This window comes from Canis lupus, chromosome 5 (genome assembly GCF_048164855.1).
Source record: "Canis lupus baileyi chromosome 5, mCanLup2.hap1, whole genome shotgun sequence".
NCBI lineage: Eukaryota > Metazoa > Chordata > Mammalia > Carnivora > Canidae > Canis > Canis lupus.
The window spans coordinates 25116581-25187743 of NC_132842.1; the positions used below are offsets into that span (position 1 = coordinate 25116581).

At 47.8% G+C, this 71163-nt stretch overlaps 1 protein-coding gene and 1 long non-coding RNA gene across 5 annotated transcripts; one reads left to right on the top strand and one right to left on the bottom strand.

The window, feature by feature from the left end:
- Positions 1–8534: 8534 nt before the first annotated feature.
- Positions 8535–49259, bottom strand: PROSER2 (proline and serine rich 2). 4 transcript variants are annotated; one of them, XM_072825837.1, is made up of 5 exons: positions 49030–49118; positions 41884–42092; positions 27219–27437; positions 13930–14185; positions 8535–11959 (listed from the first exon to the last, which is right to left on the bottom strand). In XM_072825837.1, the coding sequence occupies exons 3-5, from the start codon at positions 27354–27356 to the stop codon at positions 10941–10943; spliced, it is 1413 nt and encodes a 470-aa protein (XP_072681938.1). In that variant the 5' UTR covers positions 27357–27437; positions 41884–42092; positions 49030–49118; the 3' UTR covers positions 8535–10940. The 4 variants fall into 4 exon arrangements, with proteins under 4 accessions (XP_072681938.1, XP_072681939.1, XP_072681937.1 ...); XM_072825838.1 differs by lacking the exons at positions 41884–42092; positions 49030–49118 and adding an exon at positions 49233–49259; XM_072825836.1 differs by lacking the exon at positions 41884–42092.
- LOC140633379 (uncharacterized) lies at positions 41791–54473 on the top strand. The gene is made up of 5 exons (XR_012030978.1): positions 41791–42077; positions 43224–43332; positions 51008–51230; positions 51730–51793; positions 54124–54473. It is a non-coding gene; the product is annotated as an uncharacterized lncRNA (long non-coding RNA).
- Positions 54474–71163: the final 16690 nt, after the last annotated feature.

Below are 71163 nucleotides of genomic sequence, written 5' to 3' on the forward strand. Positions count from 1 at the left end.
GCCACCCGGGCGTCTCTATAGTATAGCATATTGTGTATAGCATAGCGTAGTATGTATGGTGCGGTGTGCCACAGTATAGTACGTACAGTACAGTGCGCAGAGTGTGGTGGGGCAGTGGTTTAGCACAGTACAGTACGTATGGAGTAATCCGTAGGTTGCATACATAGCAGTAAACTCTGCTGTGTCGTACATGCTATGCTATGCTCCGCTATGCTATACACGCAGTACTATACTACGTGTCACGTAGAGCATAGTGCGGTACGTATAGCATTCACAGTGATGTATGGTGCATACAGATAGCATAGCATGTATAATACGTATATTATTACTGTGGCATAGCATAGTAGTCTTTTTTGTCTTTTTTCCCCTGAAAGTTTGGCACTTTTTGCATTCTTTGACTGCAAACCAGCATTCTGGAACCATCTGTTTGAAGTTACAGAGCCCTGCATGGTGGGGTGATGTGGGGGGTGAGTTGGCATGTACCCGACCCTACCTACGTGCCACGACACCACCTTCACCTCCCTTGGCCCCCCACACCCTCCTTTGTCAGGGACTCCCTCCCTGGTGTCTGCTTACCCCTCTCCCTGAAGCACTGCTCTTGGCTTTGTAGTTTCTTTCTGTCTTGGCCACGGGGATGTAAGCCCGCCAAGGGTCTTATTTGTGCTCTGTCTCTGTTCTGGGGTCTCCCCAGCGTCTAGAGAGTGTTTGCTGAATGGCAGGGCCTTGCACCCCTGCCTCACACCATATCTTATACCAGGACCAGTGGCTGATGGCCCCTCACAGGTGCCCTCCCCTCCTGACTGCTCTAGTTCCTCTGTGCCTCTGATTTTCATATAGGCTGTGACCTCTGCCTGGGACACTCTACCCATTGACTCTGGCATGCCCTTCCCTGCCCACTGCCCCCCATCCTCTGTCCCCTGGCCCCCATACGTCCCCTGTCACAATACTGTCCTACCTTCTTGCAGTTCCTGTGTTTCTTCTTCTTGGGCTGCCAGCTTGGGAGCATGGGTCTGTGTGTGCCCTGCTCACCTCCCTATCCTTAGCCCCGAGAATAGCAAATAGTAGGTGCTCAAATAGTCAGAGGATGAACAGTGGATGTTGATCACAGCCGACCCGTGACCTCTTGGTCCATTCAAGGGAGACCTAGAGATGCAGTGGGAGATATAGGCTTCTTTTCTGGGTGCAGGTGCCCACCGATCCTCTCCCTGTAGCCATTCTGGGCAGCACCAAAAGAATGGCCCATGTCTACTATTTTTTCTGTCACCCCATATCTTTCTCTCTTCCTCAAATGGGGTTGTCTGCTTCCTCAATTATAAAAATAACATACATTCATTGTAAGACTTCTGAGCTACTTTTGTCTTTCAGTGTTTACACACCTAGTCTATATAGGAGCTATTAATTGAACACCTACTATGTGCAGGTGCTATACCAGGCAGTGGGGATGCACATAGTAGAACACGGTCTCTACCTTCCAGAATATTACATTCAGCACCTATTGTGCATTTTAGGTTACCCTCCCCAGCTGTGCACCCTAGAAGGCGGGGCCTGTTTTCCGTTCGCTAGTCCAGTGCATCAGATTCACGTACATGGAGGCTGTTAAAACCAGACTCCTGGTTCCCACCTCCAGAGTGTCTCATTCAGACCTGAGGTGAGTCTGCTAATTTGCATTTCTAACAAATTTCCTGATGATGTTCGTTCTGCCGGCCAGGGGAACCACACTTTGAGAACCACTGCCCAAGACCACACCACTCTTACAGTTTTCAGAAGTTTACGCATCCATTATCTTGTTCAGTCTCTCAGAATCTCTCGCCCGAGTATGATAAGCACACACAGCTGGTGAGGGCCGAGGTGGGCTCTTAAGCCCAAGTCTTCCTATGGGAGGCTGCCCCCTCTCTTAGTGGCACTGGGTGGCACCTGCAAAATCCCCACCACCACAAGAGTGCCGAGAAGGCTACGTACGATGAGTCCAGTCAGAGCAAGGGGGCATCAAATCACAGAGGAAGGCTCCAGGAGGACATTTCTTGGATGGAGGAATGCAAGGTCTAGTACTGTGCTCCAGAAGGAGAACTGGCTTGGGTCACGATGCACTGAGCAACAGTGACTTGGTGGAAGAGCTAGCTACTGGACCCCTCCACCTAGAATGCAGAGGAAGGCTGAGGTAGTGCCACAAGGGAAGGGAACTGGCCCAGGAGCCCCCTGACCTGAGGCAGGTGTGATTGGGGCTTGGATCACTCCACCTGCTTCCCGGCAGCCTCTCCGGAAGCTCTGGCTGAAGAGCACCCACCTCCTTGAAGTCTGCCCTGGCACCTTCCTCTGCCAGAACTGGCTGGGAGTGTGCTGGGTAGGATGGAAAGTCTGAGGGCCGCAGTCTGGCCAGCCCAGCAACTCAAAATAAGCACTTCCTCCTGGGCAGTGAGGCGGCCAAGGGGCTCTGACTGGACAATCCTTCAGTGTTCCCTGGAGCCTTTTGGGCGCTAGTCTGGGCTGGGCACTTCCTCATCTGGGAGGAGGCCCTGGGAGGTGGTGAGAGAGCCCAGCTCTGAGAGGAGCTCTGTGAGTCCAAGGGGAAAGGAAAGGAGACGTGGAAAAGTGTGGACTTGCAAGAGGGAGTCCTCTGATGTTGTGTATCTAAGCAGGAAGCCAGACCTACCCAGCTCTGGAGAAGCAAAATAAACTCTGGAGACCTATATTTAGAAAGTGGCAAAATTCTGTTTCTCAATTGGCAGTGGAACTTAAGTCTAAAACTCGCTTCCCTGCTGAAATAACCACTGGACTACATGTAGGAATGGGGTATCTGAATGGGGTGGTATCTGAATGGGGTTGTGAGGCTGGTGCTTGCTTATCCTTCATGCTGCTGGACTTGCACAGGGCCATTCCAGAAGGCTCTATAGGAATTCTGGCACAGATTTTGTGGTGGTAACGATGATGGAGGTGGAGATGGGGCAAATGACGATGATCAAGAAAATGATGATGGTGACAATGATGATGGTGATGGTAATGATGGTGCTGATGATGGTGATGGTGGTAATGGTGATGATGGTGGTGATGGTGATGATGGTGGTGATGGTGGTGATGGTGGGAATGATGGTGATGGTGATGGTAATGGTGATGATGATGGTAGGAATGATGGTGATGATAATGGTCATGATGGTAATGGTGATGATGGTGGCAGTGGTGGTGGTGGTAGGCCAGGCCTACACTTGGTATATGTGATCTCATTCAGTCCTACAACAACCTTAGGAGGTGAGTATGGGTCACCACCCACTTTTTTCAGGTGAAGAAAGTGAGGCTCAGAGAAGTTAAGTCACACAGCCAACAGTCGTAGGGCTGGGATTCAAACTCAGGTCAGGGTAACCACAAAGCCCACTCTATATGAACCCATCACAAAATCTCAGATTTGGAAGGGGTGCCACCGAGTACAGTTCCTGCTACTTTCCTGTCCCAGAGTGCTGGCACAGTCTCTGCTTGCACACCTCCATGGAGATGGGGCTCACACTCCCATGAACAGTTCTTCCCTCAGCTCAAAGCCCCTAAAGTTCCCCTGTATGGAGCTGAAATCTGTCCTGTGTAATCTCTGTGGCTGCACAAAATTCCCTGTTCTGGAGGCGGGTCTCATCGCCTCTCAAGTCTTTTCTCTCTGCAGTTTCGACTCCCATGGTCCTCTCAGCAGTCTCTGCTCCTCATGAAGCCCTTTGGGTTTCAGTGTGGAGTCTGGAATCGGGCAGAGTGCACTTCGGGCAAAATATACCTTTGAAAGTGGATCTGATTTCTAGAAATAGCAAGTGATCATCTGGAATCATTGTGCATGTGGATGACGCAGCTAAGAGGAAAAAACTGGTTTGAAAGATAAACTTGAATGATTTTGAAATCTGGCCCAAATTAGCACTGAAAGAAGTCATTCCTGGAAGAAAGGTACCAAAACACAGCTTAAAACACCAGCAACATTCATTATTAGAGGCAGCTAAGAGCCTTTCAAGGTAAGGAGATGCCCAGTTCTCTGAGAGCTGGTGTGTCCCAGTAAAATGTAGACAAAGCGTCAACAATGGCACCTACAGGGCAGCCTGGGTGGCTCAGCGGTTTAGCGCCGCCTCCGGCCCTGGAGACCCCGGATCAAGTCCCGCATTGGGCTCCCTGCATGGAGCCTGCTTCTCCCTCTGCCTGGGTCTCTGCCTCTCTCTTTCTGCATCTCTCTGTGTGTCTCTCATGAATAAATAAATAAAATATTAGAAAAAACAAACAAACAATGGCACCTACAAATGTTGGCAGACGTGTAACAATTTCCAGCACGACCAGGGAAAGACCACCAGCTCGTGCTGCAGTTGTGTCCTGCGTGAAACGTGCCTAGAGATTTAACTTGGTGGGATCAAGTCTGGCCCCAGCACCCTCCAGCACGGCTCCCACCCTGAGCCGGGTGGTCTTGGGCAGAGGGCGAGGCTGAGGCAGGCGTGGGCCTCCACTCTCCCTTGCCCTGCTTGGAGCACTGCTGCTTGGGGCAGCTGGGTCCCAGACTTGCCACCGAAGCCCGGCTGCCTTTCCAGTAGCAACCACAACTTCAGAGGACTGCCAAGGAGCCGATTGGGCAATGTCCCCGGCGAACGTGGCTGTGTGTGCGTGGGAGTTTTGCACACGGGGGTGTTGGAAACCACGACTGGCAATTCCGGATTCCAGAAGCAAGTCCTGAAGGAGGGAGTGGAGGGAGGGGGCCAAAAGACCTGCTTTGAACTGGATCCCCTGAGGCGCAGGTCACATGCAGCGGCAGGTTCAAGCAACCCCAGGCAGGGGAACACAACTCACTTCCCTTTCCTCTTTTCCAGAAGCTCTGTGTGGCCCACTGGAATGCTCCTTCCACCAAGCCTGACTGCGGAAATGGCACGGTCCTCACCTGCCTTCCCTGCATTCCCTGAAGACGCCCTGTCCTCCGATCCCTATAAACTGAGGCCTAGCTCTAAGTCAGGGACCAGCCTAGCGAGTGGGGGGCAGACAGGACACTGGAGGAAGGGGCTCCATGGGGACAGGAAGGACTCTGTGGAGGAGAAACGGGATGGTGGGGGTCGTGACACCAAGGAGGGTCAGCCCTCTCCACCCTCTGGGGAGGGGATGGCTGGAAGGCCTGGCGTCGCATGGGCAGTATCCTAGAAGGTGCGGGAAGCAGGGAGTTTGCACGCCATGCAACCAGGGTGTAGATGCACTGCCCTCCCCGGGGAGTCCCTTGTGAGGGGGACAGAAGTCTGCATTTTCTCATCTGTAAGCAGTCCTCACACCCCCACTGGGCAGGCAGTCCTGAGGAAGAGGTGGGAACCTGTGGCACCTCTGGCACCATGGGCCATACGGGAGGGATGCAAAGCCTCGCCTGGTGAATCGCTGGTATCAAGACTACCCTATTGCTCCCAAATTGGTTCACCTCCCAAGCTTCACGAATTACTAGTTTCAGACAACTGCCTCCCATCACTAACATCTCAGCTGAGCTCATCTGGTCTTGGAGATGCAGCCTGAAGAATAAAGGGCCTTACAAGAAGTCTCACAAACACCTGGCCTGGAGTCGGGGAGAGGCTGATGGGGGCGCCCCGGGCTGGGGCTGGAAAACAGGCCCCGGGGAGGTGAGGCTCCTCAGGCAGCACAGCAAGCCTGGCCCCGGAGAGGCCCTTCCTGAACTTTCCTGCTCTTTGAAATTGTCTTCACAAGGCAAAGGTTATTTCCCCCAACTTCAAAACGCTCAGACACCAAAGGATGTCTGAGTGACCGGATAAATTCTGTCCTGTTTCACGGACTGGGAAGCCGGGTCCCACAGGAGGACCAGTTGGAAGCAGAAGAGACCTTTATGTCGTTAGCATCCCAGTAACTCATGAGGAGTTATGTGATTTTTACAACAACCACGGGGACCTGAAGGCATCTTTGGTAACAAGGGCAAGCCTCTTGTGCTGCATGTCCCCGTGCTGAAGGGACATGTACCACTCAGCAGTGATCACCGAATGTCCTGGACGGAAACCCACCAGTGGCCTAGAAGCGAGCGTGCATGCACCTGCCAGCGCACACACGTGTGTGCGCACACGGCCCCTTGTCCTCTGGAGCCTCTCTGCCTGACACACAGATTCCTTGTTCGCTCACCCCACCCCTTTAAGTTATTTCCAGGACTTAGGTTATTACCCTTGGCAGCTGTGCCTCACACACAAATCTCGGGAGGCTGGTTTATGAAGTGTGACGTGTTGATCAATGACTAAGTCTCATTAACCTCTGCTTGTGAACGTGCATTCCTACCTCGGGCCCGGGGCCTGACCAGCACAGCCACGGCCTTCACTGCAGGTGTGGGGTGGGGGTGACCCCCGAGTCCTGAACCTAAGCCGCCAGGCTAGCAGCTCCAGCACCCAGGAAGTAGACCCTGAGGCCCTCCACAAAACTAGGGTGGCCTTCCCCTTGGAAATGTTCTCTGAACCTCAGAGACCTGTTCAGCTGGGGAAAGAGCTGGCCTCAAGGACCGTGAAGAAGCAGTGGGAACCAGGGAAACCTATATGGAACTCAGCCATCGAGGCAGGGAGATTCCTTCTGACTTGGCTTCACTCTGGATCCTGGCACGTCCCCATAGTGGAAGGGCCCATGGGGCCCCAAGGCAGAGAGGTCTGGGGACTGCCAAGGAATCCATCCAAGGCAGGAAACAACTCTAGGAGGCGTCCCAGGCTTGGCCAGTCCTAACTTAGGGCCACCAGTGGTTCCCCCACCCAGCTTCGAGAACACATGCTGGCTACTTTGGCTCTCTGGGTCATTTCTGGAAATCACCATGTTTCTGCACCTTTAGCTCATTGTTGGATAGAAAGTTCATCCGATTCATATGATAAGGAGAAGCCGGGCTGGCAGGGTGGGTGCAGAGATGGTATGGGGCGGGGGGGGGGGAGGGGGACAGGCTCTGCGGGGCTCTCGGGGGTCGGTGGCCCCGGGGGCCTCCCTGGAAGGACAACAGCCAGGACAGAGAGCCAGCCTGCTGGTGATGGCAGGGGGTGGCATTTCTTAAGTCTTATGAATTCGGAATCTGTAGGGAAGAGTTTCATTATCTGTTTTGAAAGAAAGAGACATTTTAGAAGGACCGCGAAGACTGTCACACACAAGGCTGACCGTTTACGCTGAGGGCAGTGGCCTTGGGTCATTATGCCCTCATGCCTGGCCTTCCCTCTTGCGGGCAGGTGGATTTCTCCCCCAGCAGTGCCCTTGGGGAAAACGGAGAGAACCCGGCAGGACAGGGAAGCAGGGCCTGGATGACCGGGACAGTCAGCTAGGGGGCAGGTGGCCGCATTCTGGGCCCAGCCCCAGGCCCGCGGCCCCCTCCGCCAACGCGAGTCCCTGAGTCCCTGAGTCCCCGTCTTCCCAGGACGCGGCTTACGGCCCTGCCTTCTCCTTTCTCAGGTATCTGAAAGCAGGGCTTGTCCAGGGAGCAGATTAGAAAAGGATATGCCAACTTGTTCCCATACTTGAAAGCCGGAGAAAGCCTCGCCGTGAAAAGAACAAACAGAACCTGTTTGGTGGCTTGTCATTGCGGTGACAACACGAACCTTTCACAGGTGAGCACTGCTCCCCCGCCCCCCCTCCTCCTGGGCGGGCGGGGCCGTGGGGGGAAAAACACAGCCACAGCTCCCCAGCCCTCAGGGAACTCGAGGGTTTGATGACAAACATTTAAGAACCCAAGGAACAGCCGAGGGAGAAAAGTTTATTAAAACTTGTCTGGGTCATAGAGAAACACTCCTGGAGAAGACAATGCCTCCTTTTGTCACCTCCATCAGGGCGACGGTGTTTCTCGATAAGAGCATATTGTTTTCATATTTATCTTAGTTCTCGCTCTGCGTTCCTCCTGAATAAACATAAAGAGCTGATTTCTGAGATCACCTGTGTCAAAAACATCCCCACCAAACCCACTGAAGGGTCAAAGTCCCCGTGACCAGAGCTGTACGAATGTCACGAAGAGAACCCCTCTCTGAGTTCTTACAGATAAGAAGGCCAATCCTCAGGATCTGCTGAGGCCTCACGCATCAACCCCATGAAAACGGGGAGCCCACCTTAGGAGCCCCCCCCACGAGGAGTTGGGGGTGAAGAACCCTGTACCGTCCACGTCCGCGTGTGCAGCTCGGGGAAGACACAAGAGCAGGAGGGCCAGGCCCGGCCCGCATTGTGCACCTGCACGGACTCAGGACGCCCTGTGTCTTCTCTCCTCTTCCACCACTTAGGGTCACCTAAGAGGACGACGCCAGTTGGGGTGAGAAAAGCAAAGGTCGGCCTTTCTCCCACTTTTGTGCAGATTCGCAAGCGCAGAGGAGCCACACAGTGGAGCCGGGTTGGAGGAGGGCTCGGAACAGATGTGGTTACTCTGGTCTCTGCGGAGTATTACTGTGTGCAGACGAGACTCCAGGCTGGGTGCGTGTACCTCTCCTAAAAGCAAAGAATTCTTTTTTCTGGATTTTAAGTAGTAAGATGAAGAGTTGCATAAAAATGGAGAGTGAGGTACAGCTATCACTTTGAAAAGAAAAAAAAAAAACAACTGGACACTTCAAAAGTCATCTTTTCTTTTTTTTTAAGATTTTTTCATTTATTTATGATAGACAGAGAGAGAGAGAGAGGCAGAGATACAGGAGGAGGGAGAAGCAGGCTCCATGCAGGGAGCCCAACATGGGACTCGATCCCAGGACTCCAGGATCACGCCCTGGGCCAAAGGCAGGCGCCAAACCACTGAGCCACCCACCCAGGGATCCCCGATCTTTTCTTTTCATTACAGTTTTGCTTGGAAATGTGGTCCTTAACCTTGAAGATGACCCCTTGTGAGCGTCCTATCACGTAGTTACAGTGAGGGAACTAATGCCTCTCTGCAAACTAGAGGTTTGCGTTAACATGATACAGACACATACAGGTTACTTCATTAGCAACTATCGTTGGAACCTCGTGCAAAACGCATGGCTTTAATTACTAGGGTTTTGGGCACAAGAAATGGCCAGGGTAATAGCCAGTATATTATGAATAAATAGGAGGGGAGGATAGAACCATTTAAAAGAAAAATAAATGAGCGTTAAGTATAAACTGCAAAAACAAAGCTGTTTGTAACTTAAGATAAATCTCTAAAATTTATTTTTCAAAAATGTCATTATGAGAACAAATATACTAATATAGTGTCTCGTTCACCTTAATCACAACAAAGTCATAGGACAGCATAAAAGAGATAATTCTCGTACGTAAAGGATATTTAAAACGTCAGCCACATCAAGACCCTCTGTTCTGAAACACTGTGTACGGCATCTCACTCTGTGGAAAGGTAATACAGCCCTCAAGAACTCTTCAAACAAATGCAACATAAATGGGAGTACAATAAAAACTATTTTAAAAACCTGTAAAATCAAAGCACCTATTTAAATTAAGACCATCGGGAACCTACAGGATTATTTCAGGAGGACTCAGAGACACTAAATACTGTAGTTCTAAGGGGGAAAAAAGTGACATTTTATGTAACTTACAAGGCGAACTGAATACTATGAATACTATGAAATGTGCTTTGCAGCACATTTAAAAGTTTTAATTTAAATAATACTCAACAGGAGGAAACCGATTCTGTGACACTGGCTGAGACATAATAACAAAAGGGCGTGACTGTAACTGTGGCCCTTCCCAGTCTATTTTTAGAGGCTTAAGACTCCAGCCTTAAATAGTTTTAATAACGCTCGTGGCTACAAGTCAGCATGTAACCCACAGCCTGGGAGACGACCAGTTCTTTTCACACCGTGTAACCTAGTTTGCTGGGGTGTTTTTCCCCTTTACAACTAATCCTGAGAGATCCTGCTCACAGAACGTGAGGGATCTCAGGAACGGTTTCTGTTTCCCTCCGTTTACTAGCTACCCTGGCGCACGCACGGCAAAGACGGGGTGATAAACTGAAATCAGGTTATGATGGGGTGATAAATCCTTAAAAACGTGGAGCTACCTTGCTTTTCTGGAAGCCTACTTGGAATATCACTTTCCTTGGGTACAGAGCGACACGGGGGTGAGCAAGAAGCACTTTTGATTGTGGAGACGTGCCCTGAGAGGTACGGATCTCTGTGCCACCGTCACAGTGGGGATGGCTGCACCTGTCGAGGGAGGAAGGGCTTCCATCCTGTAGTGACTTGATAGGGTCGTGAGAAGTCTGTGTATGCGGACTAACAAACGTATGTACGTGTGAGCACACGTTTCTATAAACACGTTATGTACATGTATACACACAGTGCACGCTCACCCACGTATGTCCCAGTGACAAAAGCCCCCTGGAGGCTGACGAGACTTGCTTTCTGAAAATTACCACCTTTTCCAAATCCAACCTTTCCATTCCGCTCCCGTAACTCAAAATTACAGTAAATCATACCCTGAAGGTTTCATTTCAGTTTTCAATTAAAACAACCACAACAACCAATGGGCAAACCAAATTATATCCAGAAACAAGGGCACATCCAGGGCTAAACACACCATCGTTGGCCCCTGAAAAACAAACAGGAAAACCGAAGGAGATGCTTTGAGATGTTATGGAAATTGAACGGGCATTTTCTGTTTTATTTTCGCAGGAAAGGAAGAGAAAGATCCCTTTCATCGATGACTGCGTGTAAGACCTCCAACCTGGCTCGGGTGTCACGTCCTTGGGATAAAAGTAAGATGAGCGACTGAAGCAGTAACAAATCAGACCCAATCCCCCTCCTTCTAAATCCAAGAAAAGGTATGGCATTTAGGGTTTTGAGGGTTAGTCTCTGAGCTCCTGGAAAAAGGGAGTCAGGATGTGGGGCCGGACTGTCCTGGCAGGCTCACCGAGCTCTGAGGTGGCAGGCGGCGGGCGGCCCGGACCGTGGAGTCCTGGCACCTGTCATCTGTCATCTGTCGTCCTCCGCAGGGTCCACAGCCTGGGCTCCTCCCGCGGGCACATCCATTCGAGGCCACCCCCGCCACCCCCGTCACAAGTTCTCCTTCAGAAGGCCGAGCTTCCGCAGGGCCTCGCGGCGGGCCTCCTCCGTCGAGCCGCGGCCGGAGAACTGGACAGTGATGCCCTGGGGCCTGAAGCCCACGGCACGGGGCAGCGAGCCCGAGCGCTTCCGAGCATCCTGGCCGCAGCCCGGCTGCCGGGGCTCGTAGAAGCTCTTGCTGGCATCCTGGCGTGCCAGTTTGGTGGCAAGCGCCGGGTCTGCACGGAAGGTGACAGTCTTCCCGGTCGAGACCAAGGTGCTGGGCTCACTCCTGAGCATGTCATGAATACTCTGGAAGCCGTTGGCCAGGGGCAAGCAGTGCTCTGTCTGCACGCCTCTGGACTGCTGAGTGCCTGGCTGCAAGCCCGCCCGCGTGGACGCGGCCTCCTGGGCCGGGCCCATCGGCTTGCTCGGGCCCCGCGGCCCCGGCTCCAGAGAGCTGCTCCTCCCCAGCTCGGCGGGGTCTGCCCCCGCGGCCCCCGGCGACAGGAAGGAGACGCCGTTGATGTTGGCCAGGACCCGGGCCTTCCGCTCCTGCACGTTGACGGCCGCTTTGGAGATGGTCTTGTTGAACTCCTTGCCTGCGCTGTTGGTCACGCTGATGTTGCTCGGGAAGCGGTGGATCTTGGGCGCGGGCTGCGCCGTGGGTCTGGGCCACAGGCAGGGGTCCCCATTCCGAGGGGCCCCCGAAGGCAGGGTCCTCCAGTCCCCAGGCTTGCTCTCCTTGGAGGGGGACGGGGGTGCAAGTGCCTCACTTCCTGCCAGCTTCTCAGACATTTTCTGAGCGATCACCAGCGGGGTGGGGACAGAGCGGGGCAGTTTGGGGTGCTCTGCGGGAGGGGCCAGCAGCTCCTTCCTGGGGGATGTCGCGGCGGTGGCCACAGGCCGGGCGGGCAGCACGGGAGGGGCCTCTGGGGCCGCAGAGCCTGGTGAGGGAGGACCCCCTGCTTCTGGTTTCCTGCATTCCACGACGACATCGGGGGTGTCTTCCTTCGCGACAGGACCAGCCCCTGAAAAGGACACAGAATCCTCATAAGCTACCACCTTAGGTAAAAGTAAATGCACCCCATTTCCTTCTTGCTGAATTCATGAGGCCTCCAAGGGACACAGGGCCAGGGTGAGCAGCAGCAGCACGTCCTGTCACCTACCCTCCCTGGACCAGGAGAACGTCCTGTGTGAGTCTCACCACCACCAGATGAGGAGTCCGTTGGTGATGGGGAAGGTTCCAGTCTCAATGCTCTGTCCCTGGGACACACACGGAGTGTGTAGGCTGCTGGGGACGTGTGGACCAGGAGGGCATAATAACCCAGTGGTTATTATTCAGCTCAGTGGTTGAGCATCTGCCTTCATCTCAGGTCGTGATCCCAGGGTCCCGGGATCAAGTTCCCCATTGGGCTCCCTGCATGGAGCCTGTTTCTCCCTCTGCCGGTGTCTCTACCTCTCTCTCCGTGTCTCTCATGAATAAATAAATAAAATCTTTAGAGAGAAGAAGGAAGGAAGGAAGGAAGGAAGGAAGGAAGGAAGGAAGGAAAGAAGGAAGGAAAAAAGTAAGTTGGAAACGACTTCCAGGTGTAATTATTCATCTTACAAAGAAAACGTACAATGTACTTATGTTTTAGCTTTTGGGTTTGAGCTCGGATCTTGAGCAATCTTAGAGCCCTATTTCCACAGCATGACTTTTCAAATTGAGAGTATTTAGACTGGAAACGCAGCTGGTTCAGGGAAACAGGAAAAGAGCGGACAAGAGTTTGGCTCAGCATCTTCCTTGTAGGTTTGCTTGATTCGGGGCGGCCGCAAAGGAGAGGCCTGCTTTTTGTCTTTTGAATCCTGTGGAAAGAGCAGAGGGGATGGACGAGGGGGGATCGTCTTGCTGATTTTTTCTGATTGGAAAAGATACTGGAAAAGAACATGGGCAACGGGATAAGGATGAGGCAGAAACAGAAAGGAGAGTATTTTGGCTCTTACTACAAAATACTGCCGTTTTCACAAGCCTCTAGATGTATTATTTTTTTCTCCTTTGTGTCTGTGTGTGTGTGTGTGTGTGTGAGAGAGAGAGAGAGAGAGAGCGAGAGAGAGAGAATGAAGGGGAGAAAGAGAGAGAGAGCAAGGCCACGTATTCCATCAAATTCCACAGACTGGGGTTCTAGACTCCACATGTGGACGCTCGTTTGCAGCCTTGTCGGCAAAGAAGAGACTGAGCTTCCTGTTGTTATCATACTTTTAGTTCCTGAAGTTAATTTGAACTGCTGATCCTTTAAAAATGCCAGATCTTATACTTGTGCCAAGGGAAACACTTCCCGAGAGAAAGCCGCCCCGCCCTGCCATCCCTCGGGTGGTGTTTTCACAGTAGTTGTAAGTACCTGCTGGGGCAGGTGGGACAGGAGATTCTGAGGATGGAGATAAGTGAGATGAGGCTTTCGGTTGTGCAGCAGGAGATGGTGCATGGATGTACGTGCAAGCAGTGCTGGGCCGCCTGCGATCGGTATCTGTTAAGGATGTAGTAAAGGCTAGATGGCTGGCATGCTGAGGCCTACCTAGGGCTGTCTGGCACACTCAGCTGGTCTTCTTTTTTTTTTTTTTTTTTTAAAGATTTTATTTATTTATTCATGAGAGACAGAGAAAGAGAGAGAGGCAGAGACACAGGCAGAGGGAGAAGAAAGTTCCCTGCGGGGAGCCCAATGCGAGACTCGATCCCAGGACCCTGGGATCATGGCCTAAGCCAAAGGTAGATGCTCAGCCACTGAGCCACCCAAGCATCCTTCTTTTCTTTTCTTCTTTTCTTTTCTTTTCTTTTTTAATATGTGTAAGGAAAGCACCTACTTGGTTGGACACTCAAGCTGCCAAGAGCATGCCTCTGGCCTGAAAAACCCAATGGGGCCCAATGGCGTCCATCCCAGCACACACAGGGGAAGGCCACAGTGTCCCCCTGAAACACTAATGAACTAAGCTAGAGGCCTGGGCATGGGGCTTCGCTCCTCACCTGCTGTCTCGGTCGCAGCTGGGAGGCACTCAGGTTCCTCGGCCTTGGGGGGTGCTGGCTGCACCAAATCGATGACATCTCCTGGCTCTGAGGTTCCAGAAGCGCTCTCCTCCAGGGTCCCCGGAGAGTGGCAGTGTAGGCCGCTGTCACACTCGACTTGCTCCTCAAAGTCATCTTCCAGGGAATCAATGGTCTCTTCGAAAAACAGGATGACATCCTTTTCCTCATGTGTCAGGTACTTCAGGCTCTCATCATCCTATAGACACAGAAGGGATAAGACAAACAGTCGCCAGTCTGGAGAGAAAAAATAAGACGGAGCTGGGATCTGTGTAGAGCCCGGAGTGGAATCCACGGCCCTTTCAAAGTTCCCACTGGGGAGAGTCAGCCGTTCAGGTGGCCCCACTGACAAACGTGTGCCTGTGTGCCCCTCCCCATCGAACCTGCAGGAAAAAGAACATGGTCAGGAAGCTACAGCAGATAAAGGGACTTAGGACCTATTACCAACATCAGTCTTGTGGTTCCTGGTGAGTCAATGACCAAAGAAATCATTCTTCTTCAGACCTCCTTGGAACACTGGTCTCACCTTACTGCTCTCAGACGTCTTCCCACAACATAGCGGGGCACATCTTTGGTTAAAGAGAGTGGCACCTATGCACACACTTCTGTCCTCTTTCTCTGGAAACCTCACCAAAACAATGAGATTGACTGATCGATTGGTTGATTGAGTCATGAGAGACACAGAGAGGCAGAGACACCGGCAGGGGGAGAAGCAGGCAGGACTCAATCCCAGAACCCTGATGCAGGACTCGATCCCAGAACCCTGGGATCACGACCTGAGCCGAAGGCAGACACTCAACCCCTGAGCCACCCAGGTGCCCCTAATATTATTTTTTTAAGGTGAAAATCACAAAGACAAAAATAATAGGCAAGGAGACAGCATTAATGAAATGTGGGAAGTGAGGAAGCAGCAGGGAGCTGAGTGTCAGCCAGTGACCAACGTGCTGAGTATCGGGGACTCGGACGCTCAGGCACTGGGGCGCAGGGCAGTGCTGGGATGGGGGTGCCAGGAGGATGGTGAAAGGAGCAGAATGGGTTTAGCAGGAATGAGGTCACCCTGGCAGAAAACTCGATGTTGTTTCTTAAAGAAGGTAAAAGAGGGATGTGAAGCAGAGCTGATCGTGAAGGACCGTAATGGAAATAGGATATGAAGCCAAAGCGACACCCTCTGCACAGAAGCCTGGAAGTCCTCCCCGGGGTGTCTGAACATCCAGGGGCCCAAAGGGGCGGACACCACGGGTTCCCCGACCAAGCAGCTCAGCGAGATCCCCCCACAGGCAGAGGCCACAGTCAACAAACCCGTGAATTTGTTGAATTTCTAATCAGCTTCTCAATGTCCTCTCTTTAAATATGTGCACACACCGAAGGATCACCAAACGGCTGAGAAAACCCTTCACCATGAAAGACAAACCCGAACAAACAGAAAGGAAAAGAAAGCAACTTGCAAAACAAACTTTGCAGAACTGATGACAATTTCTAAAAGATTGCTATTAATGTCCCCAGAGAGATGAGGAGATACCGAATCCACCAAGAATGTGATGCTATTAAAAAAAAGAAAAGAAAAGAAAAAAAACAATCCAGAGGACCAAAAACAGCCCTTAGAAATGAACACAAGGACAGCAGCACTGAAAAATGAAACCAATGCCCACAAGATAAAGTAGAAAAACGAGTCAAGTAAAACAAACAGACAATTAAAAAACAAAAAACAAAAAACAGGGAAGACAAGAAAATTAGAAGATAAGTATGAGAGGGCCAACATCTGACATCAAGAGCTCCAGAAAGATAAATCAGAAAAACAGAGGGGAAGAAAGTATCAAAATAAATAAAAGAATTCAAGGAAGAGCTCCTTAAACTGAGGGCTTTGAGTTTCCAGATGGGAAGGCGCCATGAGAACCGCCTAATGAACCAGGATGCAGCAGCCCCCCATCCAGGCCCATCACCGAAATCTCAGGATGCCAAAGACCCAGACCCTGAAAGCTTCCCAGAGTGAAAATCAGGCCATTCTTTTTCCAAAAGAATATAAAGTGAAAAAAATGCAGATAGAAAAACAGTCGTCTCAATTTGACTTAAATATACGCATACTGGCAGCCCAGGTGGCTCAGCAGTTTAGCGCCGCCTTCGGCTCAGGGCGGGATCCTGGAGACCCGGGATCGAGTCCCACGTTGGGCTCCCTGCATGGAGCCTGCTTCTCCCTCTGCCTGTGTCTCTGCCTCTCTCTCTCTGTCTCTGTCTCTCATGAATAAATAAATAAAATCTTTAAAAAAAATACACATACTTAACATAACCCCCCCTACAAAATACTTAAAGTATACACAGTAAAATGTCGACAATGGCAGTGAGAGGGGGATGGAGGCAAAAAAAGAAGAAATGGGGGCAGTTATATTTGTGTCCTCCAGGGCACCTGGGTGGCTCAATGGTTGAGCGTCTGCCTTCGGCTCAGGTCACCATCCCGGGGTCCTGGATCAAGTCCCACATCGGGGTCCCTGCTCAGTGGGGAGTCTGCTTCTCCCTCTCCCTCTGCCCCTTCCCCACCTTGTGCTCTCTCTCACTCACTCTTGCTCACTCTCTTTCTCTCAAATAAACAAAATCTTTAAAGAAAAAAGTCATGTCTTCTAGTGAGTAGGATATGGGAGGAGGGTGTTTTTCAAAATCCTAGGAAACTACTTGACCCTCTATGAGTACAAACTTCGACAAAACAACCAAAAAAGTGGTGGAAGCAAACAGGATTAAAGAGCTGACCCCAGCAGAGGGGTGGGGAGGGGGATGGTGGCACCTGGGTGGCTCCATCAGTTAAGCATCTGACTCTTGATTTCATGTCAGGTCTTGGTCTCAGGGTTGTGAGTTCAAGTCCCATGTTGAGCTCCATGCTTGGCATAGAGCCTACTTAAAAGATAAAACATTGTTCACCGAGGTGATGCAGGGAGAATGCTTCTCCCACTGGGATCTGGGCAGTTACACAAATGCCCATCCACTCAAAGCACCTGACTCCCAGGCCCATCGCAGAGCCTGCAGGCTTCACAAATTCAGAGATGGTTGAAAGCATTCATTTGTTTTTGGTACGATCAACCCAAGAATACATGCAAATTTCTCAAACTCGCCTTGGCTACATTAGTTTAAGCCTGAAGGCAGGAAGACTCAGGGAAAGGTGACCAGTCTGCAGCTGAGTCCGGATATAAACCTACATTTGCTGCATCACAGACATGTGTCTGCTTTGGTAGATGCAGACAAACAGCTCTCCGAAGGGCTCGGCCAGCGCACACTCCCTCCGGCCGGCCTGCTGGCTCTCCCTCTGGGGCAGGCATATGGCAGTGTCTCATTTTGATTTTCTTTTTTCTTTTTTAAAGATTTTATTTATTTATTCATGAGACACACACAGAGAGAGGCAGAGACACAGGCAGAGGGAGAAGCAGGCTCCCTATGGGGAGCCCGATGCGAGACTCCATCCCAGGACTCCAGGATCACACCCTGAGCCAAAGGCAGACGCTCAACCACTGAGCCACCCAAGTGCTCACTGCTGTAGATTTTTTTAAAAATGATTTTTATCAGATTAAGAAAGTTTTCTTTTATTCCCAGTTTGCTGAGCATGTTGATTTGAAAATAATGAACAGGTTTTGAATTTTGTCAAATCTTTTTATGTGTTACAGTGGTTCTCAGCTGGGGGTGATGTTACCCTTCATAGGGCATTTGGTGATGTCTGGACACACTTCCGGTTGTTGCGACTGGGTGGCTGCCACTGGCATCTCGGGGTTGGAGGCCAGCAGTGATGCTCTACCTCCTACAAGGCACCGGACAACTCCCCACATAAAGAATGACCTGGCTGAGGAGCCTGAGGAGAGATGATCATCTATTTTCCCTCCTTTATTCTGTTAATGAACTGAACTACAACGATTGGTTTTCAAAAGTTAAACCAACCTTGCATTCTCAGAACAAGTCCAGTCTGGTTGTGATGTCGTTGTTCTTAGACATCACTGAATTTGATTTGCTAATATTTTGTTTACAATTTCTATATCCATATTCACAAGAAAGATTTGGCCTGTAGGTTTCCTCTCTTTGACATCAGTTTTTATTTTTTTTAAAGATGTTATTTATTTATTTATTAGAGAGAGAGAGAGAAAACGAGTGAGGCAGAGGGGCAGGGGCAGAGGGAGAAGCAGACTCCCTGCTGAGCAGGGAGCCCAACGTGGGGCTCGATCCCAGGACCCCGAGGTCAGGACCTGAGCCGAACACAGGTGCTTAACTTACTGAGCCACCCCGGTGCCCTGAGATCAGGTTTTGTATACCTTTCTTTTTAAAATGTCAACTTTTGAAACAATATGCCCTAAGATTTTAATTTTAGTTCATAGCTTATCTTTTTGCTCCACCTTTCCTGAGATTTTGGGGGTGGGGCGTGGAGGAAAGACTGAGTTTAAGAATACTTTTTCTCCAGCTGCAATTAGAGCACATTCACATTAACCAGAGCTGTGTAATTTTATCAGTCCGCATACCTAGCCCTGTACAGTCCCTGAGAACCTCAATACCCCCTCTAAGAACAGGGTCGGCGTGAGGGGCATTAGAGGAGGGGCAGGCTAGTGTGAGGGAAAATGAGCACAACGTGTTCATGACTGAGTACTTTCTATTGAGCACCGGACCAAGGGAAAGAGAAATGGGTTTTTTAAAAAGCCAGTATGGTCGTCTACAGGGCATGTGACTGAGGAATTTATACTTTATTCAGAGAATTCCAGGATCCAGCCCTACCTAACCTTTCCCATTTCGTCTCCTACTACTCTCCCCTTTCTCCTCTATTCCACGGGTGGTAACTTTTTCTGTAAGGGGCTGAGGGTAAAAGATTTGGGCTTTGCAGGCTTTACGGTGGTAACTACTCAACTCTCCACGTAGTATGAAGGTTATAGACAGTGTGGTCATGAACAAGAAGAGCTTTCTTACAATAAATCTTTATTTACAAAAACAGACGGGGGGCCAGAGTTGGCCTACAGGCCGTGGTTGGCCAACTCTTGCTCTATACTCCAATCACATCAAACCACTCGCCATCTCCTCTGCCGGCTTTCATGTCAGCAGTGCCCGTCTCTGCGTAGCTCTGTCTTGTCTATCCTTCATGTCACCACACCTCCAGCCTATTCCATAGCATCTACTGAATCAGACATTCAAATATTTAAGCATCCCCTAAGCATCAGGCAATGTAAATATAATTGCGTGAATGATGTTCTTACTGTGTCGTTGACCATCTCATGAGGGCTTTAGATAAGAAAACAGGAAAAAAAAAAGATAAGAAAACAGGTAGTTACTTCAGAGTCTGGAAATGGCTCCAACACGGTGACTGCAGGGTGCTAAGGAAATAGGTGTCAGTCCACACTCTTGGGGGCAGGGGTCTGACCTGGAACATTCTGGCGAGGAAACGATACCTGTCAATAATCTGAGAGAAGTGGATGAGAGTCAAGAACAAAGGGACACGGGGTTAGGTAGTTCTGTGTCTGAGAGATGACATGGGCTATCGCATGGGAAATATGGAATGTGGGAAGCAATCTGGATGAGACTTCAAGGTCAACTAAACGAGAGCCGGGGTGATGGGAATAGAGAGGAGGAGGCGGGGCTTCAGAGAGATTTTAAACGTAGAATCAGCCCCTCATTTAAAATTCTCTACTACAGTCGTTCATCATCCAGCTTTCCGGCTCTCCAGACTTCACACCTAGGAGCCTCATGCAGCCGGTGCGCCTCCCCCTGTCTCCCGGAACCACCCACAGAGCTCACAGGCTGCCTTGTCACTGTGACCAGAATGTCAGCTGCCTCTCCACCATGTATGGCTGCTTTGTCCCTCTGACAACCAGAACAGGTAAGCTGCATACGAAATCCAGGGACATCATTCGTTTCGTGACTTTCCCAGAGTTTCACATGGTGGGATCATCTGGAGGGTCACCATGGATGGTGCAGGGCCTTCCTGCCTCGTCTTCTCTCCACACACCTTATCCTTGCCAGGCCATCCTGTCCCCCCATCCATTTGGCATCCATTCTTCCGCCTTCTCAGACCCACCCGACCACAGCTCAGTGATTCAACGGGGGAAAAAACTTGCAAATCTAAAAATCATTAAGGCTCTTAGCATAACAAAGGTCCCTGTAGTTAATAATTACAACCGTCACAGATGTTGCTAGGATGACGTGATAACGATAACAAGCATAACCAAACAAAATGTTGGGGGAAATAAATGAATGCTCTCTACCCTCTTCCTCCCACTTTGCCTTTCCAACTCAGTGATTCAGTGGGACCATGCACAAGATTTTTTAATACTCTACTTCAGTCGTGTGCACAGGGAGTAGAATCAAACAGGCAACTGGCCTGTAACAGACTTTCAGGCTTAAGACACACGCCAACTTCTCAAAGTGAGTGAGGGGCAGAGAGTCTGAACAGGGCATATAACCCTCATGGATCTAATCCAACTTCAAAGCAAGAAATCCCAATGTTTTCATTTGGAAAACGGGCTTCGAAAGGCCAGCTCCTACACAACCATTTTGTGTTCTAGGACAGACTGTAGGACCCTCAGGCTGCAAGACACAGCATGCAGATCAATCAGCTCTCACTGGGGGATGTAAACGCCGGGTTCGGGGGCAATGGAATGATCCCGAGGGTCATACAATGACGCAGTAGAGTGGCCAAGACTAGAACTTGTCTGATCTTGCATCTTGTTTTGTTCTACTTATTTCTGTTTCTTCTTCTTTAAGATTTTATTTATTCATGAGAGACACAGAGAAAGAGGCAGAGATACAGGCAGAGAGAGAAGCAGGCTCCCTGCAGGGACTTGATTCCAGGACCCTGGGGTCACGGCCTGAATCGAAGGCAGACGCTCAATCACTGAGCCACCCAGCCATCCCTACTCATTTCTGTTTCTTTCTTCCTTTCTTTCTTTCTTTCTTTCTTTCTTTCTTTCTTTCTTTCTTTCTTTCTTTCTTTCTTTCTTTCTTTCTTTCTTTCTTTCTTCTTTCTTTCTCTTTCTTCCTTCCTTCCTTCCTTCCTTCCTTCCTTCCTTCCTTCCTTCCTTCCTTTCTTTCTTTCTTTCTTTTTTTAAGATTTTATTTATTTATTCAAGAGAGACACACAGAGAGAGGCAGAGACCCAGGCAGAGGGAGAAGCAGGCTCCACGCAGGGAGCCTGACATGGGACTCGAACCCGGGTCTCCAGGATCACGCCCTGGGCTGCAGGCGGCGCTAAACCGCTGTGCCACTGGGGCTGCCCGTCATTTCTGTTTCTAAGGCCATACTTATTCAAGATGAGAGGCCTCAGATTCTTGCATCCCCAATCCATGTGAGGTCTCTCCCTGGAGTTAGAGGCCATGAGACTGGTGCATATCCCTACACACCTTCTCCATGCTTGGCCCAGCCTTGCACGCTGACCTAAGAGGCAGGACCCAAAAAAAGCTGTGGGCTCCGCAGGCTGCCTAATTCCCCAAACCAGAAGCTGCCCTCCACAGGAATGCCTCTGTGCCTACACCTGAGAGAGGAAAGAAAGCAGAAGTTGACAAAAGCCCCAGCGCCAAGGGCAGGGGAGCAGCATATTCAGGGCCCCCGGGGATGCTCATGCTGTCTCCCTTGGAGAGATGAAGACGTGGGCCTGGGGGAAGAGGCAAATCTGTGGGGCCAGGAAGTAAGTGAATCGGGGGAAACGGGGGGTGATCACTGGTAGGTGTGGGGTTTCTTTGGGGCTGGTGGAAATGTTCTAAGTGTGATTGTGATGGTGACTGCACAACTCTACTAAAAACCCCTGATGGGCGTACCTGAAACAGGTGCACTACCTGATATATGAGGGAGGGGAAGAGGGGCAGGGAGAATCTCAAGCAAACTCTCCAAGCTTAACAGAGGGCTTGATCTCACAACCCCAAGACCATGACCTGAGCTAAGCCCAAATCAAGAGTCGATGCTCAACCCACTGAGCCATCCAGTCACCCCTGGATGACAGACTGTTATAATGAATGCTACCAACAGTTCTAAAGGTCAACAGTCCTAGATATGCCTGTGGGAGTCCAGATTTGGGACAGGTTTTCACGTCAGCAGAAATGCAGAGAGGAAAATGACCTTTGTTTGGCTAAGCAAAAAAGTTGAGGAAGCTTAAAATACTCATAGTAAAATAAACTCATAATAGACTAAAAAAGTACTGAGTTAATCAATTTCTTAAGTTTTTTCTTCTTTCTTTCTTTTCTTTCTTTCTTTCTTTCTTTCTTTCTTTCTTTCTTTCTTTCTTCTCTCTCTCTCTCTCTCTCTCTCTCTCTCTTTCTTTCTTTCTTTCTTTCTTTCTTTCTTTCTTTCTTTCTTTCTTTCTTTCTTCTTTCTTTTCAAATTCATTTATTACTTTAGAGACAGAGAGGGAGAGTGCACGTGCAAGTGGGGAGAGGTGCAGAGAGAGAAGGAGAATCCCAAGCAGGTTCCACGCTCAGCATGGAGCCTGATGTGGTGCTCAGTCTCAGGACCCTGAGATCATGACCTGAGCGAAAACCAAGAGTGAGATGCTTAATGGACTGGGCCACCCAGGTGCCCCTGAAATTTGGCTTGGCCTGCCTGAGTGGCTCAGTTAGTTGAGCAATCAACTGTTGGTTTTGGTTTGGGTCATGAGCTCAGGGTCGTGGGATCGAGTCCTGTGTCAGGCTCTAGGTTCAGAGGTCTGCTTGTCTCTCTCCTGTTCCTCCCCACTCCCCTGCTGTGCGCTCTCTCACAAATAAATAAACAAATAAATAAATATTTTTTAAAAATAAAATAAAGAAATGTGGCTTAACTGCCAACTAAGACAATGTGGCAGCTCCTTGTGAGAGAGAAAAAAGACCTTGTAGAGCTCATCTCTAGTCTAGAACCAAAAAAAAAAAAAAGTCATCACAAGATTACAGTGGCTAAAAATACTCTTGAGATGAACCAAGACCTCTTGGATGCCAGCCTCTGGGGTCGGCAGCCTAGAGTATTTTGCTTTGGCAGAGTGTGATCTGCTGTCCCCGTTTGCTTTGCCCACACACCCAAATGACCTTCCAGGCACCTGAGCATGGCTTTGAGTGTCCCCTCGCCCCGCAGCTGAGGCCGAGCAGGGGCTGGGGGTGCAACCCGCCCACGTCAGCCTCTGTGGAGCTCCCTACGTGGCCTCAAGGGCTGTGCCGACCTGGCCAGGCCCCCCCAGAGAGACCACAGGGGGCGGCAAGGGCTTCATTGTGGTTCCAGTTGGCAAGTCACCATGGTGACTTTGCACTGGGACCGAAACCTATACTTCTGGCTGGAAAAGAGACACACAAACCAGAGAGGGCCGGCAGTGCGCACCGCTGTGATTACGCATCTAGAGCCGTGGCTTCCAGGGGTCACCGCCGCACTCCCGGCTGCCCTGAACACCCCTCAGCTGGCAGTTTTAGAAAGTTCCATATGGAACCGCCTTGCAAGACTGGCACTGAGCACCCCCTACCCCAGGTCCCTCGTGAGCAGGTCACGCTGTCCCCAAGCTTCACTCTTGCCACCCAGCTGTGGGTTCCTGGAAAGATGAAAACCGTGTTGACCTCTCCCACCAGTTCCTGCGCGTAGGTGTTTATTAAAGGTTCATTGAATGGAACTGCCCTAAAAGCCATTTAAGCTTTGGCGTAAGTTTTGGGCTCCGGAGGGTAAGGAGCCAGGATGGGAGGGAAGTCGGGGTCCCGGCTGACCCAGGCGGCTTCTCCTTCCTCTCCGCCGTTCTGCTTCCTCTCCTGGAGATCCTCCAGGCCCTGCCGTGTCCGATCGCTGCCCAGGAGCCAGACCTCGCCTGACCCAGCCACGCAGGCCACCCCTGCTCGCCCTGCCCTCCTGCTCCTTGACAAGGGGTGAGGCCAAAAGGCACCCGGAGGCTCCGCGGAAGGAAGGGGGTAATCAGGAGCTGACAACTGCTGTCTGACCGCAGACTTGTTATGTGACTCTGGGGCCGCGATGTTTGTTAGCTCAGGGAGGGGGCGGATGGGCCACTGCAGAGTCAACCTCCGAACACTCGGGATTGAAATCTGGATCGCTGGTTTGGCCCAAGTCAGAGGTAAAGATGAACAGGAGGTACGCCTGGGGAGTCAGGGCGCTCCCAAGCCACGCTCACAGAAGCCTGTGCCTTACCAAGCCCCTTCAGAGCAGCGGGTGTCAAGAGTTTCCCTCACTTTTCCGCCAGGCGGTCACCTTCTCTTCTAGAGGGAGCTCCAGGGCACCTGCAGGCTGCAGGCCCAGCTGTGGCAGCGGCAGCCAAGCGCAGGACCAGGAGGCAGCCCTGGGCGTCCTGTGAGATGCGTGCTCCAGATCCCAGCCCGGAGGGGTCACGAATATAGGTGACCCTACAACCTAAGCTTCCTCAGTCCCCTTAAACAGCGACCACTTATGAACATCTCCAGAATCTTCTAGAAACTTTTATTCTGAATCCGCATCACTGACCGAGGTAGTTAGTTCCAGAACCACTCCACCCACATTGTAAAGATGTGCTGCCTTGTGTTGCACTGAAACCGTCCTTCTTAGGTTGCAAAGGGAAAAAAAAAAGTTCCAAAGGTATCCTCTTACTCAAGATTTCAGGATTTGGCCGTTCTGTTCTCGTTTTAGCTCTGCCTTTCATTAAAAGTGTTCAGAGGAAAAATTCCTTACAAGAGAAACAAAGTACAGATACAAATACAACCAGCCTCTTCCTGATAAAGACCGCATCCTCTGCCCTCTTAGAACAGCCCTGGTCATCACAGCGACCATGTGGGGGGCTAGAACCACCCTATTTAAGCCGCTATTTCCATTTTTAGCTTGTGCTGGCTCAAGAGAAACGTTTCCATAGAGTAAAGATCCGTTATACCCCAGGCAACCCTTCCAACTAGTGGTTGAAAACTTTCGGATACTCTCATTTAACATCAGGCATTAATGTTTTATCTTGTTTTAAAAATAACCCTTGCTGGGCAGCCCTGGTGGCTCAGCGGTTTAGCGCCGCCTTCGGCCCAGGGGATGATCCTGGAGACCCGGGATGGAGTCCCACATCGGGCTCCCTGCATGGAGCCTGCTTCTCCCTCTGCCCCTCCCCACCCCGTGTCTCTCATGAATAAATAAATAATCTTAAACAAAATAACCCTTGCTTTGGGGCACCCGGGCTTAGTCAGTGAAGCATCTGCCTTCCGCTCAGGTCATGATCCCAGGGCCCTAGAATCCAGCCCCGCATCAGGCTCCCTGCTCATGGGGAGCCTGGTTCTCCCTCTGCCTCTCCTCCTCCCACCACTCATGCTCTCTCTCTCTCTCTCTCAAAGAAATAAAATCTTTAAAAGAAAATAATAACCGTTGCTTAAAAGAAATGCTTCCCTAAGTCAGAACTAGGTCATCTCTTATTTAAAGAGCTTTCCAAGAGGCACTTCCAACACCAAACAATCAAGAAGCCTAAAAACACTGTCACTGACTATTCTTTTCATGAGGTCAGGGATTACAGGGAAGCAAGTGGCACAACTACTATGGCTGAGTCTCATTCCAAAAAGATGAGTCAGAAAAAGTCCTGTGACTTAGAATAAAAACACACAAAGCCCCTCTCCGCATTTAGACTCCCCAAAAGTTCACATGATTTTTAATGGTGTAGCTAGTTCACTGGTGAAAGGGGCCGGCGGCTAAGACAGTGCTTCGTAAAAGTCAAGTGCTGCATGGTTGTTGAGAAAAGTTCAGTTCCTAATTAAAATGCCAAGTTTTCCCAGCCTGCCAGTTTGCTCTAAGGAGAATCCACAATTGTGCGAGGACACAGATGACAGCTAACATTGGCTCGATGATCTTCCAGAAAGAGAAATGCTTGGAAACGAGCAGAGGTCTAAGTAGAAGATGCTAGAACAGGACTGGGATGTGTCTTCCGAGAAAGAGGTAGCCAAGCGGAGGTACGCGGCAGGATTTTGCAGTCGCACGCACACACACATCTTGGAAATACAATTTCATCGTGCACTTTCTGACAGGAGAATCTGCAGTGTCCTTCCCACAATTATGCTCCACTGGGTGCAAGGATGGGTGCTGTGGGGGAACAAGGAGGAGTCGCACACAGGGCAGGACCACTTCAGGACATACCAGGGAGAAAAGACCCGTGGAGGACAGGCATCCTGGGTGTTCACTCCAAAGCCAGGTGCCAGGATAGGAAGGGCACGAGACGCACGGGTGTTCTCCCTTTCTGTGTCATTGTTAGGGGCCGAAGGAAAAACTCAGACTACTGATGAGACCGAGATACAAAACAGAGAGAGCATGGATCCAAGAAGAAGCAACAACCGGATGAAGCAGGATCCCACACAACCTGGTAGCAAGGAGGGCCTTAGCCAAAGAGGCTGGCATTAGTAAGGCCACATTGTGTGCTGGCCAGCTCGTCCTTACAGTCATCCTGGGGAAAGAGTTCTTTTTTTAAAGATTTTATTCGGGCAGCCCGGGTGGCTCAGTGGTTTAGCACCGCCTTCAGCCTAGGGTGTGATCCTGGAGACCCAGGATTGAGTCCCGCGTCGGGCTCCCTGCATGGAGCCTGCTTCTCCCTCTGCCTGTGCCTCTGCCCCTTTCTCTCTCTCTCTGTGTCTCTCATGAATAAATAAAAAACAATAAAGATTTTATTCATTTATTTATGAGAGACACAAAGAGAGAGAGGCAGAGACATAGGCAGAAAGAGAAGCAGGCTCCATACAGGGAGCTTGACATGGGACTTGATCCCAGGACCCCAGGATCATGCCCTGGGCCGAAGGAAGGGACTAAACTGCTGAGCCACTCAGGTGCCCTCCAACTCTTTTTTTTTTTTTTTTAAGATTTAATTAATTTATTTGGAGAGCATGAGTGGGGGGAGGGGCAGAGGGAAAGGGAGAGAGAATCTAAAGCAGACTTTGTGCTGAGCCCAAGGTGGGGCTCGATCTCACGACCCCGAGATCATGATCTGAGCAAAAATCAAGAATCCGATGCACAAACCAACTGAACCACCCAGGCTCCCCTCTTTTCAGTCCTTTGAGCTGAAAGGTAGCAGGCCCCAGCTGGTGTGTTAGGGCCTTCAGGGGCATGGTTTCCTTGGGGGGCTCAGCAGCCAGGTTACTGGCTGCAGCGTGAGATTCCCTTTGCTGCCCAGTGGAGTGCTCCGCATCTGGGCAGACCTTAAGATGATTCCAAATAAAATGCCACTTTGCAAAGGAAGTGTGCCGAGATGTCAAGCTAGTGAACCCAAGAGGATGTTGTGAGATATTCCTCACTAGGGAGGGGCCTGGCGCAAAAATCACCCAGCCGGAGCATCGGAGAAGACGGTCACTCACCAAAGTCAAACTCCTAGAGCGGGAGCTACTGCTTCGACTCCCCAGGCTGTCCCCTCTGCTCAGGTCGCTGAGCCCGCAGCTGGGGGACACATCCGAGTCCATGTCCGAAGAGTCCGACTGCTGGCGGTTTACAGGCATCCCCACAGACGCCCCGGCCGCTGGCCCGGTCACAGGAGGCGGGGAAGGGGCCAGGGTGCCATTCTCAAGTAGCCACTGCGTCTGGAGAAACCAAGCATAGGGGTTAGAGTCTACACAGTGAATGCCAGGTCCCCTGAAATGAAGGCCTCCGTGTGGGTCAGAGGTCACCTCGATTGGCAGCCTCAGCTGTCAAGATGAAGAGAAGCAGGAGCCCCTAGATCAACCTGTTTGCTCATTTTCATCTCTTCTTTATACCCCTTTCCATCATGGAAATGTGAATCATTTTTTTAAAGATTGATTGATTGATTATTTATTCATGATAGACAAAGAGAGTGGCAGAGACACAGGTAGAGGGAGAAGCAGGCTCTCTGCGGGGAGCCCAATGTGGGACTCGACCCCAGGACCCCGGGATCACGACCTTAGTAAAAGGCAGACGCTCGACCACTGGGCCACCCAGGCGTCCCAAGGTGAATCATTTTTAGGGAAAAATGGGACATAGTAACAGTTACTTTCTTGCTGAAACATGGATAGGATAAGGTTCTTGTTCCCTCCTTTGCCCCGAGGACCTGTACTCTCATGTTCTTTCCCACTCAGATACAGGATTTCCCCAGGCTCTTTGTTGATTCTAGTCTCTTCTACCTCAGACACCAGAGAATTATGGTTCCTCTTCCAGCTTCGGTGCAGTTCAGAGCTGAGTGAGGTGACAAGAGCTAGCAAATTGCGAATGGAAGTCTGGGTGACATCTCTGAGACTCTAGACTCTCTGGGGGCCGTGATGCTCTTGCAATTTCTACATAAGATACGAAGGTACCGTAAGTTAATACTATAAGGAAGTTCATATTTTTACTTTCGGGAATAAAGACAGCGAAATTTCCCCTACCAGCCCCTTGGTTTCACACTCTCTTTTAGCAGGAAATTCAGCTCAGTCTCTGAACAATGGACAATGGAGTTCAACAAAACCTTCTAGAAGACCAAACAAGATTAATAGGGAATAAGGGAATAAGCCTCTTGTGGAGCTTTAGGGCCAGTGGAGAGATATGAGCCCACGTCATTCATTCCTAAACTGAAAATACTGCCAGGTGGTCTTATGAGCCCCTGTAAGAATTCTGCGGGGCATGTGAGCTCAGATAACCATGGGCACAAGTGTGTGTGTGTGTGTGTGTGTGTGTGTGTGTGCACGCTTGCATGTGCATCCATTTTTAACAGAAACAAACATCTGTGGAGAAAGTCCAATCAGTACTGAATACCTCTGGGTGGACTTTGCCATTTAAAACTTCAAAAATTACTGTGAGATCTCCTTAGGGAAATCCTGAAGGTGTGAGAACAGCTTAAAAAGGAAACTATTCCTCGCCTGGCTTCTCTTCATTTTTTGGGTGAATCAGCCCAAGTTAACAAGCAATTTAAGAGCAAGGCTAGGAAACAGAAGATTTTGAGCTTAGATATGCTTTTTGGAAGTTGCCATTATTCTAAATGGTTAAAAAAAAGACCAGAAAATTTTAAGTTTTTTTTTTTTTTAAGATTTATTTAAGGGAGAGAGAGAGAGTTCAAGCAGGGAGTGGGGGGCAGAGGGAACAGGAGAAGCAGACTCCCTGCTAAGCAAGGAGCCTGACGCAGGACTGGATCCCGGGACCCTGAGATCATGCCATGAGCTGAAATCAAGAGTTGGACGCTTTAACCAACTGAGCCATCCAAGCGCCCCAGAAAACGTTAAAGGCTTTAAAATTTGTTTAATAGGAAGCAAGCCTAAACAAGGCACAGACTTTATTTAAACTGTCTTACGTAACCAATAACATGTCACATCCCTGGGACTGTGAGTGTCGGGGGCCTGGGTGAGGTGGGTGGGAAATCTAGAAAAGACCCACCGACTCTCATTCCTGAACTAAGTCACCGGTCCCAGGAAAGGATGGAGATGCGGGGCAGTCAGTCTTCCCCCAACACAACAGTGGGGTGAGGATGGGGCGGTGAGATGCTGATTAGCCCCACGCGAGGCAGGAACTCAGCGGAAGTGCCCTGTCTTTGGGAAGGGCCTGGAATTGTGCAACAGGCCTGTGCGTAGGAGCAGCGCTCTGAGGTGTTCACAGTTCGGCTGGAGGGCGCTACCTTCCCAGCACGTTGGAGAACACACCTTTTTTCTTGTGTTACTGCAATTTTAAAAGTTATTCGGACACCGTAAAACTGTAACATTTAGACTTTTACAAATTGCTGTCTTAAAAGAATATGAGGAAGCTGACCAGAATTCTCCAGAAGGCAGAGGTTGCTGGGGAGAAAGTGCAAACCTTGATCTGAAATCCTTCACAGGTTCAAGGTGCCAATCTTCTGTGATCTCTCTCTCTTTTTTAAGAGTTTATTTATTTATTTATTTGAGAGAAAGAGAGCACAAGTGGGGGGGGGGGCGCACAGAGGCAGAGGGAGAAGCAGGCTCCCTGCTGAGCAGGGGGCCGATGCGGGGCTCCATCCCAGGCCCCCAGGATCATGACCTGAGCCGAAGGCAGACACTTCACCGACTGAGCCACCCAGGCGCCCTCCTCTGTGATCTCCTAAGACATCTCCCTACTCCTACTTCCCTGGGAACTAAAAATATGGAATCGCATGTGGTCCCCTGTGGAGAGAGGAGTCTTCTGAAACAGAAGGGAAAGGAAGCGGCCTTCTTTCCTGGTCTGCACTGGGAAGAGAGCAGGGCAGACAGGTTGGACAGGAGGGACTCCCCCACTCCTAGGAGACAGCATGAGCATGGGAGGGAGAGACAATCTCAAGCAGACTTTGTGCTGAGCTCAGAGCCTAAGGTGGGGCTCGATCTCATGACCCTGAGTGGAAATCAAGAGTCCGGTGCACAAACCAACTGAGCCTCCCTGGGGTGTCCCTCCTTTTGTAACCCTTTGAGCTGAAAGGCAGTGGCCCCTTGCTGGGATGGTCATTACTATCCTAAAATATTTAGGATCCTTGTCCAATCACGGGTTCACCCGTTGGGTTAAGAGATTAGCCCCACAGGTGAAGAAGCTGACTTCTTACCCGAGGGCAGAACCAGCCTCACCAAGAAGTCCCAACAAGCCAGACACCAGGAGCAGAAATTTGAGCCTCTGTCCACTTTTTTTTTTAAACTTTATTTCAAGAGAGAGAGCAAGCAGGGGAAGGGGCAGAGGGAGAGGGAGATGGAGAATCTCAAGCAGGTGCCACAATCAGTGCAGAACCCGATGTGGGGCTCGATCCCAGGACCCTGAGACCATGACCTGAGCTGAAATCAAGAGTCGGACGCTTAACTGACTGAGCCACCCAGGCGCCCCCAAGCCGTGCTCACTTTCTGTTTATTTTCTTACCCTTCCTGTGTTTATTTCCTCATCATTTACTAGTAACCTCCTTGTTTGTAAGGGTCTAATTTATCAGTTGAGCAGAGACAAGGAAGACAAGGCCACAGCTGATCTACAGTCTCAGTAAATCTACACCTGGTGAGCACGGCAGGTGGGAAGGACAGCAGCTATGGGGCTGGAGGGCTCCTGGGGCTGCTGGGGCTGTGGGAGTCAGGCAAGTGACCCCCCCCCCCCAAGTGAGTGCCCTGCAGCCAACAGAGGAAGGCGGCTCTTTTTCTTCGTCTTCCTCGTGCATTCCAGAAAGATCTAGAATGACCCAGACGTATCCAGCATCAAGTGGCCTTTGCCGTCACCCCACGCCACCTCTGTTCCTACCCATCAATACACGCTTCACTTTGAGGCCTCGCTTCCTTTCTAGGCCAAGCACATTCTTCAGATATTCGCTGTTTTCCTATCTCACCTGGACCAGATTCCAGGTGCCAGGCAACCACCCGTGAGTCAGAGGAACCTGATGTGGGCACCGGTTCTTAATTCGGTAAGGTATCCGGCCTACTGAACACGTGGACGGGGGTAAAGCCTGAGCAGGTGTATTTCTTAAAGGCACCGCACACAGTTCTGCTCACAGCAGGGGCCCCACTCAGCGCCTTACAGGGACCACGGGAGCTCAGAGCAAGGGGTGCCAGTCCTCCTGGTGGTGGTCAGAGACTTCACAGACGGTGACAGCAAGGCCAAGCCCCCCTGAGATGTTTGAGATTTCAGGAAACAGTCGGTCAAACCCATGACGATGTGCATCCCGAACAGAAGGAAAAGAATCAGCAAACGCGCGGCCCCACACGTGGCTGCAGGGGTGCTGGGTGCTGAGCACTCAACTTAGCTGGAGCACAGGACGAAAGGAGCGGGAAAGGCGCGGAGGGAAGTGCCAACAGAGGGCAAGGTGACCAGGGCGAAGAGACTGTGCCCCAGTGGAGAGCCGTGGTGGCACGTGCGGCTCACACGGGTAAGTCTGGCACCACTCTGCAGGGTGGACCCGCAGCAGAGCTGGAAGTAATTATAACTGAATACCTTGCATTGCTTATTTTTAAAAAATAATTTGTTGGTTCTTTAAAAAAAAGATTTATTCATAGAGACAGAGAGAGAGGCAGAGACACAGGCAGAGGGAAGCAGGCGCCCTAAAGGAAGTGCGATGCGGGACTCGATCCTAGGACCCCAGGATCACACCCTGGGCCAAAGGCAGATGCTCAACCCCTGAGTCACCCAGGCGCCCCTCACACACTGTTTACAACAAGCTGGGGCAGGGGCAGCTGAGTGGTTTCCAGGACACGTTCCGTGTGTGGGAAGAGCAAGGGCAAGACCAGAGTTGCATCTGCCTCCACTTGTATAAGGCAAGAAATGAGAAAATACCTATGTTCGTGCTCCTGTGTGCAGTCTCTCTGGAAGGACAGACAGAAATGTGGTCGCAGGGACACCCGGGTGGCTCAGTGGTTGAGCGCCTGCCTTTGGCCCAGAGCATGATCCCAGATTCTGGGGTTTGGGTCCCACGTGGGGCTCCCCGCATGGGGCCGTGCCACCACGGCTCTCCACTGGGGCACAGTCTGCTTCTCCCTCTGTGTCTCTGCCTCTCTCTGTGTGTCTCTCATGAATAAATAAAATAAAATAAAATTAAAAAGTACTCGCAGCGGCTACCCGCGGGGAGGGAGAAGGGACAGCCAGGAGGTGAGGGTAAAGACAACACCTGCACCTGCACGAATGATCTTTTCTGTCGTTGAGTGCGGCGCATACTCACCATCCAGTCGGGTTCAGGAGACAATCCGAGCAGCTATCCAGCTGTTACCAGTTCACATGAGAGACGATAAAGACCTGGAAACTACTGTGGCCGTAAAGTTGGAACAGAAGAATGTGAGAGATGAGAGAGAAAGGACTGTGAAATTTTCATGACTAACGGGCAGGGCGGGAGTGTATTTCAAGAACAACAGAGACTGGAACCCTGGCCGCCAAAAGCCGCAACTGAGTAAAGGCTAAATAAACATTGTCCAGTGACCTCCCCAGCGGAGGTGACCTTACAAGGACCCAGCAGTAGACATGACCCAAAGCCCCCACGGTGGGCCAAGGCGTGGATGGGAGGAGTGGGGTACCTAGCGAGTCGTTTTGGAAGATGGGGTGTTGAGAGGGTGGGAAGGGTGAAACAGGTGACGGGGAGGAAGGAGCACGGGCTTGTGATGAGCACCAGGTTTTGTATGTTGAATCACTAAATTGCACACCTGAAACTAATATGACACTGTTCATTAACTACCTGGAATTAAAATACAAACTTAAGGAATGCCTGGGTGGCTCAGTTAGGGAAGTAGCTGACTTTTGATTTCAGCTCAGGTCTTGATCTAAGGGTCATGAGTTCAAGTTCTGGGCTGGGGCCCACAATAGGCATGAAGCCTACTTTAAAAAAAAATGAAATAAAATAAAAACTTAAAAAAAAAAGTTAAGGTGTGATGGGAAAGATAAAAAGGCAGTTGCTACAGGTATAACTGGGTTGGAGAAAGGTATTTTGAGTCACTGGTTTTGTTTACCTATATATTTTTAAAAAGATTTTATTTATTTATTCATGAGAGACACAGAGAGAGGCAGAGGCAGAGGGAGAAGCAGGTTCCCTGTGGGGAGCCTGACGTGGGACTCGATCCCAGGACCCCGGGGCAACCACTGAGCCACCCAGGTGCCCCTTGTTTTGTTTTTAAGAGTTGGAGAGGCCTACTGATTAGCTAAGGGGAAAAGAGAAGTTACAAGCCTCCTGAAGAAACTCTCATTTCCAGAGTCTGCTGGAGGAGAAAAGGAGGCCTGCCTGTTCTATTGAGACTATTTCAGATGCTGAATGCTGTATGAAAAATATCTCTATGACTCTCTCTTCCTTGCAGAAGGTAACTGTCTGGTCATAAAAAAATGACCAGGGTAACTTGAAAAAGAACCAAATTGAACTTAAAAAAATTTTTTTTAATAGCAATTTAAAAACTCAAGTGGATGGGGTAAACAGATGATTTAATATACTGAAGCACTGGGTGAATTTAATATTAGGCACAATTTTTAAATAAACTTCACACAGGATGAGGGGAGAACTTCTTTTAACCCAATAAAAATATCCAATAAAAATTACAGCAAACATCACACTTACTGACAAAATATTACAAACTATTCTCATTACCACCGCTGCTGTCCTCTATAATATACTGTATTTAAGTCCTACCCTACATATAAGAGAAGAAAAAAATGCATAAGGATTGAAAAGGAAGAAACAAAACATTAGTATTTATGCATAGTTATGGTCTTTGTAGAAAACTCCAAGAATCTCATAAATTATTAGAATCAACAACTGATTTTTACAAAGTTGCTGGATATAAATCAATATACAAAAAAGTCAATTTCTATTTGTTAGCCACAAACAACTAAACTATAAACAATAACAAAAACTTAAAATTGCATAAAATAAAACAGCATAACGTATACCTATGTATATGTATTATATTACTTAGATTTGCAAAAAAAATGCAAATAATAAAAGGTTACTGAAAGTCAGTAAGGAACTAAGAGATACCACATTCAGGACTGGAAGAGTCAATATTATTAAGACAAGCTATTCTCCTAAAATTGAATTGCTCTGAAGCTATAGATGTGGGTTGTCCAATAAACTCTAGCCATATGTGGTTACTTAAATTTAAACTAATTAAAATTAAATTGAAAGATTCAGTTCCTCAGCTGCACTAGCCACATTTTAAGCATTAATTAATGGAAAATTTCCATCATCCTAGTAAGTTCTGTTGGACCATGCAGCCAATGGAGCAATCAAAATCACAATAGGGTTGTTTTGTGGGAAATCCAACAGGCTGGGTTTTAAACTTCTTAGGGGCTTAAAAAAAAAAAAGGAGAAAAATGCATTGGGAAGAACAAAGAGCTAAGAACAACCAGCAAAGTCCTAAAGAAGCTGGAGGAACTGGCCTCATCAAGCTTCCAGAGTCATTATAAAGTAATAGTAATTCAGATACACCCATGGAACAGACCAGAAAGCCCAGAAATTGTTTGATACACATGACAAAAATGTTTTCTTAATTTGTAGTTTGAGAATTTTTTAATTTTAATATAGTTGACTTCATCAGTCTTTTGGTTTATGGATTTTGCAAACTTAGAAAGGCCTTTCCTGGGGCACCTGGATGGCTGAGTCAGTTAAGCATCTGACTGTTGGTCTCAGCTCAGGTCTTGATCTCACGGTCCTGAATTCAAGCCCCACAATGGGCTCGGCTCCATGCTGAGCATGGAACCTACTTTAAAATTTTTAAATAGGCCTTTCCTATTCAAAGGATATAAATGAAATACTTCTCATATTTTCTTCTTAGCATTTTTATGGTTTCAGTTTTCATATTTTAATATCTGATCCAACTTGAATGTATCTTTGTGTGAAGTGTGGAAGGATCTATTTCCCCATCCCCAAGCCCAAATGGCTATTCAAAATGGCAGTAACTCAAATACCAAGAATTGAAAAATTCATCTTCTCCACTGTTTTGAAGTACCAAATGTTATCTTCTGCTAATGTGGTAGGTTCTATTTCGGAATTTCCTATTCTGCTCCATTGATATTTCTGTCCATTAGGATTCAAAACACCACAAATCCTAAGGCGAAAATTGCAAAGAATCTATGTAAAAATGGAAGGCACTCTAGGCCACATTAACAGAAAAAGAGGTAGGCTGGTGGAAAGACATTTTACGGTCTCACAAAAGAAACTGCTAGCTAGAATATACAAAAAACAATTCTTGTACACCAACAGGAACAAGACAGGAAACTCATCAGAAAGAAGCACAAACAAGGAATATGATTAAGCAGTTCAATGAGAGGAAACCCAAGTGACTAAGAAGTATGTGAGAGGCATTCAATGTTGCTGGTAAACAAAAGAAGTACAAGCTAGACCTACCATAAGACATTAGCTTATACCTACAGGATTGGCAAAAATTAGACAACTAAAAAATAACAAATGCCAGCAAAAATGTGGGGAAACAGGAACCTTTGTGTACCACTCACTGTTGAGAGTGTGAAATTCATACGACCTCTCCATGGAGCAGTCTGGCTGTGCTTAATGCCTCAGTCAGAAGCAATCAACTGGACAGTGGCATGGATAGGTCCTAAAATATTTTGAATGAAAAATTATAATCAGATTGTTAGCACAATTCCATTTATTTAAATGTAATACACCCATACCACTGTATTTTATATCCATATCCAGGAACACATGCCAGTGGCTGGGATGGGAGGGCACAACATGAGTGTCCTAGAGTACACACCTGGTCTGCCCCATTTGCTGGGTGATATCGTTTTTTTTTTTTACTTTTTTTTAAAAAGATTTATTTATTTGACAGAGCACATGTGCATAAGCAGGGGGAGCAGCAGGCAGAGGGAGAGGGAGAAGCAGTCTCCGTTGAGGAGGAGGGAGGGAGCACCGTTCCAGGACTCTGGAATCATGACCTGAGCCAAAGGCAGATACTTAACTGACTGAGCCACCCAGGTGCTCCTGGACAATATCTTCTTGTTTCCTTCGTGTACCTATCTCCTTTGACGGAAGAAACAGAAAAGGTAGATGAGCTGGAGGTTTGTAGATCCATGATTTATCAGGAAAAAACAGAAAAGGTAGATGAGCTAGAGGTTTGTAGATTCATGATTTATCAGGAAAAAACAGAAAAGGTAGATGAGCTGGAGGTTTGTAGATTCATGATTTATCAGATCATTCCATCACCTGGGAAATGTCTGCAAGGTCCAGCACCAAAAGAGGTGATGCAGAATCCAGACGCGTTTGGAATTTATGAGGGAAGAAAAGACCTATGTCATTTAGAAAACCCAGGGCGGGGCACCCCCTGTGGTGCAGCGGTTTAGCGCTGCCTGCAGCCCAGGGTCTGATCCTGGAGACCCAGGATCGAGTCCCGCGTCAGGCTCCCTGCATGGAGCCCGCTTCTCCCTCTGCCTGTGTCTCTGCCTCTCAGTCTCTCTCTCTCTCTCTCTCTCTGAATAAATAAATTAAAAAAAAATGCTTATTAAAAAAAAAAAAAAGAAAACCCAGGGCAATGTAGGAGGGAAGCACTTTCAAAGGAAGGAGAAACCACAAAGATAAACTTTGCCCAGGTCACAATTTAGCCTGAACTTCACCAGGGAACGGCTGACCCAGTTTACTGAAGAATCTAAGCTGGGACAAATAACAGTAAGTTCCCTCACGTTCAGCTGTTGGGCTTTGTACCTCCTAGGTGGGGGGAAGGGAATCCTACCTGTCGGGGGTTCGATGCCCTGCAGACAAGCTAAACAAAATCACGAGGGTGATCCCTGCCTCTGCTCGATCTGCTCGTGAATGGAGAAATGACCCGTGTCACTGAGCGATGTAGAACTAATGTTTGCTTAGCGTGCCTCGGTGACACTTTAAAAAGAGACCTGCTCCAGCTCATTGCCCAGGTAAACTCTTTACGAAAGAAAACACCCAGGTTGGGCCCTAGGATGCAGAACTCCGGGACCTGTTGTTTACAGATCCTCACTCTTTGTCTAGGTCCCACCATTTGGCAACAGCGCTAAGATTCAGTCAGCAGAAGCACAGCTGAGCTGGGAAAGGGGTAGAAATTATCTGAGAAACACCAGGCTGTGCAGGAGGGTGAGTGTGCACACCTGTGAATAACAGGAGCAGGATCACTCCGCACCTGAGTCCCACTGTTCCATCAGCCCAGTCTCTCCCACTTCCATCCACAGGAGTTCTGTGAAGACTTGTTCCAAAAAGTAGGAAAACAATCCTAGCAAAGGAATTCTCTTTAAAGCTCTATCCTGGGGACGCCTGGATGGCTCAAAGGTTGAGCATTGGCCTTCGGCTCAGGTCGTGATCCCGGACTCCTGGGATCGAGTCCCGCATTGGGCTCCCTGCATGGAGCCTGCTTCTCCCTCTGTCTGTGTCTCTGCCTCTCTCTCTGTGTGCGTGCGTCTCATGAATGAATAAATAAAATCTTAAAGTTATATCCTGAGCAATCCCAATATGACAATTTAACAGCCAAGCCACTTTCAAAGGTAGGGGTTGTAGTAGGGTTTTTTTTTTTGGACCTTCAAGAACATTAAAAATGAAGCCGTTTCATAGTGGGAGTGGTTTCTGAGTCACTACAGCTCATTATCATGAATGGGCTTTTTCATATGGTTAAGCAGTGGGTGAAAATAAAGAGAACAGCCATTTTCACCGGAATGTACACACTCCTACATGAAATAAGCAGTAAACACAAAATAGCCTTTGTCGGCCTTAATGCTAGTAGCTCCTGACAACATTCATTCATGTGAACACTAATGCATGTGATAGGCACTTTGTTCTGATTTACTCAAACAAAAAGGCAGGAGTCCTACTTTTATCATTTCTATCTGGGTCTGTGTTAATCCCTATGGTTAGGAGTGCCTGGGTGGCTCAGTGGGTTAAGCGCCTGCCTTCAGCTCAGGTCATGATCCTGGGGTCCTGGGTTTGAGCCTCACGTCAGGCTCCCTGCTCAGTGGGGAGTCTGCATCTCCCTCTCCCTCTGCCCCTCCTCCTGCTGTGGTCTCTCTCTATCTCTCTCTCAAATAAATAAAACCTTTTTACAAAATTAAATTAAAAAGTCTATAAAAAATTAATGGGTTCTTTATAACATGAAATTAACTAGAAGACGAAGCTATGAATGACACCGACTCTTTTCTAAGATTTTACTTTTAAGTAACCTCTCTACCCCCACGGTGGGGCTCACACTCAAATGCAAGATGAAGAGTCACATGTTCACCGACTGAGCCAAGCAGGGGCCCGTTCTATTGTTTTATTAACCCAATCCATAATTGAGAAGGAAACTGAATACTTACATTTTCTTTTCTATTATTCAACTTAATTAGGGCTTTAACAAAATTCTTAGACTAAATGCACCATTTCACTTCTCCCCTAAAGATAATTTACCAGATTAAGTCCATAAAAATGACTTCACAGCGGGTGTCCCAGAACAGGTGATGGTTCTGAGAACGGCTCTGGGTTCCCGTTCCCCCTGCACAAGCGGCACAGGGGCTGCACGGACGCACACAGAGATGCCGTGTGCACTGCGGGTCTGGGGCAGGGTGGGGGGGACAGTAGCTGTTGGTCCCACATGTTGTCTTCCAAGTTTTTTACTCTGAAAACTCATGTTAAAAATAAAACAAATATGGGGATCTCTGGGTGGCTCAGTGGTTTGGTGCCACCTTCGGCCCAGGGCATGATCCGGGAGTCCCGGGATTGAGTCCCACATCGGGCTCCCTACATGGGGCCTACTTCTCCCTCTGTGTCTCTGCTTCTCTCTCTCTCTCTCTGTCTCTCATGAATAAATAAATAAAATAAAATAAAATAAAATAAAATAAAATAAAATAAAATAAAATAAATAAATAAATAAATAAATAAATAAATAAGTGGCGCCTGGGTGGCTCAGTTGATTAAGCATCCGACTCTTGGTTTCAGCTCAGGTCCTGATCTTGCGGTTGTGGGATTGAGTCCCACGTCAGAGGTTCTGTGCTCGGTGCGGAGTCTGCTTCAGATTCTCCCTCTCGCTCACACACACGTACTCTCTCTTTCAAATAAATAAATAAAAACTTAAAAAAAATAACAAAATGAATACAGAGTCCGACATTCACCAGTGAATCGCCAGGACAGAAAGAACCTTCTCAAGATCCAGGGTTACTTGTGCTACCACAGGCCTGGGAGAGCTGGCACAGTTTCTGTCTCCCCAGTTTTACTGCCAAAGGTCCTCCTATCTGTAAGAACACAGGGCATTAAGGTGTCTCTAGAACCCCGCCTCACCGTATCTCTTCCAGCCTGTTTTCCACAATATAAACCCTTTTATCCAGCCTGGTCTGCTTAATACTCTGCGTAATCATGGGCCGGGTGTTGACGGCCTCCCCTGTGGCTCTCCTCCAAAGCCTCGCTCAAAAACTCAACCAAACCTCAAATCTTGCTTCCTGATGTTGCTCATCACTGACCTATCCACTCACTCCTTCACCACTATGGGGTCTATTTCACCACTGGTGGACGACATCCCACAATCTTTGTCACTCTGATGCAAGCCAGTCGCCTCAGAACATTAAAACCCTGCAAGGAATCGTTTTTCTTCAATTAGACTGCAAGCTCCTTGTGGGCAGAGCTCTCTCTCTCTCTCTCTCTCTCTCTCTCTTTTTTTCCAATATAGCCACAGGACTTTGGAAAACATTTGTCACAAAACAGAGACGGACTCTTCAGTACTTAGCAACATTTAAATTTTAAAACCATCTTATTATTATCTTTTAAATTAGAGTATCCTTCCAATAGACCTTTGATCTAAAAGAAAAGCTTCAACATATATGAGTCCTGTCAAACACACTAATTTCACTGGGGTGACCATCCTTTATCCCCCTATCATAGCCATAGACCAAAGCAGTCAAATTTAGAAGAAATTACTCTCACAACCAATATATTTCAATCAAGGGCAAATGGGGCACACAGGGGAAGTCACATTAAATACAGTCATGGAGGAGATGCTTCACTTAGCTTCACAAATTATGATCTATTAAAAACTCAGCCCCAATAAATACATCAGACGCACCAAACCGGTAATGCTTCCCAATATTAACATGTAATAAATATCAGTGTAAATGCATGCATGTGTACATCTATGGGTGTAATCCATGCCCAAGATTAACTTAAAAAGTAAGCCTCTAACAAACAGCTGAAGTAAAATAAATATGTAGTGACTATTCTTTATTGTAGGCTCTTTCTCAACGTCAAGAAAACAAAAACCTTGGAAAGGCAAGAAAGCTTCCAAAAAACACTCACTGAGCCAACTGGAAAATGACAACTGGACCCCAGCCCTGAAGATCAGAGGAAAGTCCTTTTCAGGTAGGAACTGGTTGGTGCTGGGAGTTTGAAACTTAGTTTTGTTCTGGAATTTTAAAATGTTAATGCAGCCAATGGTTTAGCATCCCTTATACATGACTTTTTGTTTTTTCTCTGATTGGGTTTTCCCCCCCCACCTTACCACTGAAATGTCTTCTGTAAGAATTTAGGACCTTAAACTCTAACTGGCACTCAAGGGTATTAAATACAATTACACATTTTAAAGGCTAGTAATTTTACTTCCCCAGAACAATTACCATGCTTTCATTTAGACTTTTTTTTTTCTTTTGAAAAGCTCTTTCTGAACGATGTCAAAAACCAAGATTGTCTCAATTGTGAATAGTTTCAGCTATTTATAGGAGATGGTAATTTACTTAGGGCCACAAAGCACATGAGAGTAAATGATGCACCCACACGTAAGCAAACAAGTTCACAGCAGAGGCCTCACCTAGCGAGGCTGGGCTAACAGGCCCTAAGGAAAGAAGTCTCCTGTTATCCGTTTCCTATCACTGAACAGAAGATGTGGAAATTGGATTTCTTTTTTTTTTTTTTTTTTTTTAATTTTTATTATTATTATTTTATTTATGATAGTCACACAGAGAGAGAGAGAGAGAGAGGCAGAGACACAGGCAGAGGGAGAAGCAGGCTCCATGCACCGGGAGCCCGACGTGGGATTCGATCCCGGGTCTCCAGGATCGTGCCCTGGGCCAAAGGCAGGCGCCAAACCGCTGCGCCACCCAGGGATCCCGAAATTGGATTTCCCTAAAGTGAAACCTCACCTGAAAATAACCTTGACTAGATTCCAGGTGAGTTCCTTGTTATAAAATGGAATGACCCCTGCAACACGAGGAAGCAAACAGAAAAGCACTGACAGGAGCAAAATCTAGTTCTATCTGGTGAAATATATACCAAGATGGACACCTCAAATTTAATTCTTAGCTCATCAAAAAAAAAATTGACATTCTATATGCTTATTGCATATTTCTGGATTTCTGGATTCTTTAGGAAATTAAAAAAAGAAAAGAAAATCTCCACTCAACTTTTACTTTTGTTAAACAAGCTTGTGTGCTTTCTCTGAATTTATTCAGCAAATATTCCCAGAGCACCCACTGCATGCTACAATAGTGAGACAAAATGTCATACTTTTTACTTAGAACTAATAATTATGCCTTATTATTAAATAATATGATTTCTTTCTGAGAAGCTCAAAAGAAAAGCTGTTTCTTTGATCCTCACAACGAAAGTAAAGGTGAGGTAGAGAGTATGTTCATCTAATATTGGCATTTATAACACCTGGTTAGATTGGAAGTGATCTGATTGATATATCTTACCTCATGTTGAACAGATTTAGATCCAAGTCAGGGGGAGCAAAGCTCACACAAGACATCCTGCTGGTCAACCCACTGTACTGGATCTTTAGCCCTATCTCCCAAGGCCTTTGGGAGCCCTCCTTCTGTGGATGTATATAGAGAGGCTGCCTTCTTCTCCCCAGACTCTTCCTAGACACCTCCTGGCAACACCATCGGTAAGGACTTTCATCCTGGAAAAATGGGAATTAGCTAAGAAACACAGTATTTAAAGGCACTGTGTTTTTATGTGAGTTTTCCAGTTTGCTGACTACGTTCTAACAATGGTTGAAAAGGGAAGGGTCTAACAAGCAGCCCACAATTATTAGATTGAATCATATGAAGTTGTTATTTGTGTAGGCCAAAAATAGCTGAATATCAGTAATTTTATATGGCTAACCTAATGTTCCTGGAATAGAATTGATAAATAGTCATGGGGACAAAAAATCCTTAAAATGAAATTGTGGTTTAAGTATGATTTTACTACATGTTAATACAGAAATGTTTTTTCCCCAGAAGACACCTCTAAAATCACAATAAGAGGGGCGCCTGAGTGGCCCAGTCTGTTAAGCATCCAACTTTTAAAAAAAATATTTTATTTTATTTATTCATGAGAGACACAGAGAGAGTCAGAGACATAGGCAGAGGGAGAAGTGGGCTCCCCATGGGAAGCCCAATGAGGGACTCTATCCCAGGACCCTGGGATCACGATCTGAGCCAAAGGCAGACACTCAACCCTGAGCCACCCAGGTGCCCCTAGAATAACGCTTTTTAAAACTCTTCTTGCACCATCTCTTTGACATTTGACATTTTCAATGCCATGCCCTTGCTTGCACCATCTTATCTCCTATTTCTATCCTCCCTTCCTCAACCCTGAACATCTTGTTCAATGTCAAGCTACTCCCTGTGTATACAAAAGTCTACTTCACAGTAAAGCCAGAACACAAGACCTGCTGTCATAACCCAACCGACAAGCCTTCCATGGTTAATGCCCCCAGATACAAGGCTAAGCAATTCAGCATTCAAACCACAGCCACAATTGTACCACTCTGATTTTCCAGTATCTTCCCCCTGTTGACCCAGCTCCAACGTTACATTCTCCCTTACATGTTCTGATGTCCTGAAGGAAAAGAATATCTCTGTCTTCTCCTCCCAAAAGAGAGCAATGGGCCTCTGCTATGAACATTTACTCTATCTCCTTCATGGGACCATGAATTTTTCAAAGGCAAGGACCACACCTTACCCATCTCTACATTCCTTTGTGCCCACCATGGTAGGAACTTAAATGCTCACTAAAGCTCTTCAAATCCTCTGAATCTTTCCAGAAAAAAACCCAAGTGCACCAGCTTGGAAGGAAGCAATCGACCAAACTCAGCTGGGTAGTCCAGTGCAAAAGAGCACAAGCATCATTTTTCTCCCCACAAGACAGTTCTTGTAAGTAAACTGTGCAACACAAACTATTTTAAGTACACTCACAGATTTCGGTGTGTAAAAGAAAGCTCGTGTGAATCCTTAATTTGTAATCTTCAGTTTCAAGGTCTGAGGGGCCTAGAAGTCATTTAGTCCTACCGCAACTTTCACAGACCAGGAAACCAGGTTCTAGAAACACAAAGTGGTGAACCCAATGAAACATGGGGCAGCCTCCCTCACCTCCCAGCTGAGGGCTGCTCTTTTTCCTTATGCCAGGCTCTCCTAATCTGTTAATTAAAAAAAAAAAAAAAGGTATCTGCAGACATCAAAAAGAGAAGCATATACGGACTGGTATGTTTGTATTCCCAATGACTGGCTCAGTGCAAAAGTGCAATGCAGGTGGCCAGTCTACAAATATTGCTGAATGAACAAAGGAACAACCCAGGCCTTTGGAACAATAACTAACATAGGAAGAATATTAAATATTTCAAAGCACTAGTCAGACAATTAGTCTCCTAGGAGGAGCAGCAGAAGCCTGAAAAAGAAAGCAGAGGAAAAACCCCCAAAACAACAGAATGAAGGTTTGAAAAGGAACATCGTACAAACCAAGCCCTATAAAAATAACTACTCTCACTCCCATGCAGGATTTTGGCAACATAAAAGCTAACACAGAAGAGAATCAAGTGCTTGAATAGATATTTCTCCAAAGAAGCCCTCTAAGTGGCTAACAAGCACTTGAAACGATGTTCAACATGATTAGTCACGAGGGAAACCCTAATCAAAACCACAGTGAGATACCACTTCATGCCCACTAGGATGGCAATTTAAACGCACACACACATGCATACAGACAATAACAAGTGTTGGCGGGATGTGGAGAAGCTGGAACCCTCTATACATGGCTGGCGAGAATGTAAAATAGTGCAGCTGCTCTGGCAAACAGTCTGGTGATTCCTTGGTGGGTTATATATAGCATTGCTGTGTTACTCAGGAATTCTGCTCTTAGGTATAGACCCCCAAATTTATTTTTTTATTTTTTATGTTTTTTCAAAGATTTTATTTATTTATTCATGAGAGACACACAGAGAGAGAGAGAGGCAGAGACACAGGCAGAGGGAGAAGCAGGCTCCATGCAGGGAGCCCAACGGGGGACTCGATCCTGGGTCTCCAGGATCACGCTCTGGGCCGAAGGCAGGCACCAAACCACTGAGCCACCCGTGCCTCCCTAAGACCCCCAAATTTAAAACAAGTGTTCAAACAAAAACTTGTACATGGATGTTCATAGCAGCACTACTCACAACAGCCGAAAGGTAGAAACAACACAAATGTCTATGAACTGATAAATGGGTAAGCAAATTGTGGTCTATTGAGGAAATATTATTCAGGGACTTTAAAAAAGGGACTGAGCTGTGGCTCCGTGGGGTGAAGCGTCTGCCTTCTGCTCAGGTCATGATCTCAGGGTCCTGGGATGGAGCCCCGCATTGGGCTTCCTGCTCAGGGGCGTCTGCACCCCCCTGCCCCCACTTGTGCTCTCTCTCGCTCTCTCTCTGTCTCAAATAAATAAAGTATTTTAAAACAAATAAATAAAAAGCGATGAAATACTGATGCATGCTATCACATGGATGAATCCTTTAAAAAAAAGATTTTATTTATTTGAGAGAAAGAGAGAGAGAAAGCACAAATAGCGGGGAGGAGTAGAGGGAGAGGGAGAAGCAGGCCCCCCCTTCCCCCACCCCATCCGAGGTCATGACCTGAGCTGAAGGCAGAGGCTCAAGCAACTGGGCCGCCCAGGCACCCCCAGATGAATCCTGAGAGCACTGCTAAGTGAAAGAAGCCAGTCACCATACTGTATGATTCCATTTATATGCAATACCCAGAACAGAGAAATCCATAGAGAAAGAAAGCAGATTAGTGGTTGCCAGAGGCTGGAGTAGGAGGCTGGAGTCGAGGAAATGGAGAGTGACTCCTTAATGGGAATGGGGTTTCCCTTCAGGGTGATGAAAAACTTCTGGAACCAGATAGTGGTGATGGTTGCACAACATTGTGAATGTCCTTTTTCCTTTTTTTTTTTTAAAAAACACTTTAAATATGTGCAGTTTACTGAATGTCAATTATACCCCAGTAAAGACTTAAAAGAAAATAAAAGTGATAGGAAAAAAAAAAATCAAGCCAAGATCCACAACAGCAACAATGAAAGGACCGCTTCTGGCTATATTACATCAGGCAAAAGAGATTAAATAGATGAAAGTATGTTATAGTAAAAAGTTCAATTCCTATTAGACCCTGCGTAGCTACCAATATAAATTTACAAACGTGCTGTGCACTGTTACATATTCACATACAAAGTTTCAATACACAGTGTCTCAGGATATTTTCTAGCTCAAAATACAAGGAGAGAGTGACAAATCCCCCATGATAGTGTTATGTTTCCATATACAGATCTTCCTTGATTTATCTCATAGGGTGTCATCCCGATGAGTCCATATTAGGTTGAAAATGCATTTCATACACATAACCTATCTAGCCTACCTTAAATGTACCCACAACACTCATATTAGCCTACAGTTGGGCAAAATCCTCTAATCCAGCGGGATGGGTGCAGGATGGGTGTCGGGACGGGTGGTCCCTTGTGGTCGCTGGCGGCCTGGAAGCTCTGGCTCACTGCCCAGCATCGAGAGAGGACTGAACCAGGACAAGATCCAACTTCAAAATCCCCAGGACAGTTTCTACTGAATGCCTATCACTTTCTCGCACCACTGGAAAGTCTACACATCATCAAGTGGGGGACCATCTGTACCTCTCTCAATTATTGGCCTGTTAAGCAGACACAAAGTTAGTGAAGAATAATTCAATTAGTAAGGGTCATGGAATGGGTATCTGCGGACCTCTACAGGAAAAAAAAAAAAAAATTAAAGCCTTCTCTAACACATAGGATGTGAGTGTACTTAATGCCACTGACTTATCCACTTAAAATGACAACTTTGAAGTTATATATGTTTTGCTCCGATTTTAAAAAAGATTCGAGTCTTCGCACTGCTAGCTCTTTAGAAATATCCAGCCTGAAGATCTGCATTCATAAGGCGCTATCACAGCTCTCTCCAACAAGGTGGAATGTTCTGCTCTCCACATTCCTCTGCCGCCAATCCTGACTGCATGGATTGTAAACCCAGCACCTACTTTCTTAAAATAGGTTTCAATACTGGTGCTGCGAGCCTGGGAGGAGGTGGGGTGGGGGGTGGGGACAAGGGCATTCATTGAGAGGCACAGCCTTTTGCTGGCTCTCCACGGACAGGGGCTACCAGCAGTGATTCCACTCTACTGACCCGGCTGTGCCAGAGCCTCTGTGGACAGAGGCTTCTCTGCAAGGGCCAGCAGAGTCCCTCGAAGATTCAAGAGGGACGGACAAGCTGTGGTGCAGCAGGGCCAGGGCGGCAGACTCATCCTCCCGAGAGCACGCAGGCAGCTACGAAGCCGATGGAAACTGAAATGCAATGCTGCCCTTGAGCAAAGCAAAGAGCTCAAGTTCTGGGATGCTCCTAGGATTCCCTGGCACCTACCCCTGAGTGGCCTCCGTGCCCCTGGCGGCTGTCCCACAATCATGTAGATAAGAGGCACCTGAACTTCTCTTCCAGAGGCTCCCCTGTTCTTAGCTCGGCTCCACCCGAACCTTTCACCTTGCTCCCTTTAGGCTTCAAGGCTCCACTCTACCTCGCGTAGTTAGTTATTTGAGATGATCTTTAGAATCAACACAGGGTGCCAACCACAGACTCCTTAGGTGTCTGAGAACTTTGGAACCGGGGCCAGGTGTGTCTTCAGCTCCCATTGAAAGCTCACTTGATCTGCTTTTAATCAGTTTGGGCCATATGGCTGTTATCTAGATACGTCTGTGTGCCCAAAGATGAACTCAGTACTCGGCATGGTGAAGGTGGGGAGTCTCCAAAACCCCTGCATGAAGTAACCAGTGCTCCGTGCCCGCACTAACGTAGGCAAGGGGGGCCGTCACAGGGCCTGACACACCCACATCTTCTCAAGAGCAGGTCTCATCTTCCCAACCTTCTCGAAATGATTACTAGCCAATGTTGCTCTGATTTTGAGTAACACAGAAAATGTGTTACTTTTAGATGATCAGCGTCCAAAATTTTCAAAGAAAAGCTCATTTGAAACCCTGCTACCAAGGAATCTATCCAGTCACTTAAAAGTGCCTATTATTGGCCTGGGCAAGAAAACGCACTGGATTCCATACATACACCGTCAAGTTTGGCAGGAGAGATTTTAGACAACTTCCGTCCTTCCCACCCAATCCCAAGTAAACAAGGCATTTGTTTGTATTTCCACATTGGCCTCATGAACGAAAATACCTCCTCCACCTAGAAAAACAATCTCTAACATTCAGGCATGGAATTTGAGGGCTAACTTTTTAGTGCATGGGTCCCAAGTATGCTGTGAAGAAAGAAAGAAAGAAAGAAAGAAAGAAAGAAAGAAAGAAAGAAAGAAAGAAAGAAAGAAAGGAAAGAAAGAAAGAAAGAAAGAAAGAAAGAAAGAAAGAAAGAAAGAAAAGAAAAGAAAAGAAAAACGGTAGAAACGTGTCTTTAATAAACCTTTCTCCCGTGAGCATCTTTCTCAAGTTTACACTGACACCTGGCTTGGTGTTTCTGTATCTTTCAGAAATACAGATTTAAAGAAAAAAAAAAGTTCTCCATTAAAATTGGAGCCAGAAGGACTTTTCTCCCTGCAACAGATCTGAACGTTTGTTTTACTCTCTTTGGAAGGGTGGTCGGGAGGGGGAGAGGCACCAAAAAAAATTACTTTCCTTTACTCACTGCTAAGTTTTGTACTCTATACCAACTATCCTGCCTGGCAAAGAGTTAAGAATTTTCTGAGGTTAGTTCCTGCGGTTTAAAAAAAAAAAAAAAAAAAGTCCGATGCTTAAATTTAGACTCCGTAAAACAATACTGGGAAACTTTCAAAGCCTTGGAGAAATACTGGAATTTATTGTATTGCCTTTTGTTAAACTGCATCGCACGGGCCACTGTTTCTTCTCCCTTTTACATCCCTCCCGGCCCCCGACTCGCTCACGGCGGGTCCCGGGCACTCCCACCTGATCCGGCTACCTGCCGTGGTCGGGGGTGGGGACGAAAATCCAGGGTCACCTTGCACGGGACGCGAGTGGAACAGGTGGCTCCGGGACAGGCTCCCCGGACTCCGGGACCCGAGGGCCGCGGCGGCGACGCGGGCGACGAGTCTCCGCCGACTCCGGGGAGGGGCCGCGCGCCCGGGGAAGGTGTCGGGGGCACGGGGCACCCCGCAAGCCCCTGCGCCCGGAGTCACACACGCACCTCGGACACCTCTCACCCCCCAGCAGGCCAACCTCCCGGCCGAAAAGCGCCGCGGCCCCCCACGCCCTCCCCGACCTGGGGCGCACGCGAACCCCCGAACCCACTAAGGAGGCGCCGGGCTCCCCCGCGGGTGAAGGGAGCTGCGCGTCTTGCCTGAGCTCCGGGAGGCCGGGGCGCGGCGGAGGAGCGAGGGGCGCGCAGCCGGGGCCGCCGCAGGCAGAGGGGGCGCCCTCGGGGTCCGCCCGCCCAGCCCGAGCCCGAGCCCGAGCCTCCGTCCGCCCTCTGCAGACGCGGGCGCTCACCGACGTGCCAGGCGAGGCCCCCCGCTGCCAGGGCGCCCGCCCGCCGCTCCGACCCCGTCGGGGACCCGAGAGTCCCTACTCACCTGGAGGGAGCCCCCGCCGCGCCCCGGGGGCCGCAGGTGCCCACGCGCAGTGCGCGACCCGGAGCCCTCGCGCCGCCTGCTGCCCGGGCCGCCCGCGCGCTCATGCCCGCCGCTGCGCGCTCACCCACCCGCCCGCTGCGCTCACCCCCGCCCGCTGCGCGCTCACACCCACCCGCGCGCTCACCCCCGCCCGCTGCGCTCACCTCCGCCCGCGCGCTCACCCCCGCCCGCTGCGCTCACCCCCGCCCGCGCGCTCACCCCCGCCCGCTGCGCGCTCACACCCACCCGCGCGCTCACCCCCGCCCGCTGCGCGCTCACACCCACCCGCGCGCTCACCCCCGCCCGCGCGCTCACCCCCGCCCGCTGCGCTCACCCCCGCCCGCGCGCTCACCCCCGCCCGCTGCGCGCTCACACGCACCCGCCCGCTGCGCTCACCGCCGCCGCCGCGCGCCCTCCTCCCCCACTCGCCGCCCTCCCGCGCGCTCCCCCCCACCCCGGGGCTCAGCCCCCCAAAAAGCACAGCGCGTGCCCCGGGCATGTAAAGGGACAGGCCGGGGATCCCTGGGTGGCGCAGTGGTTTGGCGCCTGCCTTTGGCCCAGGGCGCGATCCTGGAGACCCGGGATCGAGTCCCACGTCGGGCTCCCGGTGCATGGAGCCTGCTTCTCCCTCTGCCTGTGTCTCTGCCTCTCTCTGTGTCTCTCATGAGTAAATTAAACTAAACTAAACTAAACTAAACAAACTAAAATAAAGGGACAGGCCCGCCCGCCGCCGCCTGGCCAGGCCCGCGGGTCTCGGAGGCGGACCGCGCCCCCGGGCCGAGCCACCCGCGCGCGGCGCAGCAGCAGGGGGTGCGTCTGCAGCTCCGCGGGAGGCGGGGCTCGTCCCCCAGCAGCCCCGGGGGCCCTCAGCTTGGAGAGGTTATTTCATGTCGAGTGATGCCAACTCCCGAGGACGGAATTGCTGTCGGCCTCGGAGAAGGCCGTTCACAGGCCCACGACTTCACGGAGCCCGCGGCCCGAGCCCGGGAGCGAAACCGCGGTCGGGGCCGCCGCGAAGCTCCTGCCGCTCCTGCCGCTCCTGCCAGCCGAGCCTGCCGGGCGCGCTGGAGATGCCGAGCCATGTGCCATGTGTCCCCCCAACGTGCATGTGCCGTGTGTCCCCCCAACCTGCATGTGCCGTGTGTCCCCCCAACGTGCATGTGCAGTGTGTCCCGCCAACATACATGTGCGGTGTGTCCCCCCAACGCCATGTGCGGTGTGTCCCCAACGTGCCATGTGCAGTGTGCCCCCAACATGCCATGTGTGGCATGTCCCCATTTACAGAAAACTGAGGAAGGAAGTGGTTGGCAGCAGGGAAGGACAGTCACGGGCGGTGCTCTGGGCTGAGCCCCAATACCTTAGTCCTTAGCTCATTTCCCCAGGAAGACATACCTGATGAAAGGAGGGAGACCTCTTTTGCGCTAATAACACGCTGGCCTCATCCAACTCCCTGCATCTTTAATTAATGTTTACAAAGCACTTTAATCTACCCAACAAGCTAGTTAATTAGGCCAGTATTATTATCCCTCTCTTTCTGAACCAAATCCAGGAAAGAATCAATACTGTCAGTCCTTAATCCTCCATGAATAATGGTCTAAACTTTCCGCTGTTTATGTTTTTTTTTATTCCCAAATTGTGTCCCATATTGTGTTATATACTAATGCATTTAGCATGAATGGGCTTACTACAAGTTAAAGAGTATTAAACACCCGTGGGTGAGGGAGGTAAAATAAGCAACCCTTGTCTTTAAGGATTTCAGGTAAAGAAAAAGACGTTTTGTCAAGGGCTTCTCAGAATTTTTTTTCTTTTTATTAATGCGCTTTTGGCTTGGTTGGGTTTTCATGACGTGTAATTAATTTTTAAAGTTTACTTAAAATTTCTGAGTCACACGGTATCTTTTGTGTAAAAGTTAAATTTTACTCAGTATCTTTTCTGACAGGTGAAGAAGAGGTAAGAAGGAAGAAATGGATGGAAGGAATTAGGAAGGAAGAAGGAGAAAAGAAAAAGACAAGCAAACAAATGACCTCCAAACACCACCACCACCACCACCACCACCACCACCACCACCACCAAAAAACAGACAAAGAATGAACCAGGAAGAAAATGAGACAGGTTTCAACCAGGTGTCTCACACCCCGGAGCTCTGTGGGGATTACAAACAGGTGAACCTTCCTCTGGGCTGGTGTGGATTAGCCAGGGACCCAGAGTGACAACCCGAATACAGGCTGGCTTCCGGTCCCCAATGCACCCCTGTCTAGGCACCTTTGTGCTCACTGAATAACACAAAGGGACTGGAACAATAGGAAGGGAGGTAAGAAAACAAGAAAAGGGTTAGAGGGGTGATTTAAAAATAGTTATGCATGAAAGTACTAGATGACGTCAAGGGAGGAAAAAAAAGAACAAAGAAACATCTGGAGGGTCTTTGTATCTACTATTGTTATTCCTTTAAAACCCATGGAATTTACAAAATTTTACTTTATAGTCACTGGGGTTTTTAATAAATGTCTTCTGAGGCTGCTCTTTGTTAAGAAAATCCTGGCGGTACATGACCCCTCAAATATGAGACAAATGTTATTACAAGCTTTGTGTAAATTAAAAACTTTAAACTAAAAAAAATTAAGCTAAACATACGTGTTTGTTTTATAAAAATAATTACCGTAGAACACTGGCTGAAGAAACTGCAGTATCTGTGAAGGCCACTAGAGGAGGCACACAGGAAAGAAGGGTTAGTAATTTTCCTGTTTTCTTTACCAAAACATGATAGCCTTGTAGAGCTGAAAGAGGAGATGTCAAAAGAAAGGATTTTACCTTATGCCTCTTCCACTCAGATGTGCGATTTTGAGCTGCTTATGTTTCTTGAGATGCAGTTCCTCATTTGTACAATGAGGCTACTAACCTCTACCCTGGGAGGCTAAAATAAAATTATTATTTTTTATTTATTTACTTGAGAGAGAAAGAAAGGGAGAGGGAGCAGGAGCAGGGGACAAGCGGATTCCCAGCTGAGCAGGGAGCCTGACACAGGGCTTGATCCCAGGACCCTGAGATCATGACCTGAGCTGAAGGCAGATGCTTAACCGACTGAGCCACCCCAGGTGCCCCCTAAAACAAAATTCTTTTAACGTTCATTTGAATAAATGGCAGATGAGAAGAGTTAAGAAAATTGTGAAAATATAGAAAAATATGATAATTTGTGCTGTTTTTGATTGGAGCATAGTACAAGACCATAATTTATTTATTTTTATTTTTAAAGATTTATTTATTTATTCATGATAGACATAGAGAGAGAGGGGGGCAGAGACACAGGCAGAGGGAGAAGCAGGCTCTATGCAGGGAGCCCGACATGGGACTCAATCCCGGGTCTCCAGGATCACATCCTGGGGCAAAGGCAGGCGCTTGAACCGCTTAGCGACCCGGGGATCCCCAAGACCATCATAATTTAAAAGTGTCATAATAGAACAGTAACAGATATTGAGTGACATAGGTAATAGAATGGAATCAGTAATCCAGAAAAAGATAGCGTTGACATTGTGTAAACTTTAAGATGTGATGAGAGTCATCTAAAATAAATGAAAAAGGGGCAGATTCTCAATAAATAGGCCTGAGAAAACTAGTAATTTGAAAAAAATATTCAATATAAAGAAAGCTCTTGCCTTTCCTTATATGCTAAAACAAAACTCAGATACATTAAAGAATTTTAGAACTAGGAGAAAACTTAGGCAAATATTTGTGTGACCTCAAGATGAGGGGAGAGAAGAAATGGAAAAATCGTAGATGAAGTGACCGTTGAACTAGATTTCATAAAAATTTTAGATCCTGACAACTAAAAATATTGTGAACAAAATTTGCAAAGAAAAGAAAAAAACCCTACAGAACTCTGCATAACAACAACAACAACAACAAAATAACAACAACAAAAAGAACTCTGCATAACAAATCTGGCAGTTAACCTTATCCTCAATACAAGAATACCCTTAAGTTGATAAGAAACATTAATAACTTAAGGGAAAAATTTCCTCAAAAATGATTAGTAATTAGCTCTCTCCCTGTGTGTTATATTTAAAGTGTCTGAACTACCTAGTAATTGAAAGAGTAAAAATTTAAAATAATACAGTATATATATATGTATATATATATATCAGAAAATATTTTCTAAAATTCTAATATTCAATACTGACAGGAATGCAATGAAATGGGAAATTTTATGTACTATTAGTGGGAGCATAAATTGACATAACTTAACCAGAAAGCAATTTTATAAAAATATTTCCCAGCTTTAAAATTGTTTATACACTTTGATCCTATAATTCTATATCTAAGGATTCTATAGAAATAGTCAGAAACAGGCACAAAGACTTGTGCATAAAGATATATACCGTCTCCTTTTTATAATGTCAGAAAATTAGAAACGAATAAAGCATCCAAAATTAGAAATAAACTATCATGCAGCTTTTTGAAATGAGGAATTTTTAGTGTCCACAAGAAAATATCTAAATATATGGTTAAGGGGAGAAAAAGAACAGTACAGAATTGTATGTAAATCATTATTTCATGGAAATACATGGAAAATACCTGTATTTCCACATACATGGAAAATGCATATATGTATGGAAAAATTAGAAATCTGTCAAATTGATGGCGGTTCGTGTTTCTGACTCTGATTATATGATTCTTTTTTTTTTTTTGGTATTGTGTATGTTCCAAATTTTCTGTTGTGACTCTATATTACTTTTATGCATCAACAAAAACTAGCAAAAATTGTATTTCTATATGAGACAGTAAATGCCAATGTGCATAGCGTTGAGCCTGGCTTATATCAGTCAGTAAATACTGGAGAGATGACGGAGGAAAAGGACATTGACGTACTTCAAGGATGATTTCCTAGTGAAGTTTGTCGATTTAAAAAAGAAATAATTTTTTAAAAAATACTCTTACTTTTTATAATTTGTTTTCATAATTATATAACTTTATTATATTAATTACATATTAATGAATATTAATTATAGAATCTAGATTTATAATACCATTTTATAATTTATAACCATTCTACTTCTGCAGATGAAGAACTTATGACCTGGAGGTTTTTTGGTGACACGTTTAGAGGAAGACTAGGAAAAAAATGTAGTGGGGTGGTTTCATACTTCCTGAAAGCAAGTAGATGGTGTCTGTATCTGAGGGCAGTATTTTGAAGGAGAAACATGTAGAAGGAACAAATATAGAAGAACATAGTAAACACGTTTTTCGTCCGATTTAATGGTAAGCATCCTGGAAGAGAAGCAAGTCTCCAGGAGATCCCTGGTGGACAAGAGTGCCGAGCAGGCAAGCTTTAGGACCTGCCAGTGGGGGAGGTCCAGACGGGGAACGAGGGTGTATGGCACCCATTCATTCATCCTTCATCCAGAAATTCTTCGCTGGCTCTTCTGTGGCAAGCGCTGCTATGGGGAGGTCGAGGAGTACACCAGTGAACAGCATAGATAAAGCCCCTGCCTGCATGGAATTACAGTCCATGGGGGGGGGGGTTGGGGAGACCCAGACAGACTCAGGTGATCAAATGGTTAATCTCGAACAGTCTGTTAATCCACAGATAGAATCTGAGTGATTCTGTAAATTAAAACAATAGTGAGATAAACTACCTTTTCCCACCCGCAGAGATAGGAGGCATTACTGGTGGTGGTGGTGGTGGGACAGCTACTAAGGGAAGGACTTTTCAAGGAGAGTCTTAGGAAGCTTCTGGTGGTAACCCTCGCCCTCTTCCCACAAAATCTTCACTAACTCCCTGCTTCCCCCTGGGTGCTTTTGGTGTCAGGAGATTAGAAGAGGGGCCGACACCTGCCTCAGGTGAGTATCAGAGAAGAGCAGGACCTAGTGGGACTTGGTCCAGTTGGTGTCCCAGACGGAGAAGGTACCACATTCGGAAGGACAGATGAGCACAGTGGGAGGAGTACTGTGTTTGTGTAGTTGGTTACTTTTCCACTACGTTGAATTTTCGTAGACCCATTTCAGTTAAAATATTTCATTATACCAGATGGCTAAGTTTGAGGGCTGACTTTTTAAATACAATTCCACCCTGACCCAAGTTAGAACTTCCTCTTTCATCTGACCCTGAACTTGAAGAGGTTAATTCCCTGAATTGTGAAGGAGCTCAAAGCTCTGTGTTGCAGCCAGAGTGATGATAAAGGAGTCACCCAGCAGGATGTGTGACCACTAAGTCGGGGACTGTGAAATCCTGGAGGTCTGGCCAGTAGGTTTATAGATGACAATGATGATGACGATGACGCACCAACTCCATTCCCATCAGGACCGCCTGGGCATTACCAGCCTCCCAGGCACTAGAGTCCCATTTGCATTTCCAAGTTGCAATATTGGTGGAGGGGAGGATGGAGGGATCCTTACTGGCAATCCTTTGATAAGCTTAAAATAAATATTTTATTTCAATTTCCAGATTGTTAAATAGGATTTAAAAACAAAACAAAACAAAAACAAAACCTCTTCCTATGGAGAATCACAACAGGAAAAGAAAAGGGAAATCGCACCACACGCTACCATTCACCGTGAGTAATAGAATGTTGTGGGATGTGTTTCCTGTTGTCCTAAAAGTTGCTATGGAGGGTTCACAGTACCCGCCACCTCTTACATTCCAAATTCGAGACATCACCAGAAACTAAGCAAGAACTATCTCCTCAGGATTTACTGACAGTCGACAAATCCCAACTGCCCCCCAGCCCCCGACCAACAGCTGCCTCCCCCACTTCCAAACTAAGAAGAGGCTGGAGGTTCCTAAGCTTTGTGGAGGTGCGGTTGGTATTCATGGTGGGAGGCTGTTCTCTGCCCTCTGTTGGGGATGGGAGATGAGGGGAGACCTATTCCTTTTGTATCCACCCGGGGAAATCTCTCTTCTAGTTCTCTACAAAATCCCTTTGCCACATGATCACAGAGGTGACTTCCCATCATGTTCGTGGGTCCCATGGATACTCAAGGGGGAGAGGATTGTATAAGGATGTGACGCCAAGGAGACCTTAGAATTCTGCTTAGCTCAAAGGAGAAGGGTTCCTCTAATTCTCACAGCCAAGCATGGGAGAGAATCCTAAGACACTCACTCATGAAGATTGGAGTTCAAGGGGCACCCGGGTGGCTCAGTTGGTTAAGTGCCCGATTCTTGGTTTCAGGTCAGGTCATGAGGTCAAGCCCCCATCTGACTCTGCACTGGGTATGGAGGCTGCTTAAGATTCTCTCTCTCTCTCTCTCCTTTCTCCCTCTCTCTGCCCCACTCCCAGCTCACGCACATGCTCCAAAGGATTAGAGTTCAGCAAGATGGGGATATGAACTCTTGCTAAGGTGTAGACCCTCCATTACCCCCAGGCCACAGGGAGCTGAGTGGGGCAAGGTCATAGCAAGATTCGAGGAGCATGGCACAGTCTCTCTTTCCCACTGAGGTTTGGACAGGCTTGGAAGACTCGTGCCAGCTCCCAGGCTGGGATTTCACAGGAGGGGTCCCTATATGGCGGTTTGAAGGCCCAGAACGAAGTGACCTAGGAGACTAGACGGGGCAGTTGGGGCAGCCCCATCCACCCCGGATCTCCAGGTCCCTCAAAGTGTATGGAAAGGGGACCTTTGAGTTTCTGAGGCTCTACCTCAAGGAATGCAGAAATTATCTGAGAGGCAGACACAGGGTAAGATGCCTGCCAGGGGGCCAGTAAGCCAGGCAATTGAGTTTGAGATGGAAGTTTTTAAATGCCTGGGACTAAATCTTTCAAAAAAAATTTTTTTTATTGTGGTAAAATATACATAACATAAAATTTATCATTTCATTTTATTTTTAAATCCATCGTTTGAATCCTTTTTAAATGTACAATTTTGTGGCGTTAAGTACATTCACAGTGCTGTACAACCAGCACCACCGTCCATCTCCAGGACTTTTTCATCTTCCCAAGCTGAAACTTTGTCCCCCACTAAACACGAACTCCCTATTCCGCCCTCCCCCAGCCTCTGGCAACCACCATTCTTTCTGTCTCTGAACTTGCCTATTCTAGGTACCTCATATACATGGAAAAATATGTCTTTATAAAAAAAAAAAAAAGGTTTTATTTATTTATTCATGAGAGAGACAGAGAGAGAGGCAGAGACACAGGCAGAGGGAAAAGCAGGCTCCCCACAGGGACTGCGACGTGGGACTCCATCCTGGGTCTCCAGGATCATGCCCTGGGCTGAAGGATGTGCCAAACCACTGGGCCACCAGGGCTGCCCTATGTTTGTCTTTTTTGTCTGGCTTCTTTCACTAGTTTTTAAGTTCAGTCGTGTTGTACCCTATATTAGAAATCCCTTCTTTCTTTTTTTTTAAATTTTTTTTATTTTTTTAAGATTTTATTTATTTATTCATAGAGACGCAGAGAGAGAGAGAGAGAGAGGCAGAGACACAGGCAGAGGGAGAAGCAGGCTCCATGCAGTGAGCCTGATGTGGGACTCGATCCAGGATCTCCAGGATCACACCCTGGGCTGCAGGCGGCACTAAACCGCTGCGCCACTGGGCCTGCCCGAAATCCCTTCTTTCTTAAGACTGAATAATATTCCATTGTATGGATACACCACTTTCTGTTTATTTGTCCATCTGTCTGTAGACCCTTGGGTTGCTTCTACCTTTTGGCTATTGTGAATAAGGCCGCAGTGAACGTGGGTGCACTAGTATCTGCCCAAGCATCTGCTTCAAATGGTTTTTGGCCTTCACCCAGAAATGGAATTGCTGAATCATATGGTGATTCTACTTTTGACCTTTTGAGCAGCCGCCATATTGCTTTCCACAGTGGCTGCGCCATCGCACATTCCCACCAGCCACGCACCCATGAGAATTTCTTCACATCCCCACCAGCCCTACTTGCTTTCTGTTTGTTGTTGTTTGTGATCATTAGAACTGAATCTTAAAAACAAAAATGAGACCGGTTTTATAACCAAAACTCTTAGAGAGGTTGTTAAACCCGACCGGTCTTGATCCCTGATGTTCTGCTCGTCGGTTTGAGGTGAGAATTTCGCAGAGAACAGCTGGGGGCAGAGACTCACAGCAATAAAACTGAGTCATGCTTATGCCCCAACAAGTTGAGACTCCTGAATAAACCAGTTACAGGAGCAAAGATATAGGTGAAAGAGAATTTTTTCCCCCTTGGCTTTTTCTTTTTTTTTTAAATTTTTTTAAATTTTTATTTATTTATGATAGTCACAGAGAGAGAGAGAGAGGCAGAGACACAGGCAGAGGGAGAAGCAGGCTCCATGCACCGGGAGCCTGACGTGGGATTCGATCCCGGGTCTCCAGGATCGCACCCTGGGCCAAAGGCAGGCGCTAAACCACTGCGCCACCCAGGGATCCCCCCCTTGGCTTTTTCTTAAAATGCTTACTAACATTGAAAATGATTCCCCTAAGAATGTAGCAGGCTACACAGATGTACAGCCTTCATCATTTCACCTCCCATTCCTTTGTAAATCCTTGCAAAACGGGTGCTAGTCCCACAACTATTCTGAAGCTGTGTTCTCTTGGTTGCCATCCTGGCTTTCAATCTCTGACAGTTGGGATCGTCCATTAGGTCTAGGTATTTTTTTCCAAAGTTGAGTCTTCAGCAGAGTTCACCTGCTTTCCTTGGGCAAAGACATTCATCAGCCTGACCTCACATATTACTTATATGATGAGGACCTGAAAAACCTCCACCTCTGGGCATTATTCATTCCCCTTAACAAGCTGATCGTCTACACTGGTTTCAGTTGGGAATCTTGTTTTAAACTGTGTGCCGGGCATCTCATTCATTAAATTCCTCCACCATCCATCACCCTACCTTGGTTGTGAAAGGCCCGCCTCCCTCCTTAGAATGCTTGAGCTGGGAGAGAGACTATAGACACACACACAGTTAAATCATTCTGCATGATACAAAAACAGGAGTGATCCACTGGCATCTCAGAAAGGAAATGGAGATCCTAAAGGAGGATATGGCAGGACACCTGGGTGGCTCAGTGGTTGGGTGTCTGCCTTTGGTTCAGGGCGTGATCCCAGGATGGAGTCACACACACATCAGGCTCCCTGTGGGGGGCCTGCTTCTCCCTCTGCCTACGTTTCTGCCTTTCTCTCTCTGTGTCTCTCATGAATAAATAAATAAAATCTTTAAAAAATAAATAAATAAAGGAGGAAATGGAAGTGTCAAGAGAGGTGGGAAGCAGGGAGGGCTAGCTAACAACATGATGGAAGACCAGAGCCTACGAAGAGACACAGACATAGAACATTCTGTGTGTGGGAATGATGAGGCTTTGAGAGAGCGGTGCCTGACCGTAAAGTTTGCAGTGTTTGCTAGTTGTGCGCTGTTCCCTCTGCTACTCCCAAACCTCCTAACACCAGTGGTTCTTTGGGAGGATAAAAGAGGTCACAGGCCATGATTTTCAGGAAAATAAGGAGAAGCAAAACAGAGCCAGCTGTAATCGTTTGGAGTCAGAGGACAGCAGAGAAATCAGGTGCATTGTGGGTGAGAAAGCACAGCCCCGTGCCACTGAAATATGTTAGAGAAGTAGGGGAGGGTGTTCTAGACTCTGCCATTATGACTTACCTAAGTCACTAATTTTGATATTAAGTAAAACAATGACCTTAAGAAGTAGGAGGTCATGGAGATTGGTGGATTATACGATGTTCACAAACAGGATGTGGACCTGTGGTATCAGGTGCCTGTTCTTCATAGATGCCAGAGCACGCATGGGGCCAGCTGTGTGTGTCGCTATAGCTGCCCTCACGTTTTGGCTTCCTTCTTGGGCTCCTAATCTTTTCTCTTAGACCTGGTCTTCTCTCTTAAGCTCTTTAAAAGTCCTGGAGACCCTCTTTCTCATTCCAGGGGTATAAGTATTAATAGGGCTGTGTATCTTGACATCGCATTTCATAGCTTACAGAACTCATTCACACACATCTAATTCTCATAATAGTCTTAGAAGGTATTATTCTTCCCATTTTACAGGTAAGGAATCTGAGGCTCAAATGGGTTCAATGACTTACTCAAACTCAAGCATTAATAAGTGTCCCAGTGAAAATTCTGTCTGCTGGATTCTGCTCTTCATTGGAGCTGCCTTTGTGAGTTCTTCCAATAAGGAAGAGCAGTCCTGGTTGATGCATTTTCTCTCTATAAAGCCAGTTGAGGGATTTGTGCTCCTGACGTTGACAATTTTCAAGGTTTCAAATTAGTATCAGGGAGAAGTATGACTTGCATGAGAGTTTAAGGAATAGTAATAAGCATCAGAAATTTGGAAATCAGGGCACTTGGGTGGCTCGGTGTCTTAAGTGTCTGCTTTCCACTCAGGTCATGATCCCAGGGTCCTGGGATCGAGTCCTACACCAGGCTCCCTGTTCAGCAGGGAGTCTGCTTCTCCCTCTCCATTTGCCCCTTCTCTGCTCATTCTCTCTCTTTCTCCCTCTCTCAAATGAATAAATAAAATCTTAAAAAGATAAATTTAGAAATCTTCCTTTATCAATGTTCATCTGAGTGGAGTCAGCTGCGGGACAACAAAAAATAGAAGCCACATTTCCCAGCTAAAGAAAGGGTGAGAACTACATCCATTACGATTTTGATGGAAAGATTCAAGCATTTTCCTTAAGCATTCCATAAAGAATTGCTAAGTGCCAAATACAAAGTACCATTGCATGATTATGAAAAGATTCTTTGCTTCCATATATCAAGTAAATCTGAAGCACGATAATTCTATGAGTAAAGCAAACACATGTAAAGCATCATGCTTTCCCAGACACGCTAAAGCCCTGCATTCAAGCCAAACCCCAGAAAGTGCAAAGAGCTAATGCTACAGGATTCATGCTACACAGGCCTTATCATCTTTCCATCTTCACCTCTTGCTTCAGTTTTGCTTGGAAGCCCTTAGCCAGACTAGCAGGGGTGACAAAAAAGAGTGTGGGCCATGCAGGTGATGAGGAGAGCTGGCCAGAGAACAGAGTTGGCTTCAGTCTCTGGCTCTCCCAGGAAGAATAGATGGACCATCCTTGCAAAACAGTGGGGAAATAACTATTTTTTCTTTTTCCTTTTTTTTTTTTTAAAGATTTATTTATTTATTTATGAGAGACACAGACTGAGAGACAGAGGCAGAGACATAGGCAGAGGGAGAAGCAGGCTCGTCTCAGGGAGCCCGATACGGGACTCGATCCCAGACCCTGGGATCAAGACCTGACCCAAAGGCAGGTGCCCAACCGCTGAGCCACCCAGGCATCCCGAGAATAACTATTTTCAGGGGGGAATTAAATATGCCCATTTCCAAGCGACTGTTTGAGGATCTCAGGGCTAATGGGTATACAAGAGTTCTCCTCTCACTTTTATCTGCCCACCAGGTGGTCCAGAAGCAGATGATCCTCCTTCTGATGAATGGTCAGAAGGTCACTAGTAGCCTCACACTTTGTCATGACCCCTACATCACTCACCCACCTCATCTCATCCTGTAGGCATTTTCTCATCAAGAAGGATGAGTACAGCACAAGATATTCTGAGAGAGAGACCACATTAACAGAACTGTCATTATAATTGTTCTTTTTATTATTAGTTATTATTGCTAATCTCTTACTGTGCCTAATTTTTTAGTTAACTTATTATCATAGTTATGTATGTATAGGAAAAAACGGAGTATCTATAGGGTTTGGAACTATCTCTGATTTCAGGCATCCACTTGGGGGGTCTTGGAACACGTTCCCATGAATAAAGGGGCATGACTGTACAAACAACTCCATAATAGGTTTGAGTGTTGTCTTTCATCAGCTCATTTCCCAAGTTTACTAAAAAGAGCAAAATTAAGTCATTTAATTTTCATTGACTTTCCCTTCCCCTTCCTCTCCTGGGAAGAAGTGCTTATGAGCTCCGAAGAGGAACAGGCCTGGTTAGATTCGTAAATTGAATAGTTTAAGCAATTAAGATCTGACTCTAGAACGAAAGAGGATATACTAGCAAGGAAGGACTCATCTAATTTAATAAGTGGGATGACATGATAAAGAATAAGCCATTCTAACTTCCACCCTGTTAAAAAAAATTGTATTAAAAAATTCCACATGTTTGAAACATTTCTAAGAGGGACAAATAATTTTTCATTTCATAAATGCATTTACTAAAAGGCTTCTTTAGGGTCACCTGGAGGGGGCTCAGTCCATTAAGCATCTGGACTCGGAGCATCTGGGTGGCTCAATGGTTGAGTGTCTGCCTTTGGCTCAGATCCTAATCCCGGGGTCCTGGGATTGAGTCCAGCTTCGGGCTCCCCGCAGGGAGCCTGCTTCTCCCTCTGCCTGTGTCTCTCATGAATAAATAAATACAATCTTGAAAAAAAAAACCCACAATATCTGGACTCCTAGTTTTAGCTCAGGTCATGATCTCAGAGTCCTGGGATCAAGCCTCATGTTGGGCTCTGTGCTCAGTGGGGAGTCTCCTTTCTCTGTCTCTCTTTCTCTCTCTCTTTTTCCCTCTGCCTCTCCCCCAGCTCATGTACTCTTTCTCTCTCTCTCTAATAAATAAGTACATTCTTAAAAAAAAAATCCAAAGAATATCCAGGTTACATACAAGAATGCTTCTATTGCTTAAGATGAGCTATTTCTGTAACTCTGGACCTAAAGTGGTTTTCGTGCCTTGGTCTCACAATGTTTTCCAGACATGAATTCACTAACTGGATGACAGAGAAACTAAAGCTCCAAGAGAACCAGGAGAAAGATACGGCTTCTGATCCCCAATCTGTAGCCTTCTTCAAAAACAAAACAAAACAAATTTTGCCGATTCAGGGACACTGCCAGGCAGGTAGAGTTGCTATAAAAGCAATGTATTACTAAAACAAGGGAGTAAGATGAAATGCTTTGATTTTAGGCAAAATACATTTCAGATGATTAACTGAAAAAAACCCTAGACATCGGATTGGGGCTGGGAGAAAGAATCTTTAAATGTCTTTTAAAAATGGATAGCCTCGGTCCTCTGGGCCAGCAAAGAGATACCTGTAAGGCGGCATGGGCTGGGTATGTTTAAGTAAGTGAAAAAGTATCTAGTAACTGAAACAGGAGGATCGGCGTGTGCCAAGGCAGGGTGACATTTCAGCACCCCAGCCTGTGGGGACCAGCCCGGGCTCCGATCGCTCTCCCCTGTCCCCTGGCTGCGCTGCGGGCCACCTCCAGGCCTCCCGTGGCTCTGGCCCTTGCCGTCCAGAAACCGTCCTCCGGGGACAGAGCCTTTTTGGCAGCCGCTTCGAGATTGTGAAGCGATGACCCACCTCTCCTCAAAGTCGGAACAGACGAGGCAAGGGGTCGAGGTGGGAAGACCCGGGGTCCCCTGGCTTTCAGAGGGACGGGGCAGCCACCTAGCCCTCTGCCCCGAGCTTTGCTAACTTGGCACTTGCTTCTACTCTTCTCCCGGGGGCCTTGGATCCAATAAGAGGCCCCCGGATGATGGGGTTTTTTTGGTTTTCATGAACGGGATGGGATCAAGAAGCTTGACGTAAAAGAACTTGGGATCTTGCAATCGTAAGATTGACTCAGTTACTAATTGCTTTGTAATAAGCAGCGGGGCTGGAAAGCCGCGGAAGTGGGTGAGGTGCTAGTGCCCCCCCGTCTTACTCACACCCAGGGGCTCAGCAGTTTCCCCAGCCCCTTCAGCCCCACGTGCCTCTCTCGGACCCTCAGATCTCTCACCCTCTGCGGTCCCAATGCTTTCTCTGCTCTCCTGCTCCCCACTGCATCCTGGCCTGTCATTAAAGACCTCAGCTTGAACCCCGCTTCCTTCGTGGAGATTTCCTGAGTGTCCCCCAAACATCTCTACCTCCTCCTTTCTCCCTCTTTCTCTTTTTATAAAGTGCTTGCGATGTTCTGCTCAGTGGCAGGGCCCTTTCTGAGCAACGCCCCCGCCCTTCCATGGATCTCAGATCTCTCTGCAGCCAGGGCCCTGCGTTCATTCATTCCCCTCAGCACACGGGATGAACTCAGTTTGAAACTCAGTTTCAAAAATGAACCTGATTTGAGGGGCACCGGGGTAGCCCAGTGGTTGAGCATCTGCCTTTGGCTCAGGTAGTGATCCCGGGGTCCTGGGATCGAGTCCCGCATCGGGTTCCCTACAGGGAGCCTGCTTCTCCCTCTGCCTGTGTCTCTTTTTTTTTTTTTTTTTAAGATTTTATTTATTTATTCATAGACACACAGAAAGAGGCAGAGACACAGGCAGAGGGAGAGGGAGAAGCAGGCTCCATGCAGGGAGCCCGATGTGGGACTCAATCCCAGGTCTCCAGGATCACACCCGAGGCTGCAGATGCCACCAAACCGCTGCGCCACCAGGGCTGCCCTCTGCCTGTGTCTCTGCCTCTCTCTCTGTGTGTCTCTCACGAATAAATAAAATTTTTTTTTAAAATGAAACTGATTTGGAAGAGATGGAAACCAAGTGGAAGGGAGTAAGCAGAGGCTGGTGGGTCAAGAAGCGGGGGCAGAAGGCTGGAGATCGGCATCAGAGGCGGCAGCCCTGCGTGCAGCCTCGGCAAGTCTGCTGGAAGCAGGAGGAAAGGACGCAGTGGGAGTCTAGCAGGGCGTGCTGAATTCTGAGCCATGGGTGCATATTGCCCCTTAGAAGGGCCCCCAGGAACTCGGGGACTGGGCCCGAGCATCAGCATCTGAGAGCCAATCCGCAGACAATGCGGCCTGACCAGGCAGGTTTTCTTCGGCAGCCACATCCCAGCAGCAGGTGCCCCTGAGTGGGGGAGAGGTCACAGTGTCCACAGCAGTCACGACCCGGACACCCGCTTCGGGGTCCGTCTGAGGCCCAGACCCGAGGAGGGAGTCCACTCCGGAGCCATAGGCCCTCTACCTCCAACAGATGAGCCTCTCACCTACTTCTAAGGATTTCTAGAAAAGGACATCTTACTGCTTTCCTTCCTGGGGAAGGTCTCTTTCCTGGGTTAGTTAAGGGTGCATAGAATCTACCGAGTACTTTCTGGACTCCGGACCCGGCCCAGAGGGGCTGCGTGGGGTGAGGTGGTGGTGGGGATGGGAGGCTGTGTCTTAGACGCAGGGGGGTGGCGCGGAGCCGAGAACGGGGCCGGGGGACCCAGAGCCGCTGGTCCAGCAGGCCTCGGGGTGATGCCATTGCCCAGGTGCCTCGGCTCTGCACTCAGCGCTCAGCGACTCGGGGCAAACCTGACTCAAGGCCATTCTTTTGGAAAGGTATGCAACCCCGGTGATGAAACCGGAACCAGAGCCTGAGGGATTGCCTCCCTCAGAGATCTGGGCTTGTGCTGCCAGCTGGAGAGTTCTGGAAACCCCAGGATGCAGGCAGGGGAGGACACAAGGGCCTTTGTTTTTACTTCGCAGGTGGAGCCCGTTCTTCCTTTAATTCTGAAATGCTTTCATTTGGAGTCTGCTGCACTGGTTGGCAGCTGTTGGTGGGAGGCAGCTCTCCACCTGGGCCTGCGGCTTCTCAGAAGTCCCTGCGTGCCTGTGACCAAGGAGGCCTGGTCTGCATAGAGTCGTCCCCTGGGGCGGTCCAGGGCACCCCACGCAGAACTCCGTTGTAATTCTGAAAAAACAGACAAGTAGAAAAACCCACAAGTTGCCTGCACGGTTGGCCTCCAAGTTTAAACACACTGTGTCCTGCCTAATGTTTTCTAGGAGGGCTTCAGATGAGGAAATCCCACCTCAGATGAAAACTGTTATGATAAATTTGAAATGGATTCGGGGGCAGGTGTTTAGGAAAGGAGCCGAGGCACTTTGAGGGGACTCTTTAAAGTCAGGTATGGGGCGCCTGGGTGACTCTATGGGGTGAGCGTCCGACTTTTGGTTTCAGCTCAGATGGTGATCAGGGTTGTGAGATCGAGCCCCACATCGGGCTCCACGCTCAGCACAGTCTGCTTGAGGTTCTCTCTCTCTCTCTCTCCCTCTGCCCATTCCCCTGCTCACACACATGCTCTCTCTCTCTCAAATAAATAAATCTTTTAAAAAATAAATAAAGTATCATAGTGGGCTGATTTGTGTTCCCTCAAACTCATGTGTGAAGCCCTAGCCTTCCATATCTCAGAATATGCCTGAATTTGGAGATGGCCTTTCACAGGGTGATTAAGCTAAAATGAGGTCATTAGGGTGGACCCTAATCCATGTGACGGCTGTCCTCATTAGAAGAGATCAGGACCCAGACATAGAGGGAAGGCCATGTGGAGAGACACAGGGAGAAGGTGGCTGAGGAGAGCTGGATCAGAGAGACCAGCTGCAAGTCTTGATCTCAGACTTGCAGCTTCCAGAACAGTGAGAAAACAAATGTGATTTCAGCTTTCCAGGGTGTGGGACTTTGTTGTGGTCTCTGGGTAGACTCATGCAGGACTGTCCAAGTGTACCCGTCAGGGGTGCAGGAACAAGGCCCCGGAGAGGGAGGCAAAGATGAGAGGCTGAAGGATTGCTCTGGAGGGACGGCTTATGTGGAATGTTCCAGATGAGGGAGAAAGACTCAGAAGGGTGGGGAATGGAGGATAATTGTACCTAAGGCTGGATTAAAGTAAAAGTGACAAACCAGTCTTACTCTGCTCGTGCTATGTGGGCTCCACACATCCTTCTCTTTTTCACAGCCCAGCTTGTTTCTTGCTGCCCAAGGTCTTACTGTGTTCCTCAGGATTATGTACCATTTATTCGGGGACCCCCTGAAGGTAGAACAATAGCTTGTCCCTCCTGCCCCCATGCCAGTAACCTCTACTGGTGGAACCTCCCAATGCTGGTGGAGAATTTAGATTAAAGGCCTTTCCTAAGTGGCCCTCAGATTGTATCACTTGGGGAACAGCCTGCTATTTCTACTCTTAATTAAAGCTGCCTTACTGAAGAAGTAAAAGATTTAAATGAAAAAAAAAAAAAAAAAAGATTTTGGGCCGTGGGATGCCACACTGAATTTCAAATGGAATAAAATCCCCAAAATGGAATCCCCACATAGAGTCCTGTCTCCTAATTAGTCTCAGATCTTGATTCCTCTCTCTTTTTCTCTCTCTCTCTCTTTTTTAAGAGAGAGAAAGAGAATCTTAAGCAGGTTCCACACACATTGCAGAGCCTGATGTGGAGCTCAATCTCACGATCCTGAGATCATGACCTGAGCCGAAATCTAGAGTTGGACGCTTAACCACCTGAGCCACCCAGATGCCTCAATTCCTCTCTCTTTTTATTTTTGGTGCTTTAAAACAAAATCAGTAACCCAGCATAATTAAAAGGTGTGCCATGGAGGAACACACAGAGCTCCAGAAGTGAGTCATTTCATTCGTTTGTGCCCTGATTTCTCCATGTGCGAGCCCATGGGCCACGCTACCCCACCGCCTCCTTGCTCAAAATGCCGTCAGGGACATTCGAACCATAATAAATTCAGGGTCTTAGTTAAGTATTAGGTAAATATTTAGCTCCAACATACTTCTTCCTAGAAGTAGGAGAGATAGTGACCTGAAGCTGAAGTTCCCCCTTTGAAGTTTTGAGTTTGAAAGGGTCTACTTCTTGCTTTTTATGAAAAAAACAAAACCATTCCTTTTGTCATTACGTTGTTACGATTTTCTTTTAATAACAGGTCTGGAACAGGTAGAAATTCCCTAAACCCATGGAAAGGAAGGCTCTCATCTCACTATAATTTTTGGTAATTACAGCTAACAGCCGCTCATTTTGTTGGCTTCATTTGGGAAAACTGAAACTTATCTCTTTTTTTTTTTTTTTAATTTTTATTTATTTATGATAGTCACACACAGAGAGAGAGGCAGAGACACAGGCAGAGGGAGAAGCAGGCTCCATGCACTGGGAGCCCGACGTGGGACTCGATCCCGGGTCTCCAGGATCACCCCCTGGGCCAAAGGCAGGCGCTAAACCGCTGCACCACCCAGGGATCCCGAAACTTATCTCTTTATCCTCGTAAGAGTTCTTGTTTTGATAGAATCTCTTCAGAATCCATTAAACATCCTTTTTTCTTCTTAATCTTTGTCCACTGGATATAGGTCATCATAATATTACTGTTGCACTAAGGCATCGTTCAGTCCTGTCAACAATGAGCCTGTCATCAATGTGTGTGTGTGTGTGTGTGTGTGTGTGTGTGTGTGTGTTTCCCCTTATGGCTAAATGACACTTTTTGGAATCTTGTATCCACTTGGTGCCATTGCCTATTTTTGTCAATCTGTGTACCTCGAATCTCTCCCATTTGCGGCGGGCTGGGAGAGCATGTTAGAATATGTTAGAATAATCTACAACTAGATAAAATTGGCTCTGAACTCCAGGTGTCAGAAGCTCTTTGGTGAATAGCAGTACAGTGGATATTCATGAATGCCATCCCAGCTTGTGTTACTGCCTTTCCAATAGCCCCTGATTTCTAGGGGGGGGATCCATGTATTTCTATCCGGGGCTCCAGGGTTGGAGCCTTTGAGCCCAGCCAAGGCCAGTCAGCACACTGCATTCCCCTAGCTGTGTGCTTGGTCCAGGGGTCCAATCAGAGAGCTCTCAGCATCTCTAGCTTATGATGCCTTGAGAAAAGTACCTACTGTTTCTTGGACATAGAATAAAGCCTATAGTCTAGATCTACCCAAGGTCATCTTGTCACCATTAGGGAGTTAGCTTTAGGATGAGGTTGATACCAATGAAGGCAGAATGGAAAGACAGATTGAAATAGTAACTTTGGTGACATCTTCTAACCACTGGGCTAACCATTGCTTAAAGCTCCCCCTACCTCGGGATGTCTCTATTTTTTTATATGAGACTTTAAATGATAAATCTTCTATTTTCTAAGCCAGTTTGAGTTAGCTTTTCTGATATTTATATCAAAGAGAGTCCTAATGGATTCATAATGTGAAAGAATTTTGTACTTGGGTTTAGTATAAAACTATTTTGATATTTCAGAAGATACGGTTGGCATACTTCCTAGTAATATCTGGGTATCCACTTATTCTTTTTTATTAAAGATTTTATTCATTTATTCATGAGAGACACAGAAAGAGAGAGAGGCAGAGACATAGGCAATGGGAGAAGCAGGCTCCAGGCAGGGAGCCTGATGCGGGACTCAATCCTGGGACTCCAGGATCACGCCCTGAGCTGAAGGCGATGCTGAACCGCTAAGCCATCCGGGCTGCCCCGACTTATTCTTTAAATTATACATACACAGGGGCACCTGGATGGCTCAATTAGATGTCTGACTCTTGATCTTACCTAAGGTCTTGATCTCAGGGTCATGAGTTTGAGTCCTGCATGGGGTTCCATGCTGGGTGTAGAGCCTACTTAAAAAAAATGTGCATATGCATTACATGCACTTTTGTATATATGATATTTCACTATAAAAAGAAAATAGTTATTACCATTATACACCCATTTAGGCAGAATAATCAATAACATTCATTCAAAAAATATTTATTGAATGTCTATTATATGCCAGACACATTCTTGGTCCTAGGGATATAGTGGGGAAACAAGACAAAAATTCCCACTCAAAAAAATAAATTTTTAAAATTAAAAGATATATAGTAATGTTAGGTAATGATACGTCCCATGAAAATAAGTAAGGAAGGTTAAGGGAGAGGCAAAAATGTGCTGTCATTTTAGGCAGAATGGCTGGAAGGCATCTCTGATGAGATGACATTTGAATAGAAACCTGAAGGAAGGTGAGGAGGTGGACCTTGAAGGTATTGAGGGATTTGGGAAGAGCACTCCAGATGGGGGAACAGTATGTGCAAAGGTCCTGAGGTAGGAATGAGCTTAGAGTGCTCTGGGAACAGCATGGAGCCTGGTGGCCTAGAGTGCAGGGGGGGAGGGAGAGGGTATCAGAAAGGCAGCTTGGATTAGCAAGGATTGACTAAGTTCAGAGAGAGATGGGATATGTCTGGAGGATTTTGAATAGAGAGTGTTAGGATCTGACTTAGCATTCAAAGGATCACTGTTGCTACGTGGAGACTAGTGTGTAGAGAGTAAAGGTGGACCCAAGGAGGCCAGTTGGGAAGCCTTTGCTTTATTCCAGGTGAGACAAACAGTGGCCTGGACTCTGCTATAGCAGCAGGGTTAGTGAAAGGTTGTCAGACCCCAAGAGGAGAGCCTAGAATTTGTCAGGGAATGTGGATAGGATGTGGCAGGGGAGACAACAAGAGGGATCAAGGGTGCATCCAAGTTTTTCCCGTAGGAACCCTTGGAGGAGGAGCCAGTTTGGGGAGAGAATCCAGAGTTCTGCGTCGGACTCGTTGAATAGTGATGCCTGATGAGACATTCACAAGTGAAGCTCAGGTGGGCGGAGGGGTGTGCAAATGTGTTAGGGAGACTGTTTAGCTCCACCACTGATCGTAATCCTCTCAGTGACGGGTGGAAAACGAACACCAAATGAAGTGGATGGAAACCTTGTGAACACCGGTGGTCTTCACTACCATCTCCGTGTAGAGGCTCTGAAAGTCCGAAGTGAGCTGCCTAAAATGGGCTGATGCCCTGTACGGGATCCACAAGTCACGTAACTGGGGGACAGAACAGAGGTGCCACGAACCCCCCTGGAAGCACCCCTGCGCAACACTCGCCACCACTACCGGCCAATTCAGACCGCGCTCGGGTGCTGCTTGCTTCGCCAGCCTTCTAAATGGCAAGAGCGCAGCCCTCGAAGAGGAGAACAGGCCGCTGCTTTTTATTTTCTGCACCCAAAGTCGGTAAGCAGCGTGGATTCAGTCCTTCTGCACCTGATGCCTGCCATTCCCCGGGGCCAAGTGACTAAGGGAACCCGTAAGTGCCACTGTAGTGTTGGGAGCAGACAATGACACTGTTACCTGGGACTGTGAGAGCCCCTGGCCTGGGGACTTGGTGACCTCTGACCTCCGGCCCTCCAGCGCTGTGCAGTGTGCCCAGCACTAAACACGAGACCAAAGGCCTCGCTGCACCTGCAACCCCCGACTGTGCCTCTTCTATTCTCAGCGTAGGTCCCTATCAGACACATTTATACCTTAGTCCTTGGGCCGGTTCTCTGTAAAATTATCTGATCGAGATTTCCAAATGAACACCAAACACAAATGTTCTAGAAGTTCAAACAAAAAAATGCTTGCTTCACTTTGCAGAATTCTTTCGCCATTTTCCCGAAGGAAGAGGGCACAAAGAGGAGGCATGACAGCCCCAGGACTTCAGAT

Bases quoted from the DNA above. Each gene is read 5' to 3' on its own strand.
- PROSER2 (XM_072825838.1), bottom strand. From the start codon at position 27,356: ATGCCTGTAAACCGCCAGCAGTCGGACTCTTCGGACATGGACTCGGAT. The intron at 14,186-27,218 runs GTGAGTGACCGT...CTGTGTCTATAG, and splicing joins GCTCTAGGAGTTTGACTTTG to GATGATGAGAGCCTGAAGTA. The intron at 11,960-13,929 runs GTGAGGAGCGAA...TGTCCTTTTCAG, and splicing joins AGCTGCGACCGAGACAGCAG to GGGCTGGTCCTGTCGCGAAG.